The sequence below is a fragment of the Medicago sativa genome, chromosome 2 (assembly GCF_051527215.1).
Source record: "Medicago sativa cultivar Bolivia chromosome 2, Bolivia_mono, whole genome shotgun sequence".
Taxonomy (NCBI): domain Eukaryota; kingdom Viridiplantae; phylum Streptophyta; class Magnoliopsida; order Fabales; family Fabaceae; genus Medicago; species Medicago sativa.
The window spans coordinates 47,264,177-47,328,248 of record NC_140750.1 but is presented as its reverse complement, the minus strand read 5'-3'; the positions used below and the strand labels follow the sequence as shown (position 1 = coordinate 47,328,248).

Below are 64,072 nucleotides of genomic sequence, written 5' to 3'. Positions count from 1 at the left end.
AATGGTTGTGATTGGTTTCATCAAGTCTTAACTTGTTTTGCTTTGAAAATGAGAAATTCCTTGAAAAATGATAAAGAGAGACGAACTTTGAGTTTTTCATGATTTCGTCACATTTGGCCGGTGAAACTCCAAAGTATTCTCTACTGAACTCACATGTGGCCTAGAGGTATACTTAGTTGAGGCATTGAATCTTGTTTACTTGGTTTGGTTCAATAATTTCAATTATTTTGAAAGTGAGATAAGATAAACGAAATTTGTTGAAACGGTTCCTTTGAACCAATTACCTTGTAAATCTTTTGTGAATGACTTTATATGATTAATTGAGGATATATGAATGGTTGTTGAAGGTTGAATGTGATGTTTATCATAAATGTTGTATTATTCCACTTTGCTTGATTTATGAGAAGTATGTGGAATTGTTGTGAGATATTGTGTAGTTGATGATGATTTATGTGATGATGACTCATGTGAATTGTGATTTGTTGAATGTGTGTGGACATGAATACTTGATAATGCAAATGGTGTTGAGCTAGTCAATGTAATTGGAGGTGTACGTTTACATTGTTGTTGGTAGTTGTATGTTGAAGTTGTGCATTATCGGGTCACTGTTGTATGTCCATGCATCATATCATATGGAGTTAGTTGTGAAATGTAAAAGAAGGTGTACTTTTACATAGTAAGAGGAGGTGTACTCTTACTTAGATGTGCGGTTGGCATCTAATGTTGTTGTATGGTACCACATGCATGTATGTGTCGAGTATAGGCGCATTGCATACTGAAATGAAATCTTGATGTAATATGTGATTGTTGTTTGTTGGTGATAAGTGGATGCTTGCTTGTAATATTTGGATTGGTTGAATGAATGTATATATGGAAGTTAATTGTTTATGCAACTATTTGAGAATTAATTTGACTTCTTATATCCAATTATTATTTATTGATTATGATTAATGTAAAGCTAACCTCCAGTGGTTTTTGCCGCCTACCTGTCTGTATGGATGGGTAGACGCCGTGCAGGATTAGTTGCTTTTGGTGAGTTGATGTTTGGATAGCGGGAGTTGTCTCGTTGTCGGTTGTCGAGTCTAGATTTTAGGCTCTGATTAGGGTGTAGTGTCTTTTGTTTCTGTTGGATTCTGTTATGTTGTAGAGATTTGTCCATTGTCGGACTTGGAGGATTATTTTTGTATGTTGATGTAGTGTTGACCATGGCATGTATATGTTGGAGTTATATGATTTGTATCCGCTGCGACTGTTGAGATATTTTATTACATGCATGTTGTTTCGGTTTTTGTTGAGACGTAGCGTATATTTCTTGAATATTTGTTATATTCGCGTGTTTTATCGCTTTAATAGAAATAGGGCGTTACAAAGAGAGGGAATAAAGTAGCAGGATTTGTGAATGCCTCTGCCATGGAGATATGCGCCCCCGAATTATTAATTACTACCGGAACATCCGAATGTTGTTTACTAACAATTGTGGTTCTCTGAGGTAAACCAGATATTACATTACCTATTTTTTGTGATGGTGCAGCAGACCGAACCGGACTACCATCCTCTCGCAGCCACTTTGATCCAGAGCTTCCACTACCATTTCTCTTCACTGGGGCACGTAGTTCAGAACTCCAAAGACGTGTGCCATCATCAAGAGCATCATTTGCATACAGGCTGCTGCAAAATTCATCTGTGTGGCCAAGCAAACCACAAAAATAGCAAAAGGACCCAAGTCTCTCATATTTGAAACGGACTTCATGTGATCCTGTCTTAGTCTTAATCTTTTTAAATCGGGCCAGTGGTTTTCGAACATCCAGCAGTACACGAATACACATATAAGAAGCAAGAAAATTGGAATTATTTTTCTCATCATACTCCATGTATTCTCCAACGAAATTACCCAATTGTTTACCTGCAGTAATTAACATACAGCCGATTAGGACATCATGGACTTGCAACTAGAAGGGTATGTGATTGAGAGGAACAGATTTGGGTGTGGTTCCTTGCTGCAAAATCCCTAGTACCAAAAGATGCCCGTCAAAAGACCATGGACCTTTCTTGAGTACTCGCTCCATGTTGCGAGGGTGAAAGAACTGAAAGAGGTACAGGTTGTCATCAACCTCCTTAATAGACATTTGACAAACAGGTTGCATGAATTCTGGCATCTTCTCCTTCATCGCACGGAATCGAATTCGGCGGTCGGTGAGAAAACGTCCAACTAAAACAAAGGAACCTTCAAGGGACTCAGAGGTAGCTTGCGGCTCATCAAATTGGAGTTCGATTTCGTCTTCTTCACCTGCGATGGAAAGGTGCTCCATGAGAGAAGGATTGTGATCGGTGAGTAAAGAAGAAGTGGTCGGTGGAAGAGAAGGATGATCTGTGAACAGAGAAGGGTTATCAGTGTAACAGAAAAAGGCTATTAGAAAAGGAAACAATGTATCTTCTCACGACGGGGCGGAGAGACATTTTTCACTAGGATTCGAGGACCCTAGGAGAGAAAAACGATTATAGGGAGCTTTAATTTTATTTTCAACTAATCTAAACCTTTAATTAAATCCAAAGTTATTTTTTTAATGGTCCACCGGTGAGGGACTTAATTGAACCCTCATCGTAGAATCCATGAAACTTAATTTTGCAAAATAAAAAGAAAATATTAGAAAATATTTTTCGAAAATTAAAAAAACAATTTCAAAATTTAAAAAAAAAATTCAGTTTTTTTTTTCAAACTTAAAAATAAATCTTGGAAATTAATTTCGTAAATTAAAAAAAAAGTTAGATAACATTTTTCGTAAATTAATATTGGATACTTTGTTCTCAATCTCACTAGTTAGATTGATTAAACTTTTATATTAATACTAGTTTAGAGACCCGGCGTTGCCTGGGTTAGATATTAAATAAGTTTTATAAGTTTGTGTACACGAATACACGTGTCAGTATATTAGATTGAATTTATTTAAATTTAAAATTATAATAATATCATAAAAATAAATATAAATGATGAGATGAATGTCCAATGCAAGAATAAACGTGTAACAAAATCAATAATGAATTAGTCCAAGTGGTAAGAGTTTTGGGTCCCTTTAAACATGTGGTCATGGGTTTGTTTCGTGGCCCATGCGTATGAGAGAGAAAAATCGATTGAAAGGGAAGAAAGTGGTTGAAATATAAATATATATATATATATATATCAAAGTAATAACATATAATAACATATATCACATCATGAATAAAACACATAAAAAAGTGTGAGAATAATATAATTGATTAGTTTCCATGGAAAAAATATAAGCGGTTAGATATTTATAGAGAAATTACAGGTGGTTGTTCCATAGAAATATAAGAATTTAACGAAATAAATGATGTTAAAATAAAATTAGAAAATAAAAAAAACAAATAAAATATTAGGACGATAAAATCAAAGTAGATGTGGATTATTTGTTGAGAACTTGAGGTGTCTATGCTAGATAGAGAAATGAGTTTAGTAAACAAAAATATAAAAGTTAATATATGAAAGTAAACGTGCACATGAACAACTGTCAAAAACTCATAGGAAGGTATTTCTATTGCATCAAATAGACCCAGTGTGAGATAATAGTATATGAAACAAAGAAGGTTTGAGTTTCGATTTCTGCTCAAAATATGTGATTTTGGTGATTAACAAAGTCTCAATTATTTATAGTTAAAAAAAAAAAACAAATCGAAGCCTTTTTCTCCTCAATGAAAAAACTAATTGAATAATAAGGTGCTAAAAGATTATATAATAAATAATTGAAACTTCTTTTCCTAAAAAAAAGAAGAAGAAAAAAGGAAGATTTAATGGATAATATTGAAAGTATTATATATAGTTTGTTGAGATATTTTGGCTACATAAAATATTAGAAATTAAATATAAAATTAAATAAAATATTTAGTGGATAAGATCAAAAGTTTGTTGAGATATTTATGTCAAATAAAATATAAAAAAATAATAAAAATATTGAGAATAAACGTGGAAGTGACACGTGGCATAAAAAACCTCACTTTATATATATACTATTGATTAACCACTGCCTCTAAAAATTATCTTAGTCACATAATTCGTGAAACTCTTAAGAAACCGTGAACCGATTCGCTAAAATTTGTGAAGAATTTTCACTAATTGGGATACCCAGCAAACCAACCTCATATATATGAGTAGTGCTAGCAACACACTCTTTTGAACACTTTCTTTGATACTTACTCCCTAATTAGATTAAATCAATGTGTGTCCTACAATTTGAAAATGGAACCCACAAAGTAGCGGGACATACATTGATTTCATCCAATAAGATAATGAATATTTGAGAAAGTGTTGAAAAGAGAGTGTTGTTAGCATTCCTGCATATATATTAAAATAAATGAGAAATAAATTTTTAAACTAATTTCATTTGGTTTGGGAAGAATTCCTGGAGAAGTTAATTTTGCATGGTTGAAAAAGTCTAAAAGGACGGAACTAGTCATTGTTTATTGCGTACCATAAACCATTTGCACTTAGAGTAATGATATTTTGACAACCATTTGATAACAACTTTTGTGACAACCTTACTTTTCTTTCTTTTCATTGGTCAAAAACAATAGAGAGAGAAAAAGGAAGAGATATGATAAGTACATCATGTGAGTATGAGAGAGAAAGTTGTACAAAAGTTGTCATAAAATGGTTGTACAAATATCATTTCTCTTGCACTTAATATATTATTTTGCCTTTGTCTGGTTGACAAAAGATTGGGTAAAACTGAACCAAGCTCGTATAGATAGTTTTTTTTTTTAGTTTTTTAAGGAAGCTTGTAGATATGGTTGAAGCACAGCGAAGCCAATACTGACATAATATTCATATTTCTACACTTAACCAGCAATGTTTCGTTAAGAGAGCCAGCTAATATATAATAACTTAACAAATAAAAATATTTGCCCAACAAAAAATCTTCAACTACATTTATTTTATACTAACATCAATTGATCATCCGAAAACACAATACTCCCTCCGTCCCGTAATAGATGAGCCATTTGGACTCCCTCCGTCCCGTAATAGATGAGCTATTTGAAAATGTGTAATTTTGATCTAATTTACTTTGACCATATTTTTCTACTAATATACAAAGATAAATAATATCATATAAGATGGCGTTAGATTTGTCTCGATGAGTATTTTCAAAATATCAAATTTTCATAATTTTTCTATTATATTATTCAAGATATTTAAGCTCAAAATTATGCACTGGCATGCGTAATAAGATCAATTGTGTCAAGTATTATGGAACGGAGGGAGTAAAGATTAATTTCTTGAACTAGATCAGACTGCATATTGCACCCGATTCCATTAGAATTGTGCAGTTAAACATGCTTGAACGAAAGTAGTACTGAGATGGTGACCCTCTCTTGTTCCACCTCTTTCTTCTTCAAAAAATAAAATAAAATAAATTGAACTGCATAGACAACAAACTTTTGCTAAAACTTTCTGAGATTACTGAATTCAAGCTCAAGGCCACTAATTGTCTGAACTAAATTTTTACTTACACATTGAAAAGAAACAAACATAACAATAACAAGAGAAAAGGGAAGAACATGAAGCAGAATCAAATAAACTTGCTTAAAAGGTAATTGAACCGGTCTTAAAAGTGTCATCGTAAGTTAACTTACGCTGAAAAATGTCGAGCGTGAGTTAACCTACGTTGAATTAAGGGAATGAACAATTTTGAAAGGGAGAAGAGCAATTTTTAAAAGGAAGAACATGAAGCAGAATCAAATAAATAACATGGTTCCATAAGCCTAGTATAGAAACTAATGACTATCTTCCAGAGAAAACAGTAGTAGCAAAAGAGTAGGTAGAATTACATTCCACATTGCTTTGTGTTCCTTGACTAGACATAGTGTCCAACCTTGGCATGTTATCATCATCAACACTTAGAAAATCAACAAGAATCATTCTTGTACCTGGTGGCTCATCCACTCTCACACGCCCTTCAAGCATATCAACCACTCTAGCCATACTAGGCCTCAACCTTGGCTTCTCTTGCACACACCATAAAGCAACATAAACCAATTTAATCACCTCCCTCTCATCAACACCACCACATTCCATTAACCTATGATCAACAATTTCCATGATTTTCCCTTGTTTCACTTTCTCATTTACAATCTTTGGAAAATATTGCCATTTCCTTTTTGACTTGTCCTTTTCATCTTCAACTAAACACACATTTTTTCTTCCTCCAACAATTTCTAATAAAACCATCCCGTAACTATATACATCAGTTTTATCTGAAATACCCTTTTCTAAAAGCCATTCAGGTGCCATATAACCTCTTGTTCCTCTTATCGTAGACACCGCTTGACTTTCGTCTTTACCAGTTAGCTTTGCAAGACCGAAATCCGAAACAAGTGCTCTAAAAGTCTCATCCAAGAGAATATTTTCTGGCTTTATATCAAGATGTAAGATCCTTGATCTGCAATCGTGGTGAAGATATGCAAGTCCTTTAGCAACGTCAATTGCAACTTTATACCTCAAGTTCCACGACAAGCATCCACCAGGACGTGGACGCCTTTGCGAATCCCTTTTCGGGAAAATCCAACAATCTAATGATCCATTTGATATATAATCATAAACAAGGTACCTAGGAGCTGAAGAAGAATTACAATACCCGAAAAGTCTCACAAGATTCACATGATGAACATTAGCTATAGCTGCAACTTCTGATTTAAATTCTCTTGCTCCTCTTTCTTCTGCATCAATTCTTTTCACAGCAACCGAAGTTCCATCATTGAGAATCCCTTTGAAAACCGAAGCCGAAGAACCTCTTCCAATAAGTGATTGAAATCCATCCGTTGCTTCCTCAAGCTCATTGTATCTGAACTTTGTTGGAACCCCTGCAACTTTTCTTAAGAAACTGTACTCTATTCGAATCTCTTGACCTTCTGATTTCAACTGTGATTCCAATATTCTCCTTCTGCGTTTGTAGATTAAGCTGAGAAAAACAAAACCAAATACTGCAAGGATCACAGCAACGCCAGCGCCACAGATGAGGAAGAAAGCCTTTGAAAGCTTTAACAAGATACGTGCAATGATTATGATGATGATCAGTGTTATCACTGATATAGCAGCGATTATATTCACTCTCCTATCTTCCATATCAAAACTTCACATTTTCTGTTTTATGGTAAAGATGGAATGGAAGATAAAAGAAGAATAATTAGATTTCTCACCTTTGTAATAATCTTGTGAGAACATGTAGAGTTGAATAGTTCAGCAGTTTTGCTTGCAATTACAGATAAAGGATGTGCAACTTTCATTTGAATATATATATATTTAACTAAAACAAAGCGTGGACCATTTCCACTTTCAAAACCACTAAAAATTTAAAATATTTGGTAGATTATAAACAGGATACATATTCATACACACTTTCTAGTAAATAATGAAATTATTCAAATTCATTGTTTTATTTACCATTGCTTGACTTTACATAGGTTAGGAAAAGTTTCATTGGTGAAATATTGTGTTTCTAAATTATTTGTGGTGAAATATCTGATGCTGGTTAAACATGGTTTTACTAGTCCTTAGCAAGTTTCATTGGTGAAGTGAACTATATGCCGCACAGCCGCAGATGGTTATTATGTGCAATCTTGTATAGTTATAATGTTTAGTTGTTCACTGCAATATGTTTATTCAATGAATGTGTTTAAAGGTGCGAATTTATCTGAACTGTATTTTTTGACACCCTACTTTATTTTATGTTGCAGAATGGACTTCTCTATACAGACGGTGAGGATCGAAATATCACAGCATGGGACTTAAAGAGCAGAAAAGTTGCATATTGCATAGAAGAGGCTCATGCTGCCCGTGTAAAAGGTATTGTTGTGCTCAGTGATGAGGCTACAGGAGATGATGAACCATACCTAGTAGCATCTGCATCATCTGATGGGACTATACGCGTATTGGATGTTCGAATGGCCGCCCCAGAGAAGTCAATACCACTAGCTGAGTGTAAGACGCAGTCAAGGTTGACATGCCTTGCTGGGTCGTGTCTGAAATGTAAGTTGGAAAAATTTGAATTTGAATAACCTTAGTTCATATTGCTTGAACTGCCTTTTTTGCCTGCATGGTTAGTTTTTAAAATTCATAACTTGAGTAGTCTATGTTCATAAATTTGCTGACGAATATTCAGAGTATCAAAGGCGAATATTCAGAGTACAAGTTCAAAGGATTGCATGAAAGCTTGAGATTCGAACACCGTGTGGCTGTCCAATTTCAAGAGGTCTTGAAGATTAGATCTTGTGCGATTGCTTAGAATAGAAGATATCAAATGAATTTTTGTAATCGTACACTTGTAAACATTTTCATCATAGCGGATGATAGAGGCGTTTTCTATCACAAAGGGAGGATGTACTCATAACGAGGATGAAAAGGGGAACCTCTATAAATCTCGGTGTTCTTCTCCCTCTTATCTTTTTAATTTCAACATTACATTTTTGTGTATATGAACTCATTGCGTGAAGTGATTATATTAATTGATTGTGAGTTTATTTTTTACTAAAACATATCTCAATTTCCTTAATTAACATTTTACAGATTCAATTTCCTCACAATCAAAGTTGAAAATTAACTTCAAATAATTACCTCATATACCTTGTGTTCATTTGTAGTTAACTAGTGTGTGTTCCCGCGCCATGCGCGGGATAATTTTTAATAATTTGTTTATTTTAAAGTATCATATGATATAGTTTGTTTATTTTTATGATGAAAGTTAAAATGATTGATATTCTTCATATATTTATATATAATGTGTATAGTATTTATCAAAAAATTATAAATTTATTCAATATATATAAGTGTAAAAATTATTTGCTTCAATTATCAACGGTGCTAGAAAATATTTTGAAAACTGACTTCGGATAATAAATTCAAATTGTGTTGTTTGACAGGGCTAGATTGAGAGTGATCCTCGCTCTCCATCCCAATCCTTCAAAATATTTTTCACTCCCATTCTCCACCACAGGAAGATTTTCACTCTTGTCCCCGTCCTTGCATATCTCCACGGGTTTCTCTGGAGAATTCATAAATGTATATATATATATATATATATATATATATATATATATATATATATATAAACTCTATTATATCCTTATGAATACATCAAAAGAGAAAATTCCGTACACAATTTCCTCTTAGAGTTGATTCTTAAACTTGTAGATCAATGTTATTCATATAAAAGCATCAATTTGGTCTCCCTACATAGCAAAGATTCGAACATCATATTTTAAACAAAAAATACAAAAACCAAAAAGATATGAAAGAAAATATCTTTCGATCCATTACAACAGACCCCATGAAAAATGGAAGTTTCTTATATTCATAGTCATGAATAAAATAAGCATGCATGCACAACTCTCAGAACCAATATCCATGATTATTTTTCCAAGAGATACATCAGAAATGAAATCGTGTTTCAGATACATTTTCTTTAAAAAAAGGTATGAAAATATCAAAGAATATATGAATTTAAAAATGATTTTGTTATTTAATTTTAGCCTCCCAAAAACTCTATTATTTATATGCAACAACACAATTTATTGATATTGAAATCATATTGTAACGGTTATTTTTTTTATTAATTATTAATTCAACAGTTTAAGAAACCTTTTAGAATATTTATTGTTCTTGGGTTGTAACCGACTAAGTTTTTAAAGTAAGATTTATTTACTTATAAATGAAATGTTTTCTTAATAATTATTATTTTCATGTAAATAATAAATATTTTCAAGGTTTGACGAAAATTTTGCCACATAGCACATGTCAGTTAAAACAGGGGTGGCCCTGAGCATGGGCAGGGGACATAAGTGTCAGTGTCGTAAAGATACAATGGTCTCTTAAAAGTAGGTTTTAAATTATGTATTTATTTATTAAATACTCATATAATTCTTTTTTATGATATAATAGTAAAATCAAACGATTTCTTAGAGAAGGAGGAGGATGAAGAATATAAACATTAGATTATGATTCATATGTGCTATTGGAGCATGAATCTAATTTAGAGTCACTCGGTTCACATTTCAAACATCCATACTCGTGTTCTTTTTGCACAATGTCAAATGAAAATGTGCAAATCTCCAAGTTCAATTCTTTTATCCTTGTATATTTTTTGTTAATTTTTTTTATTGGGCACCATTTCATGATTTATCCAAGGCATCCAAATTCAAAGGATCGACCCCGAATTAAAATTATACATAGAAAAAGGTTTTAAGAAAAAAAAATTAGAACCCACTTGGGTTGGTCTGATGGTGTTGGTTTGTGACCCTGGATTGTGCTTTTCTCAAGTTCTCAGAATCAATTCTCCTCAAGACAATTTCGGTGGGTTAATTTGACTTCTTCAAAAACGTAATTAAAATCAGTTGTACACAATTGACTTAATTGAAATTTGATTTTGTTACTGTATATTTATTTTTGGAACGCAATATAGTTAGACTTACAACTAATTTATATTCCACTTCCTACTTTCGAAGTTATCTTTGCTCAATATTGTTGTTGTGTATGACAAATTTGATGGAGAAAAATGAGAACATGACATAGGATGATGTTAAAAAATATGACTTATATATTGTTTTCGGAATAATAATAGTTCCCAATTTCTAATCAATATACTACTGAATTTTTTGGAGAATCATTCATTTATATAAGCATAAATCTATTAGCACAATGAAAAAAAAATTATATTAAAAAAATATTTTCAAAAAAAATAAGTAATATATTATTGTATTTGGGTAAATATATATAATCAAAATGATAAGAAAAAAGTGGTAGTCACTTACCAACTAAATAGTTGTTGTCGTAAGAATCAATGAAAATATCAGATGTTAGTCTAAACGAATACATGTTTGTAGGGACTAAAACAGTTTTAGATATTTTGACTTTGTTATTGATTGTGAAATTCAGTTTGTATTTGTTACGTGATGTTCTATACGGACCATTGTTGGAACCAACATCAAATGATAAAATTGTGTACATCATTCTCTCTTGAAGTTGCTTCTTGAACTTGTAAATCAATGTTCTTCTTATAGTAGCATTATTTTGGCTACCCTACATAACAGATAAAAAATTCCTATTTCAAATTAAAAAAATACAAAAAACTAAAACGATATGAATGAAAATACCTCTTGATCCATTAGAACTAACTTCATGGAAAATGGAAGTTTCTTACAACCAAGCATGGACAACCCTCATAATCAATGTCCAGGATAGTTTTTTAGGTGACATATCAGAAATGAAGTCGTGTCTTATAGACATTTTTTTTTTGCAACAGAAACTCATAAAATAGATGAATAAGAAAATTGTTGTGATTGTGAATTCATTGTACCCCAAAATGTTACTATTTATCTACAAAAATAATATCATAACGTTTATTTTCTATTAATTATTGATTTAAATGTTTTAAAATCAACATTGTTAATATCTTTAATATTATTTTCTCAAAAATATATCTTTTATATTAACCTACAAATTATTAATTATAATATTATTATATGTTTGTAACCGTTCAAAATATATTTCTTTTAAAAAAACATTAAAAAAATTAATTAGTATATTATTGTAATTGTGTAACGGACCAAAAAAAGTTGTCTAACGGACCAAAAATCCAAACACAATGTTTTTATATTATTTATTGCAACTTTGTAACCTACCAAATTTTTAATGTATCATATAAATATTAATCGAAACACTAATTATATTAATAATTATTTGATTATAACTGACTATGTATCTTATGCACGATTTAATTTTAAATAAAAAACGGTTTTTTAATCATAATTATTATTAAACATGTATTAAAAATTAGGAGAAATTTTTGGAACAAATGCCAAGTCATATTTTGATGATGTGGACATCCTTTGAGAAGAGGATTCTTGAAATAGTGCATTTAGAAAAACTCTAAATTGTTAGTATAAAGATGTGATTTATTGTTAATAAGTTTGGTTTGAGATAGTTTAGTTTTGTGATTTGAATTTGTGTGTTGATTGTTGAATTGTCAATAAGATTCAAAAGTGAACTTCTCATTCATAATTGAATCTTTATTTCTTGGGAAATGCTAACCGGTGCCTCCGGCTCCGGGACACTGGTTAATGATAATAAAAAGGAAATTGTATAGTAGTTAATGCATTGAAATTGTGTAATTAATTTATAATAAGTCAAAAAAAAGTTTCATTTTATTGTAATATTTTCCTTTTTTAGTATCCTTAATCATTAGCATGACCCTTATTTCTTTACATTGTTTTATGCATATCGTTATATCAAAGCATAACCCAACATTCATCATCATTTTCTAACCCACGCTTGTGTAAACTCTTCTAAAACCAAAAAACGCTATTCACCCCGCCTCTAGTGCACTCTTGGTGTTGTCATATAGACTTATAAGGACCACTACATTAATGTTTTTGTTTATGAAGGATCGCTACATTAATGTTAATGAGTTTTATATAATATATTTAAACATTAGGTTAAATATGCTTCTGGTTTTTATAAATATCACAATTTTTCGTTTTAATCCTTCTAAATTTTTTCTTCGAGTTATAGTCTCCAAAAGTTTTCAGTTCACACTTTTGGTCACTATTTTAAGTAAAGTTATGTGCACCCTTCAAAATTATGAATGAGTATTGCAGAAAAATTTACAGTATTATAATAACTTCTCGCAAAAAAATAGAATTTTTATCAAAACATGAATATTTATGAAGAAAAAAAACATAAAGATTCATATTTTGTTTGAAAATTCTATTTTTTATTTAAAGAGATTAATATAATATTCTAAATATGACTGCAAAACTTGAATGATGTGGTCAAGGTGGCCATCAAACCATCACAGTAGAGTTCTACGTGAATTCCTTCCGGTCCACATGAGAATACAACGTGTAAATCAAATCAACCATACCCCTTAAAATTCAACAAAATGAAACTCTATAGCAAGTTTTATCTAATGATGCTACTATTGCACCCTGTGAGGTGATAATCTCAACAAAATGTTGTTGAAGCTTCAAATGAATCATTTGAAATCCATAAAGTACTTTGAAATCCATTTTTTTTTAAGAAACAAAAATGGAATATATTCACACAAACCACAAACACCCCTCTAGCACAAGGCGTGCTAAAGAAAGCGTTCAAGAAACAAAGTATTTGTCAATGTACGGAACAAGAACATAAACAGACATTAGTCGATACCCAAACAAAGCAACGGGTTCGACTGCCACTGCTGACAACCATACACAAATGCGACATTATTAGCACGCAACCACCAAAAAGAATGGAACTTAACCTTTTCTACTAGCTCCTCTATAGGAGTAATGATATTATGAAACAATCTATTATTATGATCTTTCCATATAAGATACTTTGAAATCCATTTAAATCCTGCATTGAGAATCCTGATACTAGCAACTCTTTTTCTTTTAAAATCCCACAAAATCAATAAAATCTCACGAAGTCTTTTAAAATCTTCAATATTTTATTTGCCAAAATAGTCTTTTACACTCTCAATGCATTAATTACATATATTTTCATAAAAATATGTCGGTTAAAGTTTTTAAAAAGTGCATCGGACACTAATTAACATTTCTTTAAAACTTATTCAAAAAAAAAAAAAACATTTCTTTAAAATAATTTTCTTGAGATTAAAAATGAAAAGTAAAAAATAGTGATGGAAAAAACACAGTAGATCGTGTTTAAAGAGCAATAAATAACGGTACAGAGCCTAAACCCTACCGCCAAACCAATCCTGACCTAAAAACATAAACTTGGTTGCTCCACCGCTGAGTGAGTAAGAACCATGGGCACTTCTTCCGAAAACGCCGCCGCTGGTGGCCGAGGCACCGCCGTCCCCAAAGAAGTCGACTACGCTAATTACTTTTGCACCTACTCCTTTCTCTATCACCAAAAAGAAATGCTCTCAGATCGTGTTCGTATGGATGCTTACTTCAACGCTGTTTTTGAAAACAAACACCACTTTAAAGATAAGGTTAGTATCCTTAACTTAACTGGGTTTGGGTTTGGGTGATGAAATTTGTGAAATAATAATGATAAGAAATTTGTGTAGGTTGTTTTGGATGTTGGTGCTGGAAGTGGGATTCTTGCTATATGGTCAGCTCAAGCAGGTGCAAAGAAGGTTTATGCTGTTGAAGCTACTAAGATGTCGGAACATGCTCGTGCGCTTGTGAAATCGAATAATCTTGAGCAGGTTGTTGAGGTTATTGAGGGTTCTGTTGAGGATGTTACATTGCCTGAGAAAGGTTTGTTTGTATGTGTATTATTACTTCTAGTTTAAGTTGTAAGGTTTTGAATTAAATCTCGGTCATGATTCTGTTATGATATTTGATAATGCCATTTATTTCGTCAAATACCATGACTAGGACACTATCAAATAAGTCTTGAAAATTATGAATATTTCAAAAAGGTCCTTGATTTTGTCAAATTTTACTCATTTTAGTTTATACGATAGTCTGTGAGGGACTAGATTGTTATTAAGTGGTTAAATATAGGGTCCAAATTGATAATTTATGGTTAACATATAACAACTTAATTGATACTTCCTCCGGTCACTATTATAAGAAAATATTGTTTTTTCGGGTTACTTATGCATCTGGACATCAATTAAGGCGATATTTTGAGATATTCATAATCTGATTACCTATTTGAGAGTTTAGGGTTTAGGACTAGTTTGGTGATTTACGCAAAACCTTGATGCTGTGGCAACAATTGCAGTTGCATAAACCTTATATGAATTGTTAAATGTTGGTTGGTGTGCCTTTGTGTATCCTTTGATTGGCTTAAAGTGTTTGTGTCTGTATGACTTGCAGTTGATGTTATCATCTCTGAATGGATGGGTTATTTTCTTTTGCGAGAATCTATGTTTGATTCTGTCATATGTGCTCGTGACCGCTGGCTCAAACCAACAGGAGTGATGTAAGTATTGTTTTCTTCCCAGAAACGAAAGAGGGTTTTTTTTTATTAATTAAAATGTATTGATGTTTTCTACTTCTTGATATGCACCTACTCCTCACTCATTTGAAAAACTAGATATTACTTGAATCTTTTCTTGAGATCGTATTTTTAGTCACTTGTCTAAATATTTGACTTTATTTCTATACTATATATGAAAAATGTGGCTAGTAGTTAGTTAAGAAAGTTGAACTTAGTTATAACTTGTCGTTTGTTTGTCTTTTAAACTAAAAGCTGCACATAAAGCAGAGTATGTTCTTTAGTTTTCAATAGAATAGGGTTAATCAGTATTGTTAAGTGGTGGTTATAGCATTGACAAATCACTATTATTCTGCGATGCAATATTCATTGCAAAATATAGAGCCACTGTAACACTGTTGTAAAACGGAATTTGAACAAACCACTTTTTTCTGCTATCCATGTTTCTGCAATTAACAACACTGAGGTGAATTAAAAAAACAAGCAGACATTAGTTAATAGAATACCGTACGAGAACGTGAACGATAAGCTAATAATTATTTTCTAACTTGAGACTTGAATTGAAAAAAATTAATGAAAGAACACTTTATTTGAGAAAACAAGAAACAAGACGATAGAAAACTCTCCTCCAAGGGTTTGCCCTTCACTATAATAGAGCCACTGCTCTATTCACCTAATGTTAACAAATCTGAATCCTTCCCTTCATAACACAAAACCCCTAACTACCCCAATTTTCACATTACCATGCTATTTTTACATTGACTTAACATGGCATGTTTTGCTTTACCATGCTATTTCCAGCACATTACCAACAGAGATACTGACATGTATATCAATGATTTGGTAAACTGTGAAGGTATCTGGTTCATGAAAATGAGATGGTTCTGATATAAAGATTCATTTTGTTAATGAGCAAAACTTTGGTGGCTTTCGGTGATACATTTGCAATTGATTTAAAAATATTTATTTTGTAGGTATCCTAGTCATGCTCGCATGTGGATGGCACCCATTAGGACTGGGATAGTAGAACAAAAGTTGGGCGATTACCAGTCAGCTATGGGCGATTGGCACAACTTTGTCGATGAAACAAAAGCCTTCTATGGTGTTGATATGAGCACTTTGGCAAAGCCTTTTGCTGAGGAGCAGAGGAAATACTATCTACAGGCAAGTCATATACTTTGTACATCTTAAGTGTACTTTATAGTTTCAGTTACATAAAATTTTTGTTATGGTTGAGAGTATATCAGCCCTACATTATGTGCTGGCTTGTGCAGACACAAAATTGACATGTTCTATGGAGTTGAACAATCCTAATCCCCACATGGAATTCATTTTGGTTTGTTTGTCGTACGCTCCATGCTGTAGTGTATAAAAGTGTAATTGTGCATTCCCAAGAACAAGAACATCAACATGTGTTGGTGGGTCAGGCCACTTGCATGAAAAACCTAATTCAGAAGTACTTCATTCACCCACTCATAAACCAAGTTCAGAAACCGTCTTATAGCCTTTTCATTGTGCAAGAGTGAATCCCCTTGATCCAAAAGCCCTTTCTTCCATGCAATCATGAACTTTGCTGTGGCTATGCAATAATGCAACTGTGTAAGCGGCTTTGGAATTGTATCAAGAGCGTTGTCAAATTGAGGCGTTATAGCACTAATGCTTAAGGGATTTTGATGAATCTGCAATGAATACCTAATTTCTATCCTTGTTCCACTGTAAGGGACATAGCAGCCGCTATTTGTAGTTTTATGACTTTTATCTACAGGTCAACCTTCATTAATGATACTTCAATGGGTTTTTAGTTTACCCATGCCCAAATCTCATCAGAGGAGACTGTATTATCTACAATTAGATTTATCCAACTTTCTCTTGATGATTTCATTACTGATCATAATGTGTTTTCTGTTGCATATGTAACCAATTTATACATATTTTAATTTCTGTAGACATCGTTGTGGAGCAATCTTCATCCACATCAAGTCATAGGAACTGCTGGTCTAGTAAAGGAAATTGACTGTTTGACTGCCACAGTGGCAGACATAGAGGAAGTTAGATCAAACTTTTCTCTGTCAATAACCACAGAGAACACAAAACTGTGTGGATATGGAGGGTGGTTTGATGTACATTTCCGGGTAAGATGCTCTGACCTTGCATGGGCATTATAGCTATGGAATTTCTTCAATCTTATTGTTTCCTGTTTATGCTTACCAGGGACGAAGTGAGGATCCAGCTGAACATGAGATTGAGTTAACCACCGCTCCTAGTGTAGATTACTGTACACACTGGGGTCAGCAGGTTTGTACAGCATCAATTAGTTGACTTGTTTTATAATTATTTGTCAAATACAGTTTCTTTATTTTGTGAGCAATTTGAATATTAATGAAGGAGCTGATGGTACCTTCAATGAGTTCCATAAATTAGCTGTTCTATTCTATTATTAGAATATAACCTTGTACCTTTATAGATGAGAGACAGGGTTAATGACATTCATACTTTCTGTGATAATTTGGCTCTTTTTCAATTCTGACAATGTATCTGTTCAGTCACCTATAACCTGTGACCTTCATTCTAGTTCAATTGTATGATAATGTTAGTGTAATGTTTTAATCATTGGACAGGTTTTCCTCTTAAATCCTCCTACACATGTGAGTGATGGTGATGACCTAACTGTTAATTTTCTAATGAGTCGCTCGAAGGGAAACCATCGTTTAATGGAGGTTGAGCTTGGCTGTGAGATTCAAAAGCATTCGGGCAAGCTTGCTACACCTTTCAAAAATAAGTACTATATTGAATGATAGTTTAGATTCCTTTGTTCGCGGAGCTTCAAGCAGTATCCCACGGTATGCTCTAAACTCTATCATGCTTCTAGAATGATAATATTAAATAGTTTCAATGAATTTCTTTATCCTATCCTTCCATTTGAATGTTCTTTAACAGGCTCATATTCTATATAAAAAAAAAAAAAAAGACATTTTTTTAATACTGAGGGAAATATGTAATATTACAATAGATAACTGAGGACCTCAACTATAAAACCTAACAATTAAGCACTTCTACATTGCTTGTCATTGACTATATTTCAAGTCGCTATGCTGATATGCTCATTTAGTCTTTGATTTTCTTTTTTGAACAGGAAGGACTATTGCATGATTTTCAATCTTATCGAACTGTACGGTTATTAAGGGTTGTATTAGTTCAATTTTGTTTACAGAAGAAAGCAGTTGGCGTTGCTTTTAATACTTGGTTCTTCCGATCATTTGGTTGTGTGACATGTGACTCATAAGGGATATTGTTCAGCATTATTCAGTGATGGTTGGATAAACCTCGTATTGGTACTTTTTCCCGACTTTCAAGCAAAGCTTGTAGCTTTTTTTTTGTTATATATATTTATGATATTATTTACTGAAGTTTGTATTTATTGATTATTTAATTGTGGGTTGTCTGATTTTTTTTTGGTCCTTCCATTGTACAACAGTTATTTCTTTTGGCAACCCTGAAACCTTATTGTAGGATTAGAGTTGAAGTGTTTGCCCTACCCTACTATCCTCTTTAACGGTGCAGGTTTTATTTTGAGAAGGAAATAGGGTTGAAATTTGCAAGATATGATGGGATCCTTTTTTCTCATTTTCATTGTTATTCAGTGACCTTTTTTTTTCTTTCTAAATTACGGTAGTCATCACCTGTAATTGATAATCTCCACCGTCCATTATCGCTCTATCCCCGTTGTTACACCATCACAGTTAAACATCCTGCTTATCCGGTACCCGTAGACAATGGTATTGGGCAACAAAGGCAACCTATCTCTTTGCTGCCAAAATACCATTGTTGCCTAGCACCAGTTGTCACTAAATTGACATGTAAGTTGAGAGATATATGCTACTTATAAACTTGTTTTCAAACTATATTTCAACACCCTCTCATGTCTTGTAAGGTGAGAGATGTATGCTACTTATAAACTCATAGGTCTTTTGGTTGTACCTCTGGAATGTAACATACCTGCTGGTTTCTAAATGTTTGATTTTAAACAAAATAAACTAGGAAATAAACAAGATATTACACACTCTTTTACCTTCATTTACATCATGGGTCACCAGAACATATTTTAAGTCCTGATGCATCTTTGTAGTTCCGTGATGAAAATTCAGTTGACATTCTTTTTGCTCTTTTTCCAAAATAAGCTTCCAATGTTCGAATTCCTTAAATACATAACTTTTATATATGAACTTGATTATAGCAGTCTTCGTTGAAAATAGTTATCCTATTCTGATCTATCATTTCTTGTACATTTTAGGCCATTGATCTGTCTCCTGTTTCTCTCCATTCTAATCAAATTGACCATTTTGATGCAATGTGGCGTATGCATATATATATATATATATATATATATATATATATATATATATATATATATATATATGTATGTATGTTTCTCTATGTATTCAAATTTTCCCTTGACAACGAGGTTTTTCAATTGTCTAATGATATGAAGTTGTAAAAAATTTCTTTAGAAAAGGATTTATATAAGAACTTAACTTATCTTCCTTCGAAAAATAAAAAATAAAACTTAACAATCTTGCATACAGCATGTCGAAGTAACCATACTTTAACTTTCATACATTTGAATGACCAGAATAATTCCTTAATTCCAAAATCATGCAAATGTTCACTTAAATTATAACATATGATGCTAAGGCCTCATTTACTTTTTAGAGATTTTTGTTTTTTAAATAATAGATTTCATAACTGATAATTGTGTGCATTTTTTAAAAACAATGAAAATATAAAAGAATTGTTTTTGTTTTTTAAAAATGCTATATCTCTAATAAACATTACATCTTTTCATTGCTATTGTTCACTTCAAGAGGCTTGCATCTTTTTATAGACAAGTTAAAATGAATGTTTTTAAAAATGGGGAATTAGCCACTTTCATCCCTGAATGGGAAATGAGTAGTCACTTTAGTCCCTGAATGCAAAGAAATTGCAAAACAGTCCCTGAATGTAGACTCTGTTAGTCAATTTCAGGGACTAAAGTGACTAACGGAGTCTACATTCAGGGACTAAATTGACTAACGGAGTCTGCATTCAGGGACTAAATTAGCTAACAGAGTCTCCATTCAGGGACTATTTTGCAATTTATCTGCATTCAGGGACTAAAATGACGACTTCTTTCCTATTCAGGGACTAAAGTGATTAAGCTCCCTTTTAAAAATTGGAAATGGAATTCGTTTGCAGAGTACATAGAGCGGCCTAAACTTCTTACCATAATTTTTATTATATTCTTTTTGTAAATAACAAGTATTTTATGTAAAAAAAAGTAAATAAATACATAACACTGCAGAAAGGTGATGTTCACAACATTTCCTCTAGTTGTTTCGTTAGATGTTTTTCTCCAACAATAATGGCACAAACTATGACCTAAATACACTTCACTTGTTTGCCAAACACCCAAACTTGTTATTTTAAGTTATTTCTCAGAAATTAGAAAAGTTACAAAATTAATAAAAAGTATGAAAAAGTTTTCAAATTATCTTTATTAATAATTAATATTACAATATTGTAAATATTGTGATATTTTTCTTTTGCGAATGTGATTCACATGCTACTTTTCACCATACATGGTGAATTTCCATTATGTTTTTATCAGACAATAATGGCACAAGCTATGTCGTTCTGATGGTAAGTTGGAGGGTATAGTCTCTCGAATAGCGATCCCTTCACAGTCATGGTTGTAATAAACGTTAGAAGCGAGTAACATTATATGGTCAAGTGTTTGACAAAAATGGCGATGCTATTTTTTTTAGTAAAATTAATTTCTATCAACAAGCTCTTTTGTAAAAATGTCGATTCCTTTTTTTTGAACAATAAAAATGTCGATTCCTTCACAATCAACTTTTTAAAAATAAATTATTTTCTTTCCTCAAAAAAAATAAATAAATTATTTTCTATCATATTTTTTTCAAAATAACTTTTATTAATCCCTCTCTCTCTCTCTCTCTCTCTCTCTCTCTCTCTCTCTCTCTCTCTCTCTCTCTCTCTCTCTCTCTCTCTCTCTCTCTCTCTCATATATATATATATATAGGGGTTTGCTAGAACACACCCACTAGTTTTCATGTGGGAGTGTTTTAGCAAGTAAATAACTAAAAAGTGGTTAAATACACCCTAAGGTGTATGTTGCTATAACACACCTTCTAACAAAAACAAGTGGGTGTGTTCTAGCAAATCCTATAGGCATTTGCTAGAACGCACCCACTAGTTTTTATGTGGGAGTGTTTTAGCAAGTAAATAACTAAAAAGTGGTTAATTACACCCTAAGGTGTAGCTTTGCTAAAACACTCCCACATAAAAACTAGTGGGTGTGTTCTAGCAAACCCCATATATATATATATATATATATATATATATATATATATATATATCATTCAACATCAACAAAACAAGTTTCTTTTTCCTTCTCCTACATCCTTTCTCCTTCTCTCATGTGTTTCTTCTTCTTGTTCCTCCTTCAACCTAACCTCATACAACCCCACAACTCCGTCAACAAATACCTTGAAACATGACCCCATCATAAAACCCACAAAAAAGTAAATCAGTTTAGCAAACAAAATTGTTCAACAAACCCATATAAAATCATAGGTGCCAGTGCACGATGTATAAGAAAATCCATTGTGGGTGATAGGAGTGTTTGTGCTGCGGTTTTGAGATAAAATGTCATCTGATCCAAAATAAATTTTGCATGTGGTTCAGTTTGGACGACTATGCTAAAAAAATATGATCTTATCCAAATACGTACGGTTATTTGGATCGATTTTTAGATATTCAGAATGCAACATGTAATGTTTGTATTAATATTCATATCACACATACACGGTAAAATAATAGGTTTGAAGCAAATATAAAAAAGGGCAACCCGGTGCACTGAAGCTCCCGCATATGCAGGGTCCGGGAAGGGGTCCCACCATTTGGTGTATTGTACGCAGTCTTACCCTGTTTTTACACAAGAGGCTGTTTCCAGGACTTGAACCCGTGACCTTACGGTCACATGACAACAACTTTACCAGTTGCGCCAAGGTTACCCCCTATATTAAAACAAATATAAAACAATTATATTAAAAAATTAACATTACTGCGATTGATTGTAATTGAAACATACGCAAAAGTAATCATATAGATTAATCTAATGTAATCTATTAGATTAAAAACCAACAAGCTGATAAGTCATAGTTTATGTTATTTTAAGTATTTTAATTAAATAAAGTTTCATAGTTTTGATCATATTTTGGAGCTATTTTACTACAAACGCTATGATTTTCATTTCAGGTTCAATATCAAAGAGACGAGAATATTTGTTGAATTATGAGAAAGAAAAATCAAAAGACGTGAAGAAAAGGAGGCAAAACAGAAAGAAAATTTTGGTCCGTGCGTTTTCACAACAAGATCGTTCGTTTTAGTGTGTCCCAAGATCAAGACCGTGCGCATCAGAGAAAGAAAGTCAGGAGGAAATGCACGGTCCATGCGTTTCAAAAAGCATGGAAGGAGGTCATGCGTTTCAGCGAGAGCTTACTGAAGGAGGTCATGCGTTTTAATGGCGTGGAAGTTGAAAAGTGCACGGTCTGAGCTTAAGATTGTGTGTTTCTGCTGTCAACTTTCGGTTGTTACAAAACTTTGTTTTTCGTCATTTTAAAGCTTGTAATTCACATTCAATGTATAAGGCCTTAGGCTATAAATAGGTCTATTATCAGATTGCAAATCATCTTTGAATCTTGTGAACTTGCTTATTATTGAAATCAAAGTTACATTGTTCTAAGCTTACATTGTTCTTCTTTTTCTGCACTTTACTTTCTTGTTCTTTACATTCGTGCAATTTATTTTCCAGCATTTTACTTTAATGTCTTTATATTATATGTCTTTAAATTTCTATCCCTTGTCTACAATGAACATGTGTGAGTAGACTTTCCAGTCTTGGGATTGTTGGAATAGTCTAATGACTAAATCCTATTCAAACCAAGTCTAAAACCTTATTTTGTTTAATTTCTTTTTCTAATATAATATCATCATTTTTAAGTCATATATCAAATATCAATCGAAGTATCGAAAGATGAAGATTGATATTAGAACAAATGAGAATAGACAAGGTGAGCAAAACATGAGAATAGTTTTGTGAACCTTGAGACAATAAGATTAAAACTTAAAGGGTCTCAATAATAATCAACCATGAGAATACGTTTGATTGTTATTGAGATACATTCATCTATTTGAAAGGAAACATGAAATACTTATGAAAATCTTGTCTTAAGAAAATGAATTTAACATAGAATAATGAAATAAATAAGGAATGTTTATGATTTGACATTATGATGAACCAATAAACCCACAACGCTTTTATAATATCTAAATGTAAAACCAAGAAACCATTAAACTTATAAACTTGATCATTTCATATAATCACAACTAAAAAACGAGATTGATAATCATATAACTCTCTGTGGTTCGACAACTTTTTACGACTCGATAAAACCGTAAACTTGTGGATTCATATCTAAAGCAATACCTTAATGCAATATATAATACTAATAAAATAATAAATAAATATTACAATTTACATTTAAACGTAAGAGACCAACTTAAAATTAAGGGTTTGTTTGGATTGACTTATTTGAGATCATCTACTAGCAGAAACTTTGTAAAATTGTTTAGGAGAACTTATGTAAACAACTTGTGACAATATAACATATATAAAAACAATTTAACTTTAGTTTAACTTTTGATATACACATTGTTTATGCAACCTTATGCATAAATGTTTATCATAATAAATGTTTGAACCATAAGCTACAAATAAACCGTTTGTTTAAGACCTTAAAATAAACATATAGATCAAACACGCAACTAAAGTATAAACTTTATAGGATTAATACTTCAAATAACTTTATAATTTTGGTAAGGTCCGCAAATTACACCCACAAAAAAAAAAAAAAACCCCTTCGGGGTTGGCCTAACGGTTGACTTGGGATGTTCAAGCATGCTCTTCTAAGTTCTCAGGTGCGTCCGACTTAGGATTTTAGAGCATGCTCTTCTAAGTTCTCAGGTTCGATTTCCTTGACGCCAATTTTGATAGGTTAAGTCCATACAAGTCATGCATCAGCTTTAAAAGATCTCCACAAATAGACGGCGAGATTAAACCCCTTAGATTAACCGGTTATTGAATTTTCACACAAAAAAAATAATCCAAAAAGATAAAAAATCCAAAAAAAAAAAAAAATTGTCCAGAACGACAGCGTAAGAGGAGTTTTATTACCATCTCATCCGTCCGACTAGTCACAGTATAAGAGAGCAGGTCATAAGGCAAACCAATCCCTGCGCCCTGGCCCTTCCTCTCCCAGCTCTGTGTTACTTCTACCCATTTTTTTCTTTTTTAACCATTTTATCGTTCTAATTTACCCTCTTTTTTTTTTTTTTTTTTTAGGTTTTTGAATCTTTCTTTTTTACCAATTTGCTTGTTGTTTTTGTTTTTGTTTTTTTTTTACCCAAAATTTCCAGAGCTTTGAGGGTTAGGAGGTGTGTATCTTGTTTCCCACCTGTGTTACTTTTCGTAACACCGCCGTTAGTGTTGTTGTTGTTCCTTTAGGGTTGCATACTATCAATAGTTGAAAGAATCAAGAAATTATTTGTGAGATTTTACAAGAAATGGAAAAGAAAAAAGTTACGGTACCTCTTGTTTGTCACGGTCACTCTCGTCCAGTTGTTGATCTCTTTTACAGTCCTGTTACTCCTGATGGTTTCTTTCTTATTAGCGCAAGCAAAGGTAGAATTGTAGATTTTGATTGTTTTAATTTGTTTTTTTAGTTTTATATTTAATAGATCTGATCAGTTTTAGGATGTTAGCTATATGTAGCATCGATACTTCTGATCGAATGTGTCTGACACGTGTCGTCAGTGCCGACACGTGATAACATTTAATTTTGGAATTTTAGTGGAAAGTCGTGATGTGTGAGTTTTGTTTGTGTGAATAGATGCTAGTCCTATGCTGAGGAATGGAGAGACTGGAGATTGGATTGGAACATTTGAAGGGCATAAAGGTGCTGTTTGGAGTTGTTGTTTGGATGCTAATGCTTTGCGCGCTGCTACTGCTTCTGCTGATTTCTCAACGTATGTTATCGTCTCTTTTTTCCTTTCTTTCAGTATGTTTAGTGATTCGTCGTGTTAGTTTTGTATATAGCTCAAAGTGTTATGATTTCAATAAATTAGATTGTTTAGTGAGATATTTGTTAATTCAATGTGCATAGGATATATGTCATTTAGTATAGATAAATGTGTGCTGCTTTTGTCCCGTGAAAATGTTTATTTTCTTATGCTTTACCGGATAAACATCCAACACGTGCACTCGCATTCATGCACGTGCGTGCACACACATCTAATATAAATAGGAAAGTTAACCCAAAAAGGTCCAATTTAAATACGTAAAAGAAGTTCATAACCAATGACAAAAAATTTACGAGTCCTTGTGGGTCATTTATAAACTCAATTTTTAAATTGGTAAGAGTTGGCCTAATACTATATGAGGATTTTACCGTCATAAATGATATGCGGTGCACTATCTTTTTCCACCATTTGGATTGATCAAGTAATCCCATGCATCTTATCATAGAGTCTCCATACTGGATCCCACTTCCTCATCATGTGCTTGCTTTGCTCATTGGATTTTCATTGCAATGCACTAGCTACTGTGTCCCTTCCTCCTAGTGGCCTAGCCTACTGTTCCATCACATTACATTATAGGTTTTTCAAGTTCCAACCTGATAATTATGCACGCCAAAATGAAACATTTTGAGATAATGCATGATTTTCAAACTCATAAGTTAACTTGCATACATACTTGTTGTCTAAACTTGGGTAAAATCCATAAGTATCAAAGTTCCAATTTAAATCCCAAAATCTTCGAGTTAACAATTTCACTGACCAATCTAGACCACACATAGAATCCCGATTTAGTGTAATGGGGTTGGGCGCTCGGCCCAAAAATAGTGTAAGTGACACTTTAATATTAATTTTTTTTTTCTAACCCCCCGCGGCTCGCCGCTCTTTTTGCTCCAAAAATACCCCCCTTTCCCCAACCACGTCCACTTTTTTCCTCGAAAATACCCTTATTCTAGTATTACTATGCATATATATACTAGTATTATCTTTGTTTTGGTAGGATCTTTCAATCTTGGTTGCAATTTTATGTTTTACGATCTCGTTACCCCTTTTCAGTTCTGCAAAATTAATTGGATAAGATCATTCGATCTTGGTTGCGATCTTATGTTTTTACGATCTTGCTACCCCATTTCGATCTTATGACAGATCTCAATTCTGACAACCTTAAAATCTACTGTTTTTTAGTTACACCAGTTAACATTTTATTCTCTGTACTGTTATTTATCGTCAGTTTGACCATTTAATATGAATCCCCATTTAACATTTTATTCTTTGTACTAAGATTTTAATTTATTCTTACTAATTTTGTTTCCTTTTGGATTCAGCATTTAATCTGAATCTCCATTTAACATTTTCTGCTCTTAGTTTCACCATTTAATCTAAATCACTTTGTTCTTATTTTTACCCTTCTCGAGACTTTGACTGTTAATTTTCACCCTTCACTTTGTTCTTTACTGAATCTTTATTATGTATATATGTCATTTATATGTATTTTAATGTTATTCTTTATATAAAGAAAACTAGTTGAAACTAGAAGTTGAGTTTAAAATGCTCCATGAGTTTGTGTAGACTTTTGCGTTTGAAACCTTGATCGTATTCATAATTGACCAAATCATAAGTTCACAAGGTTGGAATGTAAAACAAAACTGCAGAAACTCAGGATTCTGTTACTTGATTGATTCACAAGTTTGATAGTCATGTTCACAACTCAAGTTAAATTTAAGATTTCATAATATAAAATGCAAGAGATGTTGTGCCCAATCAGAATTGTAAATCTCACCGGACACATCCAGAAATTACAAACCACCCTGTCCCACACCCAGCCACTTGTAACATAACATGGGTCATTTGCAGCACCTAAAGAACACTATAATGCTTCTGGAAGGTGAATAGATAAGTTGCAGTGTTGACAGAATGCAACATGCCTATCTACAATCATGAACTCAGTATTCTGCTACTTGATTCACTAGTTTAATAATCATGTTCACAATTTTAGATCACATGATTTAAAATCCATGAAGAGATGTAGTGCCCAAACATAATTGCATACCACACTAGACACATAGAAATTACAAACTACACTGTCCCACACCCAACATTGCTTCTGGAAGGTGGACAGATAACATTATTGACAGAAGAAAGGGACCAGACTGGAACAACCAATCGCAGCAAAGTTTCACTTGTGCCATTAGTACAGCATTCAATTAATGGTGGCAGGGCAATGTTGCATAAAATGATGATCTTGGTTAGGGATGGGCAGTGTTGACGAATGTTTTCAGAGGCAAGTAGTGAGGTTTTAAAAAAGGTCCACAACAGTGATTGTGACCCCAGTGTCTAGGTTTTTGATGTCTCCACGCATAGTGACCACACCGGGTGTATTTGATGCAATTTTCTGCAATATCAAGGATCACAGCGCAGCCGTGGTGGAAACATTTCTTATAATAACTGGGATTTTCCAATCCCACAGTGATTCCAGCCAAATGACTTCTCAACTAGTATTGAGTTCTAACACCTGAAACATGTAAAATGCATGAATCCACGAATTACAGTGCATATTCAACAACTTCATGAGTGAATGTAAAAAAGGGCAACCCGGTGCACTAGAGCTCCCGCATATGCAGGGTCCGGGAAGGGGTCCCACCATTTGGTGTATTGTACGCAGCCTTACCCTGTTTTACACAAGAGGCTGTTTCCAGGACTTGAACTTCACGAGTGAATGTAATAAATTAAAATTCTTAAAACATACTTGATTTATAAATCAGTCCACTTTTCAATATTGAATTCCTAAAACAGGAATTGATTTCTGAATCTTTTGAAGTCAATTCAATTTTTTCAATGGTTTAAACCCATTAGGATTATTATGCTTTCAAATTATTTGTGTTTTTTGCTAAAGCCTTCCATATTGCTTAGTCATTATTGTGAAATCATGTTTTACACTAGCATTTTTTGCAGTGGCCGCTACACATTGCATTCTGCCATGAAGTTCCCCTGCATTAGTCCTTTAGTATCACACTCTGATATGCTTTTATTTTGACATTACTATTTTCTTGATTTATTTGACATTACTATTTTCTTGATTTTACACGCTGTGCACATTTTATATTGAAGTAATTGCAGTTTTATAAATTAGCATGACATATTTGTTGGTTTGTGTGCAGCAAAGTTTGGGATGCATTAACAGGTGACGCGTTACATTCTTTTGAGCATAAGCACATTGTCAGAGCATGTGCCTTTTCTGAGGTAGAATTGATGCCCGTGTTTCTTTCACAATTTGCATGACTGATATTTGTTGGTATTCATTTTGGTTGATCGGATAACGTTCCTAATGACAAAAACACAAAATTGTCCTTCCCGTAAGTAAATAGAAAATAAATACCATTAAAGTGTGCATGCCTAGAATTTACCAAGCGATTATAGTATTTTCATGTTACCATAACTGAATTCATCTACCAATAGCTGAATTCATTTATGGATCTACTTTTTTATGTTCATGAATGTCAGATAGTTGCTATTGTACTGTAGTTGTCACTTTGGCTTTTTATTTTATTTTTTATTACTTAAATCTTGATTCTTTGAGCAAGGACTGAGTATATGGGATCTCTTTTGAAGTTCTCGTTGCAATTTTCAATTTCATCTCTACTTTGCTTTCCCTATTAAATTGTATCTGCAAGCTTTTAATTATGAGCTATTTTAATTACAAAACAAGCTTATCCTGGCATAGATTAAGTGATAATATACAATATATATTCTGTTAAAATTTGGATACCTTGTTAATGCCTTGTTCTTTATCTGAGGATACCCACCTTTGTTCATATGAATTGATTGATGTTTGTATATATCTGGGAGCAGGATACCCACCTTTTGCTCACTGGGGGAGCAGAGAAAATTCTCCGAATTTATGATTTGAATCGGCCTGATGCACCTCCTAAAGAAGTGGATAAATCCCCTGGTTCAGTCAGGAGTGTTGCATGGCTTCATAGTGACCAGACTATATTGAGTTCATGTACTGATATGGGAGGCGTCAGGTATAACTTACTTGACCATACTATGTTGACAGTTGGCCGTTGTTGTCGTTTTTGTATATGAGCTTGCTTGTTTTTACTTCTAAACTTTGATATAAACATGAAGCTTGGATCCTCTATTGCACTGAATCTTGTTGATAATTCACAGGCTATGGGATGTAAGAACTGGTAAAATTGTCCAGACACTTGACACCAAGTCGCCTATGACTAGTGCTGAAGTGAGTCAGGATGGTCGCTATATTACAACTGCTGATGGTTCTACTGTCAAGTTTTGGGATGCAAATCAGTAAGTAACAATAAGTTAGTTGGCCATGTTCTTTTTTAAGGTTATGCCTTTTTGATGATTGACAACATCACCTGTGATTTTCAGCTATGGATTGGTGAAGAGCTATGACATGCCTTGCAATGTGGAATCAGCTTCGTTAGAGCCCAAGTTTGGTAACAAGTTTGTTGCTGGGGGAGAAGACTTGTGGGTTCATGTTTTTGATTTCCATACGGGCGATGAGATTGGTAAGTTACTTAACATTTAATTACATTTATATGTTCAAATTAAAGCTTAAATAACATTTGTCCGTGTAGCATACACAAGTTCACCAGTTTCAACTTTTCCCCCCTACAAAGCATGAGTCAGTTAGTATGAATCCTTGAGAAATCGAAAAAAATGCTTCTGATTGTTGTTTTGGTTTTAGTCCGTTTATAATATTTGTTCTTATTAGAATTAATCCTTGCAATATCTGTGGATCATGTTGATTTTAGTCCCTAGAACAAAACATATAGCGACTAATTCCATATAGGTAATAATAGGATCTAAAACCAAAATAAGGACCAAATCATATTTCCTATGTTCTGGACCAACTATTTTTTAATATATACATTTACTAAAAAAAGTTATTTATATTTGTTTTACACTTCTGACCTGGCATCTTTTGATAACTAAACTGATTTTTAAGTTTGGTTTAATTCATTGTGTGGTATATATTGATAAATATTACGGTGTTCTATCTGGTGATGGCAGCATGCAACAAAGGACATCATGGTCCTGTACACTGTGTCCGGTTCTCTCCTGGAGGAGAATCGTATGCATCAGGATCCGAGGATGGAACCATCAGAATATGGCAGACAGGGCCATTGACTCATGATGAATCAGAGGGTTTATCACCAAATGGAACCCTGGAAAAGGAGAAGGCAAATGCAGAGGAGGAGGTTTCGCGCAGGATTGAGGGTTTTCATATTGCAGAGGAGGCCAAGTCCAAAGGAAAGGAAGAGGCGGGGGTGGAATTATGATACTAATAATTGCGCCCTTTTTCTTGCCATTGTTTTACCATTTTAGCATGATATTTGAACCTTGGGCCCTCTAATATACATGATTAGTATAAACTAAATTTTGTAAGTTTTAGTTTGTATTGGACATATAATGAATTGACGAGCTGGTTAAGGATAGTTATGTTTTATGTTTGTTTTAATTTCAGGGAGTTTGTGGGATACTGGAAATAGCTTTATATTGATTGTTCTTTATTAAGTAAATAGATAAATAATACTCCAACATAATGAATCTGAGTAAACAGAAATGCGGATTAGTCAGTCCCTGCAGAGAATATCTCGCTGAGGGTAGGTTGGGTAATTCACCATATTTTACTATAACTAGACTTTTGACCCGTGCGTCGCACGGGTCCTATCGACTGTAATAGACACCAATGAATTGTATCATATAATTCTATTAATGTTAAATAAGTCATTGAAAAATTTGTATTGCTATTAAAGCTAGTACGATAGACATTCATCTTTTTGGAGAATGAATTGTAGACAACATTATTTATCATAAATTATAAAATACTTCTCTATAAACCGCATTTGAAGTTACAGTAATAACTTCACCATTTTCATCGGTTATGAATATATTTATGTTTCAAAAATATACATTACAAAATACTTTAATATGGGATAAATAGTTACGGTAATATTAATTGTAAATCAATTGCTTATAAAGAAAATGGTGAGTCAATTGAAAAACTTTACGTTGATATATTGTTTCCTACATATCATATGACAATGGGAATGGAAGGAAGTTGTAGTAGCAGAAAAAGTGTCACTCATCATCCCAAACGTCATGCCTAATTGATTCAAAACATCACAATTTGATAGCATTTGTTTCCATGATCTTTGTCAAGTTAGCACCATTAAAACATGAACAGTTTCACGTGACAACAAATATGTGGTATATGCTTTCCATGAAGCACATCTGAATTACGGCCCATACAATGGATAAAAGACAACCATTGATGTCATTGATGTTCTCAATTGAGCACATTTTCTATCCCATTCCTACCAAAAAAAAAAAAGTCAATCATATTAATCTGTAATTGCTAGAAGTAAAGAATATGCCACACTTATACACAATAATTAATAATAGAAACATATGCTAAAGTAAAAGCTAATTAGTGATATTTACATCATATCAACGGTATGCCAGAACCTTCTCCACATACATAAGCTGCTATAAAACAACTATAACCAGTTATAAACCATCTACATGATTAGATTGAAAATAAACTCAACGCCAGTTTCTTATGGTAGTCATAAATACTTGTCATTAAGGTCACTCTCATGGAAGATAAAGTTAAGGTGAAACCTGTATTGGATGTTAAGGTGCAAGCTTAAAAAAGACAGACTCATACCATATGCGCGAATACATTTCTTATGGGAAAATATAATTTGTCAAAATATTAATAGTTTTTCTTCCATAAGTTGAATACTAATAGTTTAAAAAAACAAAATTAATCATTTAACCTAAGGTGTAATTTCTGCAGCATGCCTAATTGCATGGTCATTGTATATATCACTACCCTAAAAAAATGACAGATATAAATTAGAAAAATTAGAGATAATTACAACTTAATTGAGACCAGAATAAGTAATTCAAGACCAGAATAAGTAATTATACAGTGTTCAACAAAATGTATAGTTAGAGAAATGGAGTCCTTCAATCTCCATTGCTTCCATAACAGTGAATCCCAAATTATGAGCATAGTGCAGGACATCGAAACCAAAATAAGATAAATCTTACATCTAAGTTGAATCCAATTAAAAAAAAAGTATAGAATTTGATAAAGATGATACACCAGAAACTAATTAAATACCTAGATGTTAAACCAAGCCCTTCAAATACCTTCCATGCTTTCTGAATGGTTGACTAAAAGAGAGAAGCAAGTGGAGTTTCATGGCCAAAGGAAACTCGTTTTATGAGGAGAAGAAAAAGGAAGAATATGAAGATTAAAAGGTAGAGAGGCTGTAAGATTGGAATCACCGCTTGACCATTTTTTTCATTTCCAAAATTTAATTAGTAGTATGTTACCTTTATGGAAAATAGCATAAATAAATGCAATACAAAGTATCTCAAGTACTATTACATTTTCGATGCAGTTAATAAAATGAGGACGGTACACCATTTTTTTTACTCCCTCCGTTTCAAAATGAGTGTCGCTTTAGCCAAAAAAAATTGTTTCAAAATGAGTGTCGTTTTCAACTTTCAATGTAAATTTGATATTTTTTTCCATCTTTGCCCCTCATTGAAATAACAAAATTAAGAATTAGAACATGTGCTGCCGTCAATTGCTTTTGCCTTTTTACCTTAGAAAACGTGAAAAACATATAGGAAAAGTGCCACACGCCTATTTTACTTTGGTTTAATAATGATACATCTTCCATTGAAACTTGTGGCTACGTACGGTAAACTTCATTGTTCTTTAAACTCAAAAATCCTAATTAAAAAATAGTAAGGCTATTTCAGTAAAATTGCTACGATAGTTGACCATTTTATTCCATTCCTTAATCTGTGTGCCAAAGCCTAAAGCGACACTCATTTTGAAACGGAGGGAGTATTTGAATTCAAATTGGCAAAGATTTTGAAGGGAAATATTTTAGGGTTAACAATTTTAGTAATTAATGCAACACATTTAGAGGGAAAATTTTAGGTTTAGGTGTTGCATGACCTAATAAGCTTTAAGAATAAGTGATTTATGTTTGTTGAGTTAATAAGATATTGATATATTTGAGCAGAGATTAGGAGACAACCATAACTTTATGGTTTGAAATTTGAATGTAAGCAGTACAAGGGAAACAGACAAAGGACTACCTATGATTGACATTTTTTAAAGTTTCTTTACCTTGTGCCAATAAGAAAAATTTCTTGGCTTTTGGGGACGTAGTTTTAGTTCTTGGTAGGATATCTTCTTCTCTTTCTCATAGCTTGGCTGCCACCCTCTCTTCACAAATTTGCACTCTCTTTTCTCCCATTTTTGAAGAGCAAAAACTCGTAATATTTCTTTTTAAGCTGCTGCATTTGTGGATGATTCAAGAAAGTGCTTGCATTCCCCATTCTTCAAGAAGTGATGCATGTGTCCTGGTTGATATTAGAAATGCTGATGTCTGCGTGTAAGAGCGTAACGGCAGTTAACTATTATGATTTTGTTGTCTATAGAATAAAAAATTAAAAAATAAATCAAAAGAAGTCCATGAATGAATAATACATATAATCCCCAACAATAGCTAGAAATATACATAAGTGGAAAAAGACTACGAAATCGATACCATCTCATAAATACTTTCTTTTTCTGTCCACGTTGAAGCTTACCTATAACCCATCACATAAAATAGGTTCTCTCAAGTCAAAATTGCAACATAACACTTGTCATTGTGAAGGAAAAAGACTATGAAAGTGTTCTTTGCTTGAAAGAGATAGTAGAAAAATAAGTCAGACAAGCATTTAACATTGCAACGTAACACTATCTGATGAGAAGGATAAAATATGTGAAATTGTTTCTTTTCTTGATAAAGATGGTAGGAGAAAAAAAGCTAGACAGCTATTTCAATTTTGGCACCAAAAGTAATGTAGCTATAAAAAACTCGTTCATCAATATAAGATTTGAAAGGGTCACAAAGAAGAAAGGGAAAAAAAATACTTGGGTGACATTAAATCTGGGCCAAAGAAAGTGGTCACAAAGAGACGTCACTTATACAGTAAATGCTTGGAATAATGGGTTACCTCCACATGGTTACTATTGACAGTGTTTTAGTATATTATATAGAAACTAGCTCATAAGAATATAGGTAGAGTATTTATATTTCAAATTAGAGACTTTCTTGTTCTATCCACGTTAACGTTTACCAATCCAAAAAAATAAATAGGTTCTCTCAATTCAAGATTGAAACATAACACTAGCCGGTAAGAAAGAAAAACCTATGAAATTGCTTGATAAAGATGGCAAGAGAAAGAAGTTAGATAGTATTTTATTTAATTTTGTCACATTCTCTTTTTAAGGTAATGTACCTACAAAAAGAATCATTCATTTATACAAGATTTGACTATGCTAAGAATAGTTCTGGGAAATATAAAATTGCCAGCTTACATTGGTTTTTACGGAAAAATTAATCAACTGATTCTCATGGACTATAATACAAAGAGATTTTTCATTGTAACTACTGTGTCCCTATGCAAATTTCCCATGGACAAAATTTGAGTTTATTTTTTAAAATGAAAATAAAAAAATAGAGACAAGGGAAAATTTCAACTGATAGGCATCTACCTACTGTCAATCAAGTGGGAAATCACTTTTTTATTAATGGAACTTCCATTTCAATAGAAAGAATGTGTAATGCATAGCTGCAATGGTTACCAAGCAAATCATGGATTACATTTCAGATGCAATAACGTACATCACTACCACAGGGAAATAAATTTCTGCGAAACTCGGCACACCAAACCTCAAGACCAGAACTTGACTATATCAGAATTAACCAAATCTAACTTTCAAAGCAAAGACCTCTTACACTCATCCAGTTCCACCAGTTCAACAGCTACCACCTAATGTTGATACATACAAAAAATAATAATTTTAAACTACATCATTTAGATGGCAGAAATTCTTGGAACATCGACCGGAAACTGGTGGATCTCATCGATCCAAGGGTTCTTCTCTTTTGTAGGATTGATTGTCCTTAGAGCCTTCCATACTGCGCTGTTGCACTTGAATCCAGAACCAAATGCTATTTGCCATGTTCTATCTCCTTTCTTGATCCTTCCCTTGGCTTCCGTGTAAGCCAATTCGTACCAAAGCGAACTGCTAGAGGTGTTTCCAAAACGATAAAGTGTCATTCTTGACGGCTCCATATGCCATGGAGACAGCTTCAAGTTTTTCTCTAGCTCATCTAAAACAGCTCTTCCACCGGCATGAATGCAGAAATGTTCAAAAGCTAGCTTGAAATCCGGAATATAAGGCTTTATCTTCATCTTGAAGAGTTTCTTTCCAACTAACGTACCGAAGAACAGCAGCTGTTCGGACGTTGGAAGGACAAGTGGCCCCAACGTGGTAATGTTTGTTTTCAAGGCATCACCTGCAACGGCCATAAGATCTTTTGATAAAGTAACACCAACTTTGCCATTGTCGTCTTCTTCTTGTGTAACGCAGCTGAAGCACTTGTCATCAGCACCCTTGTTAGTGCGAACGGTGTGGACCAATTGGTATTTGGATCTTCTCCTATCCGATCCCCTGTTGGAAAGTAGAATTGCAGCCCCTCCCATACGGAACAAACAATTCGAAACAAGCTTGGATCGATCGTTCCCGGGATACCAATTCAACGTGATGTTCTCCATGCTAACAACCAACGCATACGAGTTAGGATGAACCTGGAGAAGCTCTTTAGCAAGATCAATTGAAATAATCCCAGCACTGCATCCCATCCCACCAAGATTGTAACTCATTATGTTACCTCTCAGCTTATAGTGATTGATGATCATTGCAGAGAGTGACGGAGTTGGACAGAAAAGACTACAATTCACAATCAGAATTCCAATGTCTTTAGGCTTTACCGTCGTCTTTGAAAACAGCTCATCGATAGCACCAAACATAACTGCCTCCGCTTCTTTCCTAGCTTCTTTCATTGAAGGATTGGGAGGAATGCTTAGAACAGCTTCTGGTAGGTAAGTGTTTTCTCCAAGACCAGATCTCTCAAGGATCTTTCGTTGGAAATCAAGATTCTCCTCCGTGAAGAAACCACTCGCCCTCGAGTGATCCATAAATATCCTCTTAGTGCATTTGCGAGACTCTTCCGGCTTGTAACACGAGAAATTAACAAGGTAGACTGGCCTAGGACGAGTCATAAAGTAAAAGGTCGATAAAAACACAAGGAGAGTCGAGCAAATAATAACGGATACGAGATTGTACTGCAGATTTTCCCAGATATCATAGATATCATTGAGGGAGAAAGTTGATAACTGAGCTGCAATTAACACCACAAGTGGTGAAAGAAAGAGGTACATGCCATGAGTGATTAGGTAATGATAACCAAGCTTCACATACTTCAATTTCACTGATTTTTTGAAATCTGGAAGGATCCGCGACGACGATGGCGCTAACAAGGGTGTATCTTGTTTTGATTCTGTCATTTTTCCCTGTTCAAGGTTTTGAATACATCTAGTTAGAAAAATTGCTTAAAACTAACATCTATGATTAATATATAGCACAGAGAAATATGGAAAATTAGATCAGATTTTATAAGTAAGATCAACAAAATTGAAAAAGTTATGAAAACAAATCCTGAAACAAAGCCAAAGTTTAATTTGTTTTTTTTTTTCAAACACCTTTTATGCAATTATTAAACCCTATCTATTTAATTTGTCCTTTTTATTTCTTGTATACATCAAAACCCAGATAGGAATTTCATATGAAATGTACATAAATGCAAATTATAAGCATGTCACAAAGAAAACGAAGAACATTCATTCAAATTAAATAAAGAAGAGATCCATTTAAAAATAAAAAACATTGGAATTTGAATAAGAGAGAGTTAGGCAAAAAAGAATGTACCTTGAAAAGCCAAAGCCAAAGCCAAAGGCAGCAGAGAAGACACAGAAATGTGGGTGGTGATTGAAGAGAGAGATTTAATTTAGTGATTTTAAATTAAAATTGGAATAAGAGAGAAATGAAAGGGAAATTTTGTGAGAGATTAACGATTAAATCGACAATACATGTGAATGGATTGATTCACACATTATATATTATTTATTATAAAGTATAAGGTTGTGGGGAAGAAGGGTATGAATTGATGAGAGAGAGAGAGAGAGAGAGAAGAGGGAAGTGAGTTCGAAAGTGGCCAAATTATGGGACGCGGAGTGTTTGTTTGTTTATTTATTTACTTTTCTTCTAAGGTTGGCGCTGGCCTGGTTTGACCGTTTGCATCTTACCCGTTTATTTTTCTTCAATCCTAGGGTTGTGGTTCATTCTTTCTCCTTCACCAATTGTTATATGCTTACCGTTTTATTGTTTTTCCTTTTCTTTATTTTGTTCTTTACAGCTCATAGGGAGGAATAAGGGAATCTATTTATTTTTATTTTTAGGGAAAATTACACTAACATCCCCTGAGGTTTCATTGAATGACATATACATCCCCTCTAGTTTTTGAATAGACACTGACCTCCCTTTAAAGTCTCTTGAAATAGATAAACACCTCCCTTTTCATAAATCTGTTAAAAAAACACACTTTTTTTCTATTGATGAAACTATCTCCCTCTCCACTGAACCACATTTCTGCCATTGTTTAAAGCTTTTCACATCTTTATCATTTATTTTTGTTTTCCTTTATTTCATATATCTCTAATAACATAGATGAGACTATTTTTCTTTGAAGAGTATCCCCAAACCTCTGTATTAGTTATTCCGCCGCGACTCATACACAAGCTACGTAACACAAATGAACAACATCCCATTTATTTGCTCTTTGTAAAATAAACCCATTTATTTGCTCTTTGTAAAATAAACCCATTTATTTGGTACAATCCTTTTTGTTGAGCAACTCTGTTTGAGAAACTCAATCTATGATAATTTACTTTGATTACGGTTGCCTACATTCTACAATTTGTTTGTTAAATCTTATATGACCCAAAAATTCTCGACTAAGATGTGAGCAAAATAACAATCATATCAAAACATTGGTTGTGTTGTTAATGAAGTTTTAGGTTAGAACGAAAAAGTGCCGAGAAGAAAAGGTATTGTGCGATGCAGTTACATGAGAAAAGGAGTAAAAAAAAGTTTCTATTTTTTTTAATGGCACATTGACAGCACTTAACGGCAAGGGAGGTATGTGTCATAAGATAAAATAGAGGGGGTTTGGGTTACATATAGACAAAGTTCAGGGGAGGTTAGTGTATTTTTCCCTTATTTTTATAATAACAATGATACGTACGCTTAACTCGCTTGATAAAGATATTACATAAACTTTTTTGAAGAATAAAAAGATATTACATAAACTTCTTACTTCTTGACATTTAAAATGTGTGAGCTGTAGCTAGCGGTGGACATGGTTCGGTTAACCATATTAACCGAACCGAACTGAACTGAAGTGTTGAAATGATTCGAAATAACCGAACCGAACCGTTTAAGGTTTGGAACTAACCGAACTGAACCAAAGTTATGGTTCGGTTAACTATTTGCATACCTATTAACCGAACCAAACCGAACTGAAACCAAAATTTTGAATTTGAAAATTGCTGTTCACACATTCCATATGGCTGGGACACACATGTAAAATACGCTTTTGCCCCCTCGGCAGTTAACTGCAACTGCCGAGGAATTCAAAATGCGGCTGCAGTTAACTACCGAGGAATTCCTCGGTAGTTAACTGCCGAGGATTATGTTTCGTCAGATGAAACAGGAAACCTGCTCCCCCTACACACTATTTTCATCAACTTCCATACCATTTCAACCAATCCCCCCAAATCCAATAATTTTTTTTCATCAAATCTTCATCCAAATGATTCAAGCATCAAGAATAGGAGCTATCAACACACTCTAGACGTAAAAAAACAGGTATTGAGCATTTTAATCGATTTATTTTTTGGTTATTGTATGGGTATCTACGTCAGTCACGTAGAACTCTGGCATGGGGAATCTCGGTAGTGTACTGCCGAGGAAAACCTCGGTACCTTACTACCGAGGAAAACCTCGGTAGTTAACTACCGAGGAACACTTAGGGAAAAAATTTGGTGCGAAAAAATGGCAGCTACTGCCATTTTTTCAAAAAAAAATTTTCTTTGTTTTTTTTTTGTTTTTTTTGTTTTAGTTCATTATGGCATTGATGTTTATGCATTAGTTAGTTGTTAATTCATATTTATGTGTTGTTTAATTATAGTAATGACCGAGAACGCGGAAGATGTTTCGGAAGAGACAAAACGTAATTTTGTCCAAATTTCCGGAGATGTCAAGCCGCCTAAGGTTGAAGTCAAACCAAACATTGAACAAGCTTCTAAATATGTTAGCCCCGATGTCGTCCCACTTCAAGCCCACGAAGTGGACACGGCTAGGTTTTTTTTCTGACGACATTAAGTTTCAAGATAGAGAAGAATTGCTTGGGTGGGTACGGTGTCAAGCAAATAAGGCGGGATTTACAATTGTTACACAAAGATCAAGCTTGATCCATCCAATATTGCGCCTAGTGTGTGAAAGGAGTGGAGCTCACAAAGTGCCTAAAAAAAAACCAAAGCATGCGACAACGGGCTCAAGAAAATGCGGGTGCTTGTTCATGATTAGTGGATATCAAAGTACGCAAACAAAGGAATGGGGATTGAACATTCTTAATGGAGTTCACAACCATGCGATGGAGCCGGCTTTAGAAGGACACATTCTTGCCGGTAGATTAAAGGAGGATGACAAGAAGATTGTACATGACTTGACCAAGAGCAAGATGCTTCCAAGAAATATTTTGATACACTTGAAGAACAAAAGACCACATTGCATGACAAATGTGAAGCAAGTGTACAATGAACGTCAAAAAATATGGAAGGCAAATAGAGGTGACAAGAAGCCGTTGCAATATCTAATCTCGAAGTTGGAGGAGCACAACTATACTTATTACTCAAGAACACATGGTGAAAGTAATACAATCGAAGATATCTTTTGGGCTCATCCAACATCCGTTAAGTTGTTTAACAATTTTCCAACGGTTTTGGTTATGGACTCCACCTACAAAACCAACTTGTATAAGATGCCAATGTTTGAGGTAGTTGGGGTAACTTCGACCGATTTGACATATTCGGTTGGGTTTGGATTCTTGATGCATGAGAAAGAGGAAAACTTTGTTTGGGTTTTAAAAATGTTGCGTAAACTTCTTACTTCAAAGATGAATATGCCTAAGGTGATTGTTACCGACAGAGATGGGTCTTTGATGAAAGCGGTTGGAATTGTTTTCCCGGAAAGTTATGGTATGAATTGTTACTTTCATGTGCAAGCAAATGTTAAACAAAGGTGCGTCTTAGATTGTAAATATCCTATGGGAAAAAAGGATGGGAAAGAGGTGAGTAATCGCGATGTTGTCAAGAAGATCATGAGGGCATGGAAAGATATGGTTGAATCGTCCACTCAAGAGTTATATGCAAATGCATTAGTGGAGTTCCAAGATGCTTGTAGTGATTTCCCACCTTTCCTAGCCTATGCCATGACCACCTTGCATGAAGTGAAGGAGAAAATAGTGAGGGTATGGACAGACCGTGTGTTGCATCTTGGTTGTAGATCCACCAATAGGGTAGAATCGGCTCATGCTTTGGTGAAGAAATATTTAGACAATAGTGTGGGTGATTTGGGTACTTGTTGGGAGAAAATACATAACATGTTGTTGCTTCAACACACTGCGATACAAACAGCCTTTGGTCAGAGCGTTACCGTGTTGGAACATAGATTCAAAGATGTCACTTTGTACTCCGGCTTAGGTGGTCATGTGTCTAGATATGCTTTGGACAACATTGCTATGGAAGAGTCACGTTGTAGGGAAACATTGTGCATGAACAAGGAAATTTGTGGTTGTGTTCAAAGGACATCTTATGGCTTACCATGTGCATGCGAAATTGCAACTAAACTCCTTGAAGAAAAGCCAATTTTATTGGATGAGATACACCACCATTGGCAAAGGTTACGCATGGGAGAAGAAAGTAATGAACTTGGTTTTTCGGTGGATGATGAGTTGAAGGGTATTGTAGAACGTCTCAAGAAACTCCCTTTCCAAATGAAGCTTGAAGTCAAGGAGGCTTTGCGGCAATTGGCATTTCCTGAAACCACCATGATGTCTCCACCACCACAAAAAGCAACAACCAAGGGAGCCAAGAAAAAAGTGGACATTGCGAGGTCTAAAGGAAGAATTACATCCACTAGCCGGATCCCTTCTTCTTGGGAGGTTGTTGATTCCCAAAATCCGGATAGTCAACCGTCACCATCACCAACAACATCATCATATAAAAGGAAAAAAGGTGCTCGTCTTGGTAAAGCACCAATTTCCCCACTTCCACCACCTTCTCGGTATCCAAAGCCTAAGGCTATCCCGGTTATGAGGCCTATTGATTATATGCCACGCTTCATGCTTCCATTTATTGAAAAAGTGGTGGATGTTATTGGCGATGGACATTGTGGATTCCGGGCTATAGCCGAGTTCATGGGCTTAACCGAACAAAATCATCTCATGATTCGTACACATCTTATTCAAGAATTAAAAGATCATAGAGATGATTATGTTGAAGTATTTGCGGGTGAGGATCGTTATAACTACATTTTAAATGGCTTACATCCTCCCGCAAATACAAAAAGTTGTGCACATCTTGTTGATAAGTGGTTGACTTTTCCGGACATGGGGCACATTGTTGCCAATTATTACAAAAGGTGTGTGGTTGTGTTGACAAATCTTGAACTTGGTAACTCGGAATCTTTTTTTCCACTAAGAGGGCCACCACCGCCGGGTAAGCAAAAAACTCCCATCATGTGCCTTGGGGTAATTCCTAATCACTTTGTGCTTATTTACTTGAGGAATGGTTGTCCACTACCTCCATCATCTACGGAGTGGCACAATCACAAGAAACAAGATGCGGTGACTTGGGAAGATGAGTATTTGGATCAACATGAGTTGTTCCGAAAGCTCATGGCTATTGAAAGTGGAAACAAACCGCCGAAACCACAAAAGGAATCAAACAAAGCGGCGCCTATTTTGTTGGACACTCCCGAAAAACCAAAGCAACAATTTGAAGTTATTGCGGAAGATGAGGAAGATTTTATGTCACTTGATCTTCTCCAATCACTTGGCAATTAACTAGGGATTTTTTTGTCGGTGTTAGTCCTTTTTTTTGGTAGAAATTACACCGACGTATATTTTGGGGTCAAAATTGTAATGCCAATTTTTTGTGGCCAATATATAAGTAACATTATGTAAATGATATTGATATATATGATAATATGACTTTTATTGACTTGAAACTAGTGCAATACTTATTTATAGCTTATTAATGTTTACGCATTTGATTTATTCGTTATTACATTCCATTTAATTTTGTTCTAATCTATGATTATTTTGTTAAAGCTTTTGTCAAGTGAAACATGTCAGAGGTTGCAAGAATTGAAGGCCGTGTTAGGTATTGCGCGTTTAAAAAGACGGTTATGGTTATGATAACACCGACGGACTCTATTGATGATTTGAAGACACAACTTAACACTTATTTTGAGCATCTTGGTGAAAATCAATATACACGTCACTTGTCTGCTCTAATGCCAATGATAGACCTAGGAGAAGATAGAGATGAATTCGCATGGAAAACGGCAAGCTATATGCCTTGGCTTATTAAAGACGATAGCGACGTCGGATTTATGTTTAGGAATATGGTGGAAAATAATGTATTATATATATATGTTCGTTCCATATGCAATTGTAATGAATGTAAGTAGGGATTTAATTTAATGATGTGTAATGATGTGTAATGACTTGTAATGTGTTGTTTGATTATGGACACTATGTTCCGTTTTGATGAATTTCAAACTTTTGTGTGGTTTGAACCAAATGTCGGTTTGATTTAATTATGGACATATGTAAAATATATTGTATTTTTCTTGTTTATGACCGAGTTTCATTGTTGTATAATTTGAATTGCATATGGAAATGCTCTGGTAAAATTACAGGTAAAAACTGGCCGAAAAATGGCTTGGAAATGCTTAGCATTAATGCAGAACCTGCTGTCTGCATAAATGCTTTCCTCGGCAGTTAACTACCGAGTAATTCCTCGGCAGTTAACTGCAGCCGGATTTCAAATTCCTCGACAGTTAACTGCCGAGGGGGCAAAAGCGTATTTTACATGTGTGTCCCAGCCTTCTCTAATGTGTGAACAGCAATTTTCTTTGAATTTTAGTCCTTTTACGAATTTAATTGTTAGCACCAAAGAAAACTGGGCAGAAAAGAAATATGCATAATATGAACAAATTATGAGTTTCATTATATACTTCTTTAAAAAAAAAAAAAAAAAAGAGTTTCATTATATACTAGCTAGAATACTATGTTTATTTTGTAACGTTGATTAAATAATCTTTTGATTACTTGTTTCAGGCTAGCAGCAGTAAGCACAAGATAACTTGAAAAATAATTGTTGGAACTTGGTATTATAAATTTGAAGAATCCATAAGGTTACTGTTATGGTTTATGTAATATCCCGCTCGTCAGCTAATGAAAATTTTATCTGTTAAATGTATTAGAGGACTAAGATTCATGGAAATTTTAACAGTTAAGTATGGACTTATGTACCAGAGTCAAGCTAAACACGTTTAAGGCAAGGGCAATTGGGTAATTGCTCGAGAAAGGATATTTATTTGGTGTTGGACCAAAATATCTCACTTTCTCCTTTTGTTTCTCTCTCTAGGTTTGAGAGAAGATTTTCTCTCCTCCTTCTCTCTAGATGGCGCCCTCATTCTTCAATCTTCTTCCCTCAAGTTCTCAAGTTTTATGCAAATGATGAACAAACATGGATTGTGGTGCCTTAAATTGCAAGAAAACCTCAAGATTGGAATGGTTGGAGCTTTGATGCAAGAGGAACAAACTAGGGTTTGGATTGGAGAAAGGATGATGTAAAGGCTTGTGGATGCTACAACTAGGTGAGTTCTTAGATAGAACCTCACCATTGGGATTATGTGCTTAATTTGCAAGAAAAGCATGATTTATGTTAAGATTAGGGAAAATATGATTTTTATACCCTTGCCTTGATCTTGCTTTGTACATGTTAATATTGCTATGAAAGATGTTTTATAATGTATATATATGTTGCTGGATGTTTTGGTGCATTGCAGGAACCATTAGGATGAGTTTTGGGTCAAAAATAACAAAATTTGTACCACAGACCCGAAGAACCACGCTATTAGCGAAATATACGCTAATAGCGAAATTCTTCAGCAAGGGCTACGCCCCAGCTGCGCTAATAGCGTGGCCTTCTGGACTTGGCCAACTTGCTTTGGCCTGTTGGCCCAGTTCAGGGTCCGTGGTGCATTCCGAAGCTTTTCCTTCAACATTTTATGACTTTGTAACCCCAAAACAACATCTAATCATTGCACATAACATCAAGCAATCATCGAATCAAGAATCATGGTAATCTTAACATGTACATCAAGAGAGGCACAAGAGAGTTTAAGCCGTTTATTTGGGTAGAAAGCATTAAGAAAGGGAATAAACTAGAGCCTCGACATAGTAGTCGAGAACTAGTATGTTTAGCAAGAATCCTAGAATGATAAGACGCGAATGATAATCTCTTCGCACATGAGTTAGATGAGATATAAGTATGTTAAGTTGTGGATAGGATAGTTAATCTCTTCACTAAGACTAAGTATGTACAAGTATGAACATTTACCGCTAATCGGATCGATTAAGGTTCCGAGCTAAACATGTATGCATGATTAGGTTTAACCTATACGAACGACAAGACTATGATTACTAAGTGTAGGTGACATGTCTCTTGTTATCCACATCAGGGGGATACAAGGGGTTCTCGTAATGAGAACGATTCAAGCCGTAAGGGACCCGTATGTCACTGAGTAAACAAGACGTAGGTGCTCGTGTCTCTTGTTATCCACGCCAGGGGGATACGGGAGGTTCTCGACCTAAGGGGAACGGTTCAAGCCGCAAGGGACCCGCACGACACCGAGGGAGTCCGATGTACGTACATCGGTCATGTATTTGATTGATCTCGGGGTTACCCCACCCGGGACTATCCGTAAAATGAATCAAGATAATAATTGTTTGTTCAACGCTAACCTAATGAATGAACTTAGATACGTTTATGCATGATATGAATACAATTATGTTTCTTATGATTATGTTATGACATGTAGAATGATCCATGCAAGACCATGTTAAGGACAAGAGCATTAGATGCTATATGATAAGTATAAGGCATGAAATAGAGCAAGATATGCATAGAGCAAGTAAAGGATATGAAACCGATGACGAACTTAGGTTCCCTTAATCGTCCGGTTTAGATTTATGTCATGATTATGTTAGGTTAGGCCTTGATACGTAGATCGTATACTTGGCAATACGGTCTAGGTTCCCTCAACCGCCATGACACGTATAGGAAGTGAAGCCTATAACAAGTGAGATAAGATTATGACGGCTCTAGTATGCACTACCGTCTAAGTATGCAAGTCCCCACACACGTATAATCAACCGTCAGGTTGTAATGTAGACACGTGGTGACCGTAGGTTTCCCCTTGAGGTTGCCTATAGCCTAGGATTTAGGGGAACTCACTGAGACATTATGTCTCATCCCAATCCTTATTTGTTTCAGATAGGCAGGATGTTATGCTAGCTTGAAGATGGATGGATGTTTCAGCAAGTGTGCGTTCGTGTCGCTACAGGATGCTTTGAACTTTAAGGATGAAATTATATATGTATGATTGAGATGTTTATGTTATTTACGTTCAAACGCAATTTGTTGTATAAATATTCATTCGTATGTAATTTATGTTGTAAATTTTAATGTATCCAGTACTAATAATAACGCACGTGCTAGACTTTCTAGATACGTCTGGTATGGGTGTTACAATTGGTATCAGAGCAGGTCGATTCAGACCGTGCCTTGGGTCATTAAATTACAACTAATGTAGTGGGACCATTGGGTTCCGAGTAAATGTTCTATTTGTTGGTGTTAGTTGAGCCTGATCAACTCAATTTAACATTCGACGATTAGAACGGATGCCTGAGAGCTGAATAGGACTCAGGAGGAACGAAGTATGTGATGAAGAAGTTTGATCGTGCCAAAAGGTGGCCGGTGAACTAATCAAGTAGAAGTGTGAATTCTCCAGGAATGTAAGGTATGTTAAGAAGGGATGTTCCAACAATGTCGGTAAGATGCTAGAGATACTTCATGTATCCGTAAGTGAAGAAGTTGGATATATATATATATATATATTTAGGCATGACCGAAAGTTTCGGTAAGAGATGTTGGAACGGATTTATGGTATTCTGGAATGTCAGAAGAAGGTTACAAAATAGTAAGAAGTCGACATTTTTTTTTGACGGAGTCAGCAGGCTCTCAGGAATAGCATTATATGAATGAAGTTAAGTATATGTATGTTTGGAAGTTGCATAAGTAACAACGTAATGAATTAAGCCGTTCATAGCAGATGAAGTTAAGGTTTATGTGGAAATTTTATGTTAAGAGACATGATGAACAAGACATTAGTTTCTAATGTGCCTTGAATGGAACCGAATGATGTTAATGCTTGCCATGCAAAGGTTATAGAATCGTTTTAAGATGATTGGAAGGAATGATATGCATTGGGATACTTGAGGAAATAAGATTTTATGTAAAATATGATTTTTGGAAAACTGAGTTGAAGAAAACACGCCAATAGCGAAAATTTCGCTAATAGCGAAATTACACCAGAGGATTTCGCTAATAGCGAACCTGGAGCGAAAATTTTCAGTTTTTCCAAAAAACTGTCATTTCGTCTCTAGGGTCAGTAGTAGCTATTGGGGGTTGTTTTCACAATCTTTTATATAACAAATATTCTCTATAACATCAAGTATCGAATGCACATCACATCCTATGATTTCTAAGGAAGAAAATGCATGGACAAGTATTAACGGAATCAATCCGGTTTAAGGTAGCTTTGGAAGTTAATGTGTCAAGAGTCAAGATCAATAGTACAAAAGTTTCGGCATTTAGAAGGAAAGTCACAGATGTTTATGCATGAGGTATGAAGCAAGAAATTTAATCGGTGCAAAGTTATAAGAAATCACAAAGTTCTCGGATTATGTGAAATTATGGCGTATCTCTCGAACTTATGTTTTGCTTAATGGACATGCTAGGGCTCGATATGATGTTGGATCATTAAGTTTAAATAATTTTAGAAAGATTTACGCGTATGGGTGATTGAAGTTGACATTATGAAAATTCACGAGATTTTTCTAGGAACCGGTTTGCTACGACACTCGTAGAGCGAGCTAGACTCATTAGAATCTAGAATTTATGACACGTATGTGTTATCAACTCGTTCTATGATTTTATAGTAACGGCCGGGGCCTAAACTCAATATATTTATAAGTAGAAAATTATCAACGTCAATGACCTGTGCGCTAGTTTACGAAGTTTTTTTTTAAAAGAAAAATCAACGAGCAAGCATTGGTATGATCAAGCAAAATGTAGTATGCGAAGATATGAAGGTACCAGGCTAGAGGTTTAAGAAAGATATGTTCAAGTGTTAGAGCAGTCGTTAAAGGAATTCGAGTTTCCTCGGAAACAAGTTCAAGTGTGATATGTATGGTAAATGCAACCAACAAGAACGTAAGGTTTACCCCCAAGTCAAGTATTATGAGTATAAGATAAAATATCATGAGTTTTGAATTTACAAGACAAGTGTAAGGTTGTGATGGTGTTTGCAACATGGAAGATCTTGAGAATAGTTCAAGAAGTAAGTATTCAAGTGGTAAGCATGAATTGAAGTCTCAATTGCTCGAACGGGATAGAGTATTAGTTTAAGCCAACCGGTGGGAATCAGAGTAGCGCCATGGAAGTTAATCGTTAAACACGAAACATGGGAGTTTTAGTATGTATGAAGCTTCGTGAAGAATGTTCGGTTGGTAATGCAATTTTAGCAGAAACATCATAAGACAAGTGAGGAGTTCTTGATGTGATAAGTAAGTATGGATGTTTATATATATAGCATTGGCTAAGGTAAAAGTTTTAAGTATGTGTTGTCACCCAAGTAAGATGAAAAAGTACAAGAGTTGCTATATATGAATTGGTCAAGAATGCATGAATGATGATATTGGAAAACATGTTAGGGTTAGAAGGTTTCCTCTTGTGATTCAAGTAATAATTGAAGCATAGAGTATGATTACCGGTATTCGAAAAAGGTAGCGATGTTCAAGTAATACTTGAAAAGAGTAAGAGGTCCAAGGATTTCCTATGGATATGTAAGTGGTATGACAAGTATGTATATCGGTTGAACAAGGGAAGAATTTATCTTCGAAGTTAAGCATGTTATCATAAGAGAGAAGAAAGTTTCGAGTGATGTGTAAAGAGATTCATACTCATGTGTGTAATACTTGTTGGGTGAAAACGATACTTGTTAAGACATGTCAAGCCATGATTTTATAACTTTTCAGCTAAGATTGGTATTATGGAATTTGGGAACGATGTTTTTATTTTAAACTTATGGAATTATACATTTTCGAAACTGATAAGATACGTCGTAAGTAAACTCACTTAAGACGTACAAACTTCAGGACCAACTTGTTGTGGACAAGTTTTGGGCGAGTTGTAAAAATTTTATTTTCAAAATATAGAAACTCGTCTGGTGGTTCTGTGGTGCTTTTACAAATTTAGTTTTGGAAGTGATAAAATATTTTTTTTAGTTATGTATATATATATATATATATATATATATATATATATATATATATATATATATATTCGTTCCAAGGAACCCAAATACCAAAGTTTAAGAAAATTTCTTCAAGAAAGATTTTAGACACGTATCGTTATCATTTAACAAGAGATGGCACTTGGAAGTATGTACATGTTATGGAAACGACAATGTGCGTATGAAGTCAATATCATGTAGGATACACGGAAGTATGTTAAGAGTATACGATGTATGTGCAAGTGGATGTGCTAGAAAGTTTCGAGAGCATGTGAACCGCAATGTTGGTTATTAGATTGTCAGATGAAGTGGCTAGTTGATTTCACTTTTTCATGTCAAGCAATATGAGTTACCCCTTGGTACGGGTGATAATATGTATGTATGAAATATGTTTTATGTTGCAAGTAAGCACTACAAGGCAAATCCTGAGTGTTCATGTTTATGATAAGGTAACGTTGTGAAATGGTTTATGTTAAGCGGGTAAGGTCCGAGACCGAGATAATAAGTTTATGTGTAGCAAGGTAAGTTATAAGTCATGATAAGCTAAGATAACTCTAAGTTGAGTGATATTAAGATCAAGAAGACTATGTTTAGTTACATGTGGGTTAAGAAACAAGATGAAGACATGATACGACGAACCTTTTTGATATGTAAGAATGAAAAATGTGTGGCTCAGACCATAGATGGTAAATTTTTGTCATGAGGATTGGTAGTCGATCTCTAAATTTCGAGGACAATTTTTTTTTTAAGGGGAGTAGAATGTAATATCCCGCTCGTCAGCTAATGGAAATTTTATCTGTTAAATGTATTAGAGGACTAAGATTCATGGAAATTTTAACAGTTAAGTATGGACTTATGTACCAGAGTCAAGCTAAACACGTTTAAGGCAAGGGCAATTGGGTAATTGCTTGGGAAAGGATATTTATTTGGTGTTGGACCAAAATATCTCACTTTCTCCTTTTGTTTCTCTCTCTAGGTTTGAGAGAAGATTTCCTCTCCTCCTTCTCTCTAGATGGCGCCCTCATTCTTCAATCTTCTTCCCTCAAGTTCTCAAGTTTTATGCAAATGATGAACAAACATGGATTGTGGTGCCTTAAATTGCAAGAAAACCTCAAGATTGGAATGGTTGGAGCTTTGATGCAAGAGGAACAAACTAGGGTTTGGATTGGAGAAAGGATGATGTAAAGGCTTGTGGATGCTATAACTAGGTGAGTTCTTAGATAGAACCTCACCATTGGGATTATGTGCTTAATTTGCAAGCAAAGCATGATTTATGTTAAGATTAGGGAAAATATGATTTTTATACCCTTGCCTTGATCTTGCTTTGTACATGTTAATATTGCTATGAAAGATGTTTTATAATGTATATATATGTTGCTGGATGTTTTGGTGCATTGCAGGAACCATTAGGATGAGTTTTGGGTCAAAAATAACAAAATTTGTACCACAGACCCGAAGAACCACGCTATTAGCGAAATATACGCTAATAGCGAAATTCTTCAGCAAGGGCTACGCCCCAGCTGCGCTAATAACGTGGCCTTCTGGACTTGGCCAACTTGCTTTTGCCTGTTGGCCCAGTTCAGGGTCCGTGGTGCATTCCGAAGCTTTTCCTTCAACATTTTATGACTTTGTAACCCCAAAACAACATCTAATCATTGCACATAACATCAAGCAATCATCGAATCAAGAATCATGGTAATCTTAACATGTACATCAAGAGAGGCACAAGAGAGTTTAAGCCGTTTATTCGGGTAGAAAGCATTAAGAAAGGGAATAAACTAGAGCCTCGACATAGTAGTCGAGAACTAGTATGTTTAGCAAGAATCCTAGAATGATAAGACGCGAATGATAATCTCTTCGCACATGAGTTAGATAAGATATAAGTATGTTAAGTTGTGGATAGGATAGTTAATCTCTCCACTAAGACTAAGTATGTACAAGTATGAACATTTACCGCTAATCGGATCGATTAAGGTTCCGAGCTAAACATGTATGCATGATTAGGTTTAACCTATACGAACGACAAGACTATGATTACTAAGTTTAGGTGACATGTCTCTTGTTATCCACATCAGGGGGATACAAGGGGTTCTCGTAATGAGAACGATTCAAGCCATAAGGGACCCGTATGTCACTGAGTAAACAAGACGTAGGTGCTCGTGTCTCTTGTTATCCATGCCAGGGGGATACGGGAGGTTCTCGACCTAAGGGGAACGGTTCAAGCCACAAGGGACCCGCACGACACCGAGGGAGTCCGATGTACGTACATCGGTCATGTATTTGATTGATCTCGGGGTTACCCCACCCGGGACTATCCGTAAAATGAATCAAGATAATAATTGTTTGTTCAACGCTAACCCAATGAATGAACTTAGATACGTTTATGCATGATATGAATACGATTATGTTTCTTATGATTATGTTATGATATGTAGAATGATCCATGCAAGACCATGTTAAGGACAAGAGCATTAGATGCTATATGATAAGTATAAGGCATGAAATAGAGCAAGATATGCATAGAGCAAGTAAAGGATATGAAACCGATGACGAACTTAGGTTCCCCTAATCGTCCGGTTTAGATTTATGTCATGATTATGTTAGGTTAGGCCTTGATACGTAGATCGTATACTTGGCAATACGGTCTAGGTTCCCTCAACCGCCATGACACGTATAGGAAGTGAAGCCTATAACAAGTGAGATAAGATTATGACGGCTCTAGTATGCACTACCGTCTAAGTATGCAAGTCCCCACACACGTATAATCAACCGTCAGGTTGTAATGTAGACACGTGGTGACCGTAGGTTTCCCCTTGAGGTTGCCTATAGCCTAGGATTTAGGGGAACTCACTGAGACATTATGTCTCATCCCAATCCTTATTTGTTTCAGATAGGCAGGATGTTATGCTAGCTTGAAGACGGATGGATGTTTCAGCAAGTGTGCGTTCGTGTCACTGCAGGATGCTTTGAACTTTAAGGATGAAATTATATATGTATGATTGAGATGTTTATGTTATTTACGTTCGAACGCAATTTGTTGTATAAATATTCATTCGTATGTAATTTATGTTGTAAATTTTAATGTATCCAGTACTAATAATAACGCACGTGCTAGACTTTCTAGATACGTCTGGTATGGGTGTTACAGTTTATGTTTCATGAATTTTATCAGTAACACCATCTGTATTATACCACTTGCTTCGGTTCTCTCAAAATATACATATGATGAGATTGTTACAAATATTAGTATTTTATTAATTACTGCTAAAGTTCAATTTTAAGGAGACAATGACATCAAGAAAATTCATTCAAATTTAAGGCCTAATTAAACAAGTCCAAACAATATAGAAACACTAATCAATCTGAAGTTAGACAAACAAAAAATAAGCAACCTTAGCACAACATATTCTATATAAGTGCTTATGAATAAGTTATTTATGAATAAGTTATTTCTGTAACAATAAACTTAACCCAAAAGGCCAAAAACAAAATCATCATACAGAAACAAAAATACCCAGAAACAAAAATCAAACAAAATCATACCCAAAAACAAAAATCAAATAAAATTATACTCAGAAATCAAAATCAATGATACCCAAAAACAAAACTCAAAAAACATCATACCCATAAACAAATTTATACCTTAGGAATCGTAGAAGAGGTGAGAGTGAGAATCGCAGAAAAGTCCAGAAGAAGAAGAAGAGTGAGAATCGCAAAATCAATGAGGTCACATTTCGGTTCCGTTCATGTGAACTAGCTTCGATTGAGTGAGAATAAGAGAAGAAGAGGTGAATTGGATTGAAATTGAAATGAATTGGTTCATGATTTTTGTGTGATATATTTTCAGAATAGTGAGAAGTGAGAACTGATATGATTAAGTGAGGATTAAGTGAGATGTAATGGTTCAGTTCGGTTCACAACCATTAACCAAGTTTAATAACCGTTCGGTTTAGTTAGTGAATTGTTTTTAAAATAACAATTCAGTTCAATAACTAATGCAATGATTTAGTTAATTTTAGTTTGATTCAATTCGGTTAACTTATTCAGTTTATTTATTGGTTATTTTTGCCAACCCCTAGCTGTAGCCTTTAGGTTACTTGACAAAAAAAACATTGATATTTTAGAGTTACAACATTTAGAGCTTTCACAACAGCAGAATCCATTTTTTAATATTTAAATGAGTTTCACGTGTACATTGTTTACCTTGGTTTTTGGTAAACAACCGCTGATTTAAAAATAGTTACTTGCAAAATCAATCAGTAAATCTTTGGGACATATTGTGTTTGTTATTTTCCAGAAAATGATGAATGTTCTTGATATTGTTATGCAAAATATGAATATAACCGTCAAATCCAACAAAGGTTGAACTCGTCGAAGTTATCTTCAAAGAGATAAAGTAAATTGCTTGAAAGAGCAAGTAAATTGCAATGGAATTTAAAGAAACAAACGTAAATTGCATTGATTAAATGTAAATTGGTACACAGATTCATACATTGTGACTTGTTACTCGTTTCTCTCTGAATGCGGATAGTTTGAGTGTAAGTTTTCTGTATGATTGAATTGTGACCCATTTTCCCTATGAAAAACTACTATTTATACTTAGTAACTACCTATACAAAAACGTTCGAACATAACTGCTAAAAACGGCTACAGACATCACTTTGATTTGAATTTCAAATAACACCCTTCGACAGTAACCGCTGATTGGCTTATTTATCTGGCACAAACTTTCCTTCGACCTTTGTTTGCTTGTCGAACCATCACCAAGAAAACAACAAATTCCTTTAAGTCCATAAATTCGATCAGACTAGTGAATCGAACTCATTAATTCTCTTCAAAACCTAAGTCAAACTTTATTGACTGCGTTTATTATAGCCTGTCGAAAATACAAGCTAACAAATTGCCTCCAAAAATGTCTTTTTCGTTTATATCTCCAGATATATATATATATATATATATAGAGAGAGAGAGAGAGAGAGAGAGAGAGAGGGACGTTTTTGAACCTTGTTGAACACATTTCTTTTAGTCGAAACAAATGACATCACTAACCTCAGGAGCTAAAGGTAGTTGAAGAACCTTTTTATGATGTTATCAAATCATACTTAGTGGGCCACGTTCCAGTATCTGGGAACTACCACTTTCTTTATTTTTTAATAACTGTCAACTTAAGATGTTGACATCTGTTGAAAATCAGAGACTATAAAAATGTATAAACCTTTTCTTCTTCACTTTTTCAACTCACTTTTCTGAACTTTACACTCTTCTTCTTCTCCATCGTGAAAGCTCGTCGCATTTTTCACTCTCAAACCCTTAAAATCTCCATCAAAAGAAGTTTTTTTTTTTTTTTTCTGAAAATCATCCATCAATTTTTCTATCATGATGAGCAATAACGAAAGTCCTTCGCAATCTCAACCAGAGCGAGGGTTGCAAAATTTCTCCATGCAACATCAACCTGGAAATGCTTGGTTCACTGAAGAACCAGATTTGAAAGAAGAAAAAGCTCAAATCTGGAAATCCCAGGTACTAATTTCTTCCTCTAAATCACCATATGCGTATTTAGGGCCTATTGATAAAACAGAAAGCAAGGAGGTTAAGGCATACTTTCCTCATGATAAGACAAATCCGCCTCTCATCTTTACCAAAAATCCTGATGAACCTTACGACCTTAATTACCTAGACATTAGGGTTTTTAGGGCAACCCCAAGGATCGATAAAGTCGAAGACTATATCGCATGGCTTGATAGGATGGAAAAACATAAATGTAATTTTTGGAAAGATTTAGGAATCTTTAACCTTATTCAGCTGTCGAGGCAAGGTCATATGTACCAAAAGCATATGTTATTGGCTGCGCTCCATTTATGGAATAGTTCAACCAGCAGTTTACATTTGAAATGTGGCATGCTTATGCCTACATTGCTAGATGTTGCAGCCATTACAGGCCTAAAACCCACTAGTGAAACTTTCAACCCAAGCGCTTGTGAGTCAGTCATTACCTTTGATTTTAACAAAGTCACTTCTGGTCACTATATCAAAGCCCAACACAAGCCTGATGACAAGGAAGTTTCAGATGATGAACACATAGCTTTTTTAACCAACTGGTTATCTATGTATGTTTTTTGCACAAGATCCATTCAGGTAGCAAAATAATATAGGACCTTAGCCTATCAACTGCATGAAGGAAAGCAAGTTTGCCTAAGCAAACTTATCTTAGGCTTTTTGTATGAATGCCTTAATGAAGGAGTAGCTGAAATGAGAGACCAAGTTGAAAGTTTAATTATTCCTGGCCCAATCTGGCTATTTCAATTGTGGCTTCTGGCCACTTTTAGGTCGAAATTGACTGCGATTGCCTTTCTTCCTGAAGACTTTGAAGAAGCATATGACAAAAGACCTACTAAGGGATTGGTCTTGCATTGTTTCGATACAAAGAAACTAGAACTAGCCAAACCCTTTTTTCTGAAGCTTTCAAAGTCTTTATGGATTGTGACGTTTTCACATCCTGTTTAGCTCCATTTTCGACAAGAACGTGTGGAATAGAATGGTTTGTTAGAGAATTCCCTACCAAAGATGTCTAACACCAAGAGGAAACCAATGCCATTTGGAAAGCTTATTTGACTCCTACTATCCTCTCTAGTAGGACATGTCCAAATACCACTACAGATTCTTACGGTGCATTTGGCTATCAGCCAAACTTAGTGGCAAGGCAATTTGGTTTGGTTCAAACTTGCCCTAGCCTGTTTTTCAAATCTAAAGATGATATAAGGAAACCAAAAACTGAGCATCAATGGCAAAATTATCTTCTCAAATTCAACACTGTAGTTCCAAACTTCAATCCTCTCCACTTTGAACTCTCCTATGAATGCACTAAATCATTCTTTAAATGGTGGCGAAGATACTTCGTCGACAGAAGAAAGGAAGTGAACTTAGACACTTTGCTTTCTGAGCTGAACTCTGCTTTTAATTCTCTGCAGACAAAAACGAAGAAAACGAAAGGTATACACATTCGAGAAATTCAAGCTTTCCAAAAGTACTTCAAAACTGTATATGATCCTTTGCATCTTAGTCAGACGGTTTATTATGCTGCTTAAACACTAAAAGAAAAACTTTTAGAAAGAATTCCAACATCGAAATTTCCTCCTTTTTTCACCAACAAATACCTTTTTGCTTTGTATTTCAAAGTTAAATTTCCACCATTGCCATCTAGTGAACTAGCCATAGCATTCAGACCACCATATCCAAAATGGTTCGTATGCAGTTCTTGGATGGCAATGAAACAAAGTCTTATTAAAAAGGAAGCAAAGAAAATCACTCCGACTAAGCTTGACATATACACGTTTAGAGGTCGATTACATTATGGCTTACACCAAATTCGCATCACATCTCCTATAGAAGTTGGTAAGCATCTTTGCAAACCTCTTTTGAGATCAAGGTTAACACACACATTTACTTTATTGTAAAACTTACTTGTTATGCCTACTCATTTCTAGATGTACCTCTACTATCAGGGCAAAAGACTGGAGCTGGGAAAGAGGAAACATCGAAGGCTAGTACTTCTTCGAAGAAGGGCAAGACTCAAGAACTAGGAAAGAAAGATGTAATGATCTTTCTAACCTCTTAAATTCCTTTTTCTTCTTTTCAATTTATCTTATCTACTAATCATATGATTTTTCCATAGGATCGAAAGAGAAAAGGAGCTGAAACTTCTGATCGTTCTTTAAAGAAGACAAAACAAGATGAAGCCGAAGTAAGTCTTTTTGTACCTTTATATGCATTGGTATTTTCCTTTCAAGATTAACACCAGTTTATCTTCTTTTCTGTTTTAGTCTGATGCTTCACTCAAAACCATTGATGTTGCTGAGAAAAGAGTTGATTCAGGAACTCGAGTTGAGAGGGAAAAGAAAAGGAAACATGCTTAAGAAAAACACAAGGCATCTAGTGAGCATGCTTCTCCTGATCATTCTCAAGAAAATCCAGATGGTAACAAAACTGCAACTGATGAAAAGGTAGTTGTGAAAAACAAAAGAAAGAAGAGTCGAGGACACACGAACAACAAACCTGCAAGTGCTCATTCTTGTGTTGGAGACAATGTGTCGAAGGTAATTTCATTTGACTTTGAAGATCTCGTTGAATTATTTCACCAACTTCTCTACTAATTTTAACCATAATGTTTCAAGATACTAAAAATAGCAATGCTAAAGCTGGCAAACAACCAAAACCTTCATCCACTTTTAAACCACTAGTTGAAACTATTTTTGAGGATCAGATAGTAGTTAACTCCAATCCTCAAGAAGATGATGCTAATCCTCAAGAAGATGATGAAGATTTAGAGAAAAACACCTCTGAACCTGCTCAAGATTCACATGCTGAAGATGTTAAAGATGATCCACAACCTACTGACGGAGGTACTGAAGAAGTCTCATCTCCAGTCAAAGGTGGTAAAGATAGAATGCCTCATGGGTTGAATTCCGAAGATGGTTCAGAACATATTGAGACAGATGGGAATAGTCACAGAGAGGTCGTTGATGAATCTGAAAATGAATCTCGACATGATTCCCCTGGAACCAAGACCCCTATTCAAATGACAAAGTCTACCTGTGCAACGACGGGTCAAGAAGAATTTCAAGCACTAAAAGAGCGAGACCTATACGGAGCTCTAGATATTGTCAAGAGTCTTGACATTTTCTCTTAGAAGACTAATACAGAACCTTTAGTTGGTACTGCAAGTGAGCATCCAGAAATCTCTAAGGCTAGTTTGCTTCATGAAAATCGAACTCAAGTATTAGACGTTGATTTATTCCATAAAATTGAGCAAGATGGAAGCGTCATTCCGAAGGTTAAGGATCTGTTTCATAGGCTTACCAACTCTTCTCTTAAAGATAAATTTATCAAATTTGCCGCCGAGTTGGAGCCTATTTTGGATCAAATTGTTGTCGATCTACGAAGGCATAAGGATGGTCAAGTCAAACTTACAGACCAGATCAAGCGCAAAGATGAGCTCTTAGCTGGGATCGAAGAATCCAAGAAAAAGATCGACAACTTCAAGAAAGAAGTTCCAGTTGTCCAGGAGAAAATCGAAGAGTATAACCATGCCATCTCCAATTATAAGAAAGCAATTCAAGAATTGGAGTCGAAGAAAGAAGCTCTCTTAGCAAAGGATGAAAAGCTTAAAAAAAGAGGCGAGTCTTACCATTGAGAAAGTTGTCGAATTAAAAAGACAGTGTTGAAGTCACCAAACTGACCATCGAAAGAGATTGTCTTAACAACAAGCTGGTTCATTCGAAGGCATATATTAACAAACTCAAGGCTGAGTTTGAAATTTAGCACTTTTTGTACTTTGTAATTTTTAAGTATTTCAGTTTTATTGTCTTCTTTCGAATTCTTAGTAATTTGCTTTGATTGTAATATTTTGGATCTTAGCAGTCTCGTCCGTTTTATGCTAAGTTTTGCTTTATTTCAAATTTCATCAGATGTGATTTAAATACACTTTGAAACTTCTAAAATGTAATGCATCACTAAGCAAATCGAACAAACAGTCAATTGAAGCTAATCGAAATAAAGGGAAATTGAAAAGTTTCTTTTCAAATAAAACAATGAGAAAATAATCTGGAAATTGAAAGTTTTTCAATATTTACATGTTGTCAGAGAATTAAAATATAATTTTAATACATGAACCTTTTAAACTCTTCAGTTCCTCGAGAAACCACACCTTAGAGTAATGGCCACGTGGCCTTCATTAACAGGCAAAGCCGGATGATTAACCATCATTACTCTAACCTCTTTAAGGCTATATAAACTGGTTTTCCTTCCCTTTCTCATCACTTCTGCTCTGTTTCTTCCCTTTTTTCTAAAAAAAAAACCCAAATTCAACTCCATTTTCTTTCACATTTCTAAAATCATGAACAGGTTGAATGACGATGAACTCATACTCATCGCGAAGAAGGTTGCTGAGTTTGGTACTCAGCATCTTCTGAGTTTCTTGCGAACCTCAAAAGATCATGCAAGAATCTGCAAACTCCCTGTTGTTCTTAGGGATTTACCCCCAGATTATGTAGATTGGTGCAATGATGACGAACTAACCCTGCACTAACAAAACTTTCTTAACATGATGGTTGAGAGCGAACATGCGAATTACTGCATGTAACGTGGGGTTAGCCTCATGTATGATACTGAACCTGATGTGGTGGAAACTCGACGCATCTTGGACATTGTGTCTGCTGCTGGAGTTGAAAGTGCAGATTACTTCTTGATGTTGTTGGATGCCTCTGTTGCAGGGGGTGAGAACATTGACAGAGCAATCTCTACCTTCACCAGGTTCTTTTGGGCATAAAAGCTGAGCGCACTTCGACTGCACATGGTTGGCTGGAGAACTCCCTACTGGATTCACATTCGTTCTTTCTGATGGAGTAGGCCAGTGCCTGATGGCTTGGTTCTAAGAACTCATTTTCAATCAAAGGACACTTGCAAAAGGGATGGGAGATTGCATGGTTATCACTGGCATGTGATGTCGTAAATCTGCAAGTGCACGGTTTACCGAAGTAGTAATAAAGAGTTATCGTTCCGATAGGGAGTTGTGTATTTGATTCACTTTTAAACAGATTAGCTGAAAATTTAAAGGTTAAAAGTTGGGATTGTTATTGATTGAAAATTAATAATAATAAAAGCGCCTTGGAATTATTGGTTCATCTTAATAACAAATCCTTTACAAACCAAACCCTAAACCTAAATCTTACGTTAGATCTATTTTCCTAAAGACAAGTTTGTTGGAACAAAATGTGTTTAACAAAGAGCCTTTGATAGTTTTGATGATAACAAGGTATTAAAAATTGTCAATTGGATAAGCTAATATTTGTTCAAGTGTATAGGACCATAGACAAAATTTGACATCTCAAATAGGTTCTGAATGGACAAAAGAGAGCTAAGAAATCAACAAAATGGAAGCTTAAAGCGTCTGAAGAGAAGTGCTCCTGAAGTCAAAAGTGCTCCTGAAGACAATGTGCTCCTGAAGTGATGACGTCATCAGAAGCTGAAGTTCATCAGAAGCATCTCATCAGAAGCTGAAGTTCATCAAGAGATGCAAGACTTAAAGCTTCAAGGGCTGCTCAATGGATTTTAAACTCGTCTAAGAATTGCAGAAGACTGGAATTGTAAAGCAACGGTCAATTGGAGAGGATTTGAAGGCATTGGATGCTTATCTTCATAAAGCGTTGACTGTGACACCCTATTTGTTTATGCATTATTTAGTGTGTTTTTGCGGTATTTTACTCTGAATTAACTGATAATTAAATTCTTTTCTAGAGAGTGAATTTAGGAAAAATAATGTTATATATTAGTACTATAATATTATAACAGGTTATGTTAAAAATTTCGGCTTAAAATTCTACCAAATTTCGGACAGTGATTTGCTCGACTGTATAAATTTTATTACCGAAATAAATAAATAAATATATTTTTGAAACCAGAAAAATATATATGATTGAATTATATGATTAATTATATTATTTATGATTTTTTAAAAAACAATATTGGATAAGAATGTACAGTATATTGATAAGAATCGGTAACGTGGCTTATTCATTTGGTGAATGGCGTGGCACTATGCATGAATGTTACAGAAGTATAAACATAAGTATATTCCTTACATTCCTTTAGCAAGAAAACGTGGCACTCTTTGCACCACAAAACCTTTCACTTGTTTTCCTATAAATAGGCACTTGCACTCTTTGTAAAATCACAAACCTGCATAGCAATAGCAGAAGCAGAACTAAAACAAAGGTGTGATTCTTAGTTCTCTTTTATTTTTTTAAACTACTTTGTTTAATAATCCAAAAACAAACTAGTTCTTTTATTCCTTTGTTTTGTTTGTATTATTTTGTCCAAAAAGTTCTTTCTTGTAACTTAGCTAACCACTAGAAAATAGTTTGGTCTTTCAATAAACTTTTGTTGAAATTAATATTATGCCTTAGAGAACCAAAACTATAAATCTCACTTGATCTTCACAAATAAAATAAAATGAAATGAGTTATATTTTAACTTAGCCATATTTAGTGATAGAGCTGATTAAAAGGGAATAGTCATTTTTTTATTAGTAACAAGAAATTATTTATTAAATTTAGGAGTTTAAACACTTGATTATATTAATTATGTAGATTTAATTAAGTTGTATCTATTGATATAGATAAATGAAATAATCTACCGTTGATGTTTTTGTTTATAAATTAGACACTAGAAACTATAAAAATAAAATAGTAGGTATTAGAAGTTATTTTTAAAAGTTTTGATAACTCATAATTATTTCTGGAAGATTGGATTAAAACTAGTAAAAATTGATCAAACTAGTTCATTATAGCTATTGGAAAATTGTCTCTAGAATTTTTTTAATGTTAATGTTGTTACGTTCCAAATTTATGGTCAACTCTATAATTATTAAAATTACCTTAACTTTTAGCATTTAATAATTTTAGTGTTTATTTCAATGATAGTTAGTTAAGAGATAATTATTTTGATGAGTAATTAGGTGTTGAAGAAGGTGATTACTCAAGTTTTGAAAAGCTGAAAGGTAAGGGGATATACTTTAGAGAACGCCCAAGATATATATGTATATTATCACATGAAATTAAGAAAATTTGTGTATTTAATTGTAGTATTAATCTGTTTTAAATATATATTATTAATGAGCAAATTTGATTATTTATATTATTTATTGAAATGGACAGTAAGTAGAAAGAAGAAATTCTAGAAAACATTCTAAATATTATGCATACATATATATATGATAAGTAATCAGTTAAACGTGGTATTGTAAGTATATATAATATATTTTTCTTAATTTATTTATCTTATAACTAACTCACAGTTATTATTATTAATTTTATTTGAAGAAATTTCTCTTAAGGTACATTTATGACTTTTGACAATTAAATTGTTAAGTTGATTGTTGATGAAAACAGTTGTGTTGAAGATTTACAAAAATAATAATTTTTGTAAAGAGTAATACAGGTTGTTTCTTATAATACGATAACGTATATAAGACTGAGGATAGGTTCAGTTGGGTCGACTACAGACCTTCTGGGGATCACAGGCGTTTTGAACTCCTACCAATAGTTAGTGATAGCTTCTCTAACTGGAGGAAATCATAATACCCGACGCAGTGATACCTGACTGTGCAGGACTATCTATAATAAGGTGCAGCGATCGGGCCAGAATGGTTGGAGTAGAGATTATATATCTACTCATTGCAAACAATCATGTTATGGCAGTTGAGACGGCCTTACACTCATAATAGAGGTCTCCATGGAGTAGGTTTAACCAAGATGCTACTAACAAGTCAAAACTATAAACTTTGTATTGATTATGATAAAGTGTTAAGTGATCTTTGTTTTTGACTAACTTTGATGTGCGTGATTGCCATAAATTTTTGTGTTCTCAATCGATTTATATTTTCTTGTGATTATTTAATTTCTATGTGGTTATTTAAATTTTTGTAGGATTTAATAGTGAAAGAAATTACATGTATAATTTTGTTATATATTTCTTTATTTGAAAAACATTATATGTAACTATAAAATATTATATATCATCATGTAATATTATTAAGCATTTAGTTAACCTTGTGTGCGAGTATTTCACCCTTACAATTTGCAGATAATGTCGGGGAAGTCATTGAGTCACTCGGGGAACCGAAGGATTGAGTGTCTGGAGGAAATAGGAGATGCAGTTTGGGAATTGGATATGGTGTCCCAAACACTGATATGCACAGGAATAAGTAGGACAACCATAGGAATCGAAAAACTAGTTATCTCTCATTATGTTTAATTAGTTTGACTTAAATATGACGTACTTTAACTTGCAGGTGTTTGTAAAATATCTAACTAACCCTGACAAGCCTGAGTATGTAAGCCTAAGGGCAAGATAATTAACGTCGTGTAGAATATATTGATGCATATTTTATATCCTTGTGTTTTATTTATTTTTATGTTTTACGATCAAGAGCTAAGACTTTTATTTAAAAAAAAAATGCAAGAAAGATATTTATTTAAATTAAATTTTTAGTAACCAAATTAATTTACTAGTAAAAGTAAGTTTTATGAACTTAATTCGCGTTAGACACTTAAGTATTAAGACGTAACACCATTTTCTAACGTTATGGAAAATGGGGCGTTACATTAGTGGTATCAGAGCACGGATGATTCTTTCGGGAACGTTAGAGGATGTCTGTACTAATTACGTTTGTTTGTACTAACTTTGTATAGATTATTATATTAGTTAATAATTAGGTTCTAACCAATTATGACTTTTAGGAACCCAATGACTCGTAGAAATAATCATATAGAAGCCGAAAATGGAGAGGCAAGCAATACCGAAGGAGGTATGGGAAGAGCTATTCAAGCTATGGCAGAAATGGCAGCAACCATTGCAGAACAAACTGCTGCAAAGGCTGAAAGGGACATTCGAAAGCAACAAAGGGAAGAAAGAAATGCTGAAAATAAAGGATTGGTAGATTTCAGACGTCACGATCCTCCACAATTTCTTGGAGAAACTGAACCAGAGAAAGCTGACTTATGGCTCCAAGAGATAGAAAAGATATTCGTTGTGTTGAGGTGTCCTGATGAAGTAAAGGTAACATATGCATCTTACTTACTATTGGGAGATGCCGAATACTGGTGGAAAGGAACTCGCAAGATGATTGAAGCTAACAATCAAGATATTACTTGGGAAATATTTCGTACGAAATTTCTCGACAAGTATTTTCCTAGAAGTGCTAGGACTGCAAAGGAACAAGAATTTCTGACCCTGAAACAAGGAGGAATGACGATTGGAGAATATGCAGCACGTTTGAGTCGTTGGCAAAATATTTTCGTTTCTTTCAGGACCAGATGTATGAAGATTGGCTATGTGAACGATTTGAAGGTGGACTGAAGCATAACATCAAAGAATCTGTCTTGCCACTAGAAATTCGTCAATTCCAACCACTTGTAGAAAAATGTAGGAAGATAGAAGCAATGAAGGAAGGTGGAATCAATCGAGGAAGTGTGGGTGGACCATCTAGGTCTAAATATCCAACTTAAGGGTGGAACCATAAAGGAAAGCAACCGTATAAAAAGCCTTACTCTCGAACTGTGAGTAATAATCAGAATCAGCGACCCTATCGTCCAGTTACATCAGCCATTGGAAATGGATCAAACCAAAAC

The 64,072-nt window shown here is 34.2% G+C and overlaps 3 protein-coding genes, 1 long non-coding RNA gene and 3 pseudogenes across 6 annotated transcripts; 5 read left to right on the top strand and 2 right to left on the bottom strand.

Annotated features, from left to right (window-relative positions):
• Positions 1–5,449: 5,449 nt before the first annotated feature.
• On the bottom strand, positions 5,450–8,001 carry LOC146946972 (putative receptor-like protein kinase At5g20050 pseudogene; annotated as a pseudogene). The gene has a single exon (XR_015026873.1). The product of XR_015026873.1 is annotated as a putative receptor-like protein kinase At5g20050 pseudogene (transcript).
• A 5,750-nt stretch (positions 8,002–13,751) lies between these two features.
• PRMT10 (protein arginine methyltransferase 10) lies at positions 13,752–18,410 on the top strand. Its single transcript, XM_085744743.1, has 8 exons — positions 13,752–14,006; positions 14,085–14,277; positions 14,845–14,950; positions 15,940–16,129; positions 16,912–17,097; positions 17,177–17,260; positions 17,584–17,805; positions 18,099–18,410. Exons 1-7 carry the CDS (start codon positions 13,818–13,820, stop codon positions 17,758–17,760), a joined length of 1,125 nt encoding a protein of 374 aa, XP_085600869.1. The 5' UTR covers positions 13,752–13,817; the 3' UTR covers positions 17,761–17,805; positions 18,099–18,410.
• Positions 18,411–24,321: 5,911 nt separating this feature from the next.
• Positions 24,322–30,644, top strand: LOC146946970 (uncharacterized). Its single transcript, XM_085744742.1, has 7 exons — positions 24,322–24,767; positions 24,976–25,111; positions 28,318–28,399; positions 29,009–29,184; positions 29,330–29,467; positions 29,552–29,691; positions 30,197–30,644. The coding sequence occupies exons 1-7, from the start codon at positions 24,650–24,652 to the stop codon at positions 30,463–30,465; spliced, it is 1,059 nt and encodes a 352-aa protein (XP_085600868.1). The 5' UTR covers positions 24,322–24,649; the 3' UTR covers positions 30,466–30,644.
• Positions 30,645–34,778: 4,134 nt separating this feature from the next.
• Positions 34,779–37,338, bottom strand: LOC146946969 (3-ketoacyl-CoA synthase 11 pseudogene; annotated as a pseudogene). Its single transcript, XR_015026874.1, has 2 exons — positions 37,044–37,338; positions 34,779–36,628 (listed from the first exon to the last, which is right to left on the bottom strand). The product of XR_015026874.1 is annotated as a 3-ketoacyl-CoA synthase 11 pseudogene (transcript).
• Positions 37,339–53,954: 16,616 nt separating this feature from the next.
• On the top strand, positions 53,955–56,800 carry LOC146946968 (uncharacterized; annotated as a pseudogene).
• A 3,814-nt stretch (positions 56,801–60,614) lies between these two features.
• LOC146946967 (uncharacterized) lies at positions 60,615–62,833 on the top strand. Its single transcript, XR_015026872.1, has 3 exons — positions 60,615–60,656; positions 61,399–61,440; positions 62,526–62,833. It is a non-coding gene; the product is annotated as an uncharacterized LOC146946967 (long non-coding RNA).
• A 355-nt stretch (positions 62,834–63,188) lies between these two features.
• Positions 63,189–63,800, top strand: LOC146946966 (uncharacterized). The gene has a single exon (XM_085748346.1). It carries the CDS (start codon positions 63,189–63,191, stop codon positions 63,798–63,800), a length of 612 nt encoding a protein of 203 aa, XP_085604472.1.
• Positions 63,801–64,072: the final 272 nt, after the last annotated feature.

Coding starts and splice junctions, on each gene's coding strand:
- PRMT10 (XM_085744743.1), top strand. CDS start 13,818: ATGGGCACTTCTTCCGAAAACGCCGCCGCTGGTGGCCGAGGCACCGCC. Junction 14,007..14,084: donor AACACCACTTTAAAGATAAG/GTTAGTATCCTT, acceptor AAATTTGTGTAG/GTTGTTTTGGATGTTGGTGC. Junction 14,278..14,844: donor TGTTACATTGCCTGAGAAAG/GTTTGTTTGTAT, acceptor TATGACTTGCAG/TTGATGTTATCATCTCTGAA.
- LOC146946970 (XM_085744742.1), top strand. CDS start 24,650: ATGGAAAAGAAAAAAGTTACGGTACCTCTTGTTTGTCACGGTCACTCT. Junction 29,185..29,329: donor ACTGATATGGGAGGCGTCAG/GTATAACTTACT, acceptor GATAATTCACAG/GCTATGGGATGTAAGAACTG. Junction 29,468..29,551: donor AAGTTTTGGGATGCAAATCA/GTAAGTAACAAT, acceptor TGTGATTTTCAG/CTATGGATTGGTGAAGAGCT.
- LOC146946966 (XM_085748346.1), top strand. CDS start 63,189: ATGACTCGTAGAAATAATCATATAGAAGCCGAAAATGGAGAGGCAAGC.